The sequence below is a fragment of the Silene latifolia genome, chromosome Y (genome assembly GCF_048544455.1).
Source record: "Silene latifolia isolate original U9 population chromosome Y, ASM4854445v1, whole genome shotgun sequence".
NCBI classification, from domain to species: Eukaryota; Viridiplantae; Streptophyta; class Magnoliopsida; order Caryophyllales; family Caryophyllaceae; genus Silene; species Silene latifolia.
In genome coordinates, this window is record NC_133538.1 from 170,261,026 (window position 1) to 170,333,114 (window position 72,089).

The window sequence follows — 72,089 nt, forward strand, 5'->3', positions numbered from 1 at the left end:
CTAACTTTAAATAAACTTATTAATGATTATTAAAATTAACGTATCGAATTATGATTAAATTAATTAATTAGCTAAGCATATATATATAAATCGTTAAATGATGTAATTAAATTCAAAATAGCAATTAAAAGAATTTTATCCAACTTAATAAAATACGGAGTGTTACAAAAGACCTAATCCCTTGACATCCGATCCGATTATGACTTGACTCGAATCTCACCTGCTCTGATATTGACCCGATTCGAACCTTATTTGCATCGATATTGACCCAACTCGAACCTGAACCAACCCGAAATATCTATAACCTATTAAAAGTGAAAACTGAATCCAACGTGAATTGAACCGAACTGAAATCGAAAAAAAAGATAAACCGAAATAACCCGATCCGAAAGAACCCGAACCGAAACTGATCTGATTGACCCGTTTGCCACCTCTACTTTTTGGGGGTAACAATGTAATTTAGATCAATTTATGAAGTAATTTAGATACGGAATTACTTTTTCATATACGAGTTTTACTCTTTCACATACATTTTTTTCATTAACTTTCCAACTAATACCCTTCTTATCAAAAACTTAAGCGAATTACCTCTTATATCAACCTTTTTTAAAACCTAATTAATTGCTCCAAAAACTTGAATAATGGATCCTAATTCGCCAATTAATGAAATAATTTACTTGTTTTTAACAATTTGTGTATTTGTCAACTTTTATTTAATTAATTAAATTTTATTTGTTTGCTAAAGGATGAATTTAGGGTTTAATGTCCCAAATGCATAGAACATAGTTTCAGGATTAGTTTCACGAATGCATTTGAATGTTTGATATGATGACGTAAATATACACCTTCGGTTGGATAAGAAGTTGACTGTCACACAAGGGCAACTCTTAAAACACAATGCTAATCATGTTATATGTCGTTGAGATTGGATTTTAATGGTTTGGATAGGCAGTTCTGTAGTAGTGCTATTTGGTTGAGATACCGTTACACCAATTAATCAGGAAAGGAAAAATGCAAGTCAGACGGGTTGGATGATAGCGACATTTTGCTGGAGCGATGGGTGGTGCGAGTTCATGGTGGTCGGAGTAGGGAAAGGGCGGGATAGAGGATGCCGGAGCACGGAGGATATGCCGAGATATGGAGGAAATGAAAGGGTAATTGATTTTGGGTGGAAGAGATGAGAAAAATGACAAGGGTAATATCGTAAAATGCGTATGTGAAAGAGTAAAATGCGTATGTGAAAAAGCATAACCCTTTAGATAAATGAACAATTTTTTTATAAAAATGGACGTTCTTACGGTGTGAGACCGTCTTAAACTATAATTTGTGTAACTTCGTAGCAGCTCGAAAGAATTGAACGTAAATGTTCCTTAAAAGCCATAAAGTCAACTACCGCCTCACAAAAGCAATGAGTTGATGCGGGGTGTGACGACCCGCACACTTGAACCCTTAGATTTATTTCATGCTTATGTAATTTCATTTCCTTTGTATATTTGTAGTAAATACTTTCCTAGTTTAGCATAGTTAGAATAGTTTTCTTTCCATAAATAAGTATATCGCTATTCTGAACTAAACTTGTAAAATCAATGACTCCTGCTACCAGGATGTAATAATCAAATTTCCCTCTTTAGGGAGTACTAGTGAATGAAAATCTACTTCCTACCTTGTGCCTTCGTATTGCTTGTTGTTGTTTTGTTGTGAACGACTCTTAGCCTTCACTTTACTAACAAGCCGTGTTTGTGGGATCGACACTAGGATCCCGACTCACACCCCCGAGACCGATTACGAGTGCCTAGTGCCTGACAAACACTAGAGCCTAACGCTCTCGTTGCATCCTGTTGAGTGTTGCCGAGACCCGAGTAACGTGCTAGTGAGCGATCCATCACTAGTTCAAAGATCCTTGTCGCTTGCATCTTGCTTTGAGACGGGAAAGGGTGCGCGCCACGATCCGGCAAAAGTACCGGACCGTGACATTTGGTATCAGAGCCCGGTCTTCGGACGGGTTTCTGCACGCCGCATTTGTTCATCGATATCGAGAAAATGGGCGAAACAATCGAGGACCGAGTGGATGCCTTAGAGGACGCAATCGACGTCAAACTTCCCAAACTCGAGGACATCGTTATGCGAATGGCTGCGAGCCTCGAGGAGTTGCAAAAGACGGTTTGTGACCTTGAGACGAAGGTGGACGGGATGGACACCTGCATCCAAGCGATCAATAGTGCGATCCCCGACGATCGGGAGGAAGAGATCAATCATCTGCATCGAAAGGTCGAGATGTTAGAGAACACTTGCGCCACGCTCGTGAAAGCGGTGGCCAATGAGGGGAAATCTGTGGGGAGCCATAAGGTGAAGGCACCTCCACCTCGTGCCTACGATGGGGCGAAGGATTCGAAAGCGGTCGATAACTTTATCTTCGATATGGAGCAATACTTCCGAGTAAGTGGGCTCGACGAAGACGCGGAAGTTGTCACGGCAAGCATGTATCTAGTCGACGATGCCAAGATGTGGTGGAGGGCTAGGTACAAGGAAATCGATGCGGGCACGATTACGGTGACATCGTGGGCTGACTTCAAGAGGATCTTGAAGGATCACTTCTACCCCGAGAACACAGAGTTTGTTGCTCGGAAGAAGTTGAAGGAAATCAAGCACACCAAATCAATCCGAGAATATGTGAGGGAATTCTCTGCATGCATGCTCGAGATTACAGAAATGTCCGAGACGGACAGGACATTCGAATTCATTGATGGGTTGAAGAGGTGGGCACAACAGGAGGTCATGAGGCAGAATCCCAAAACTCTGTCTTCGGCCATATCGGTTGCGGAGCGCCTGCTCGACTTTCACGTGGAGCGAGAGGCACCAAGAGTTGTGGCACCAACGGGGAATACTGGTGTGTCACAAAGTGGGTACAATGGACAAAGGCCACAAAACAGCGCCATTTCAGTTGGGAACAGTCGGTTCCGCTCACAAGGAAGTCAAGCCCAATCGGCGAGCACTACAAACTCGCCCTCAAGCTCGTCTTCGAAGGCGGGAAACTCTACTGCTTCCACAACGAAGAGACCGTTCGCGTGTTTTGTGTGCAAGGGTCCTCACAAAATGGCCGATTGTCCGAACAAAGCGGAGTTCAATGCCATGTTCAAGAAGATGCCGAAAGGGGCTCAAGAACGTCTTGATGGGGCGTTGGCCGACTATCACCAAGAGTGTAACGAAGACTCGAGTGATGGGGAAGACCAACCACGGATGGGCTCACTTCAAAGGATCAGCGCGATGGGAAAGTACGAAGATTACTCCGCCAGGAAATCCAACGGGCTCATGTACGTGGACTTGATGGTGAATGGGAAGCAAGCACGAGCCTTGATCGACTCTGGCGCCTCCCACAACTTTGTTACGAAAGAGGAAGCTGATTGGTTGGGGCTAGTTCTGCGGGATGCTAACAGCTGCCTAAAGGTGGTCAATGGGAAAGTGAGACGCGTCCAAGGAGTAGCTAAGAAGGTCGCGGTCCAAGTGGGTGAGTGGGCAGGAGAGCTCGACTTCACCACCGTTCCGCTGGATGACTTCAAGTTAGTACTCGGGATGCAGTTTTTTCAGAAAGCATTGGTTGTATTGAAACCGAGTGACGGATCGATGCTACTAATGGGGTCTATCGTAGTGAAGATGGTAGACAGCGACGAAGACAAGGGGCAGCATCGAATTTCGGCTATGAAGGTGATACCGACGCCGAAACAAGGGATGCGACCTTGGAGAATGCCTAAAGGTTCGGTGGAGCCGAGGGCGAACAAGACCCAGGCTAACTACGATGCTAAGTGGCCTGGGGGGACGAAAGAAGAGTCTACCCCCTCACCGAGGAGTAGACAATGAGGGCTGTGCCCAAAGAAGTAGGCCTCGTACCATCAGGGGGCCGCGTCGATGTGCTGAATCGACGTCCTGGTTTGCGGGTCAGTCGACCCAAGAGATAAGGCCCCGTACCATCAGGGGGCCGCGTCGATGTGTTGAATCGACGTCCTGGTTTGCGGGTCAGTCGACCCAAGAGATAAGGCCTCGTACCATTAGGGGGCCGCGTCGAAATGTTGATTCGGCGTCCTGGAGATCTCACATTCCCTTGAATGCAGGTGCTGAAGTGACGAGAGACAAGATCAAGGTCCGTTGGGGCCAGTACTTGAAGGAATCCCGAGAGAGGTCTTTTCAAGCAACGGCAAAGTGGACTTTCCCGAGAGACAAGGAGCACGTGGTGGACTTGGAGAACATGATGTTCGGCAGCTTCTATATCAAGGAACTCCAGCCTATCCTTGAAGGGACGAAGCGGCCAGTCATTGTTTGGGACGAAGCGCACATTCAAGCCGAGTTGTACAAGCCAATCCCCAACACTGCATGGACAGTCAGAGCTCACCGAGGATGTCTCACTGAAGCACCATTCAAGATTTTTGTGTTGTCGAGGGCGGCAATAGATTAGGTGGGGGAGAGTGTGACGACCCGCACACTTGAACCCTTAGATTTATTTCATGCTTATGTAATTTCATTTCCTTTGTATATTTGTAGTAAATATTTTCCTAGTTTAGCATAGTTAGAATAGTTTTCTTTCCATAAATAGGTATATCGCTATTCTGAACTAAACTTGTAAAATCAATGACTCCTGCTACCAGGATGTAATAATCAAATTTCCCTCTTTAGGGAGTACTAGTGAATGAAAATCTACTTCCTACCTTGTGCCTTCGTATTGCTTGTTGTTGTTTTGTTGTGAACGACTCTTAGCCTTCACTTTACTAACAAGCCGTGTTTGTGGGATCGACACTAGGATCCCGACTCACACCCCCAAGACCGATTACGAGTGCCTAGTGCCTGACAAACACTAGAGCCTAACGCTCTCGTTGCATCCTGTTGAGTGTTGCCGAGACCCGAGTAACGTGCTAGTGAGCGATCCATCACTAGTTCAAAAATCCTTGTCGCTTGCATCTTGCTTTGAGACGGGCAAGGGTGCGCGCCACGATCCGGCAAAAGTACCGGACCGTGACACGGGGTTATTGAGTTTGTTATGAGTACGGGTTGGGTACGAGTTACGGTAATGTTATGAGTACGGGTTGCAGATAGTGGCCGAGTATGGAAATTTGTGTTATCGAGAGACGAAACTAATGTGTGATTCCCTTGGGCAATTAACGGTATAAAAAGAATTTTGATTTCTAGAGATGTCAAAAGGGAGATGTAATTGTTTGAACATTAAACATTGATTTTTATGGACAAAATTAGTGGCAAGTGTGAGTGAGTGGAGTGATGAGAAGAGACCCATGGTAAGGAAGAGTGAGATAAGATCGATAAGAAATAATGGGATTGGAATTTTGGAGCAATGAGAAGGTGATCGGAGCACTAAAGAGTTAGGAAGAAAAATAAGGAGTTGAATGGTTAATTGCTTTAGTCGAGTGTAAAAAAAAAAAGAATGAGGGGAGTAAAACTAAGAAAATGTTCACCGGAGTTATGTGATAAAAGTAAGGAATCGTCGAGATGCATGATACTATCATGAGGAATTGAATTAATGGTTATATAGGAGTTTCGGAATAACATGATTAGTCTTGAGTTTTGAGGGATTAAGGAAAGTAAGAAGTTGATAAAATATCTGCATGATATGAGATTTTGGTGAAAAGTTAGATGATGATATAATCAAGGATAGTATTGGGAAGAATGTTGAGGTAATTTTGTTGATGGGTTTGATGCTCGTTATTGGGAATGATGACCAAAGATAGGGAAGAAACGGTGATGTTTAGAGATGAGTGTAAGAAGTTTGATGTACGAACGGTAGTTGTGTGGAGGTGTTGTCGCTAGTGGTTAAGGTTAATGATAAATAGGAAAGACGGCAATTCTAAAGAGGCTGATTTTGTAGAGATTGAATTGATAGGTATGGTCGTGGGGAAGTATAAGACATGGTCTTAGGAGGCGGTTTCTCATAGTGAGTGTTAGCTGTGTAGTTATGTATGGCAGAAGGTGCTGATTATGCGAATGGAAGAAGGTGATGAGGGGCATGCGAGTTAAGCTCGGGCGACAGGTAACCTTAGTTGAGTGGTAACTTACGTGATCAGGATTGACTGGTTGGATGTGATTACGGGTCTGTGATATATAAATGTTTGTGTTAGGTTTTGACCTCACAAGACGTGGTATGGTGTGATTATCATAAAGTTGTTATTTAAATGTTTTGTAATGCATGTTGAGTACGCTAATCTAATTGAATGATATTCAAAAAGGTAATAATTTGAGTGATCTGGCATGACTGGCTGTACTTGTATGTATTCATGATACATGTCAATCTGTGATATGGTAAGGGGATGATATTCACGAGGTTATTACCTGTTTAATTCATAAAATATGTTGTGCTATGATTTAGTAAAGTGGATTTGAGTAAGTTTTCCTTGTATGAGAAGTTATTCTGAGTCAGTATTTATGGGAGTTGTATGCAGTTGTGATGACTATCGATGTGGTTGTGGTGCCTCGGGTGGTGATCTGGGCACTGTAACACCCCCGTACGCCAGGATGCCTTACCAAGGACCATCCCAGTGTATGACGGTGTCACCATCTCGGTTTTCCGAGGAGGTAGCTCAAATTAGACAATAAAAGAACTATTGTAAACATTAATATATCTTATACAGTACGACTCATTACAACGTCTTTATAATAAAAGGTACAACTATAACACTCATGACTCTGCCTCTCTAGACTGGTAGCGTGATGACTCGATCCCTCCAATCCTAGCCGCCATCATCAACAATACCTGCTAAGCCAACTGCTCACCATCCCCGAATGGATCACTGCAGGTTTCACAAAACAACAACAACGGGGTCAGTACTGACTAATCAAATGTAAGACAGTATAACAATATAAACAGCTGATCATCCTCTATCCCAGTCTCATGACCTCGCACAGTAACTGACTACACCCTGAGGGGTATAGCCCTGCCAGATTACCCATCGCAACAGGTAATCCTCGCCGCCAGTGGGTGACCGCAGCCCATCCCACCTAGTCCAGCTCATCAACGAGCGACTAATAATCCCTGTCCCTTAATGTGCACATTCCCTCCCGTGGCGGGTTCCACGGAGGGCGAACTAGGGTGTGAAGTCACTCCCACAAGTGACTCCACCACCATCACAACACACACAGCCTTACAGCTGTCACAACACCACAACAACACCACCATCACCACTACACCAATACTCCGATGATCAGCAGATAACAATCATACACAATACAATCACAATCTTAAATCAATTAACAGTGAACTGAGTAGGGAAACCCTACCTCATCGCAAAGCATGCAAGACTTCCAATTACAGCCACGCACGACTCCAATAAGAATCCTAACAATGATAACCATCTCCTATTACGCAACTATACTCAAAGAATCACTCAAAAGAACACAAAGCAGGAACTTACCTACATTACGCATCGACGGTGACATAGACGACCATCCCTTCCGTCATCCTTTCTCGGCGAATCCCGTCATTCCCATGGTAGAGGTTTAGGCTAATTTCATTAAAGTGTGAAGATGTGGGGTGATAGGGTAGAGATAGGCTAGGGTTAAAGAAAGAGGAACTGTCGAAGAAATGAGAAAATGAAATGAATCTCGCGAACTTGCGTTTATATTAACGTGTCGACAGCAGCCATACTCGGTCGAGTACAAGAGTACTCGGCCGAGTAGGCTCTACTCGGTCGAATATGGGTGATACTCGGCCGAGTAGCCTCAGCTAGGTCGAGCAAGTAATCCTATAAACCTCATGAAACGAGTCTGATCCCTCACCCATTCATCCCTAAGGTCTGTTTGGTCAACATTAACGGTCAACAATGTTCTTAAATATCCTGGGTGTTACAATCTCCCCCCCTTAAAAAGAACTTCGTCCCCGAAGTTCAGCCCGCACGACCCTCTCCTCAGCTTTACGCACCGTGACATAACCACCCACACCAAGGTGTACAAATTTACATCATCCTGACATTACCATCCTACCATCTTACTCAAACAAATAATCACCTATCACAGCTATTCCTCCAAACAATACTAATCACCAACCTTAACATACTCTTACGGAAATTAATGAACTCACATGCATTCTTTTGCCAAACACAACACAACTACTATCAACCATACACAAATGCGAAGCAATACTCTAAACAGCACTCAACCATACAAACATAGCAATATACAAATGCAAACCACACACAAATGTGAACCACCACGATCAGTACACTTATATCAATTATCATAAAAATTGAGTTGAGACACCCGTGCACAGTATAACCTTCATATTACTTGAATACAACATGGCTACAGCTTAAAGGAAACATGAACGTAAATTCCGAATGCTAACATGCCTAACATACATGTGATTCCAAAATCATAGGTATAACTAAATACATATTTCACATAATTAAATACTTAATTCCGCGACATTACTCTTCCCCTCTTAATGGAACTTCGTCCCCGAAGTTCACCACTAACCACTTCCCGTGCCCAAAGCTAATACGTACCTCATGACGGTGACATTACTCATAGACTCTTGTAGCATATCTCACTTTATGACATTACACACTTGTGACTTATAAAAACAAAAATATTTCAGCAACCAAGTAATGTATAACAATATAAATATAGTTAATGAAGAATAGCAGTCTTATGCGTAACTCGTTGAGGCCATTATCACTGTAATCAAAACATATATCCGTATAAAACTTATTACAATTACCACGCTGGCTGTGTATGGTGCTACCTTTCATATAATTTAGTGATTCGGGTTTTCCTCCCCTAAACCACTTAAGTTTCTGGTAACCAAGCAATGTTATATAACGAAACATTCACCAATTCGTAGCTTATTCCAACAATCACGTATCCGTGATACGATCATAATCCATCTGTGGAGCATGTTATAGTATAAAATAACAAAATAAGGTACTAACAACTCTTTCATACAATTATCATATAACCTGTGTAGTTCACCTAGCTAATTCCCATTAGCTCCCTGTTTCCGCAATATTCGGCCGAGTATGAAAGGCTACTCGGTCGAGTAAGCTCTACTCGGTCGAGTATATTTGTATACTCGGCCGAGTAAGCTCTACTCGGTCGAGTAGTGACTATGCTCGGTCGAGTTATCACAACCAGAGGGCGTTTTAACGACATTACCTAGAGCATTCACAATCAACCTACATAAAATTCTTCGCAGCAATATTAAGCACAACTAATTCCTAACCTAAACGACATTCAACACATCTCCATACGATAATTAAGTAAATAACGGCCTTATGGCCAAATACAGTCATCCAACGAAAAATACCAAATTCCGAAAGCAACATCCAAAGAAGAAGTAATAAATCCGACACAATCCAAACAAATCCATCACAACCAAGTAAGTCCAACATCAAAGAAATCAAACTAAATAATCTAACAACATAAGATCAATAACGAGGACCCTCCTCCATGTCATCATCACCACCGCGCCGGAAGTACTGCTGAACTCCCCGCTCCCGGAAAGCTGCTGCTGCTGCCGAGTAGTCCCCTCCTAATCGATCGCGAGTTGGCTCCCCACGGTCCCGCGAGGTAGCCAAACTCGCTCCTCCGGGTCTCCGAACTCGAGTCAACCCCATAGTCATTGTGAAATACTCCCGTATCCACCCCCGGTCTCCTCCACCCCCTGACAGTGTGCTAATCGTGTCCCTATGCCGTGGTTAAGGGTCATCTCATGTAGGTTACGGAGCACCAAAGTAGAGGAGATCCGCTCAGCCAATTCATGCGGCTGCATCCTGGGGTCATGCACTGTGGGGTAGGGCGAATACTGGTAAGGGTAGCAAGGATAGGAGTCGGGAGTAGAGTAAGAGGGCTCGGTACAACCGGTCCTGCTCTAGATCGCCTCACTCCGCGACGCTCCCGAGGTGGGGGAGGTGCTCGCGCCGTCCCTCGTGGCACGGTGGCCGGCTCGGGTAAGTCTAAGAGAATCCGCGGTCAATCGGTGGGACGGGGCTCGGTCAGGAATGTCACAAGTCTCCCACTCACCAAATGATCAACAACGGGGAGATGAGTGGGTCCTAAGCACCATCCACATAGTTCCCCTCACTCTCCAGGCATACAACCCGTCATCCATCTTCCTCAACCATCGGTTCTGACACCAGTACTGAGCGTCCATGGTAGGCACAATCTCTACATACTCATTCCTCTCAGGAGGTGGGGCCTCAAAATCTGTCAGGCGCTGAGCTAGGCGGGTCACTATGGCCCCGTAGGCAATGTGTCGGGTCTCGGACTGTGCCATGCGCTCAAGACTAGAGCACACTACACCAGGGGCACTGTAGTAGAATGGTTTCTGACGGTGTAGGTTGAGGTAAGACATAAGTAACATGACCTCATGAGAATTAAGCTTGCTCACATCATCTCTCGAGTATAACAAACAGTCATCATCCTCGAAACATACGAAGGGAAACGTCTTTGAACATCATTAATATGCATGGCAATCGGCACTAGGCACTAGGCGGTCTACCAAAATATGGAAGGTAAAGGGGTGCACCACTATTCTTGGCCACATCACTAAGGTAATCATCCTCCTCGGCCTCTAAACCCAAATGGTCAGCCAACTCGTCCAGGGTAAGCTCATGATCCTCATTCATGAGACGAAAAGAGACAGTCTTTCCCTTCTTATCATAAACAAAAGAGCTCAAAAACTCTAAGGTCAAGTGGGGGTAGGATTTCTTTCTCAGATGATACAACCCCTCCATGCCCAAAATCTTGAAAATATGAAATATGTCCTCCTTGATCCCCAAAGTCTCAAGGATAACAGGGTTAACACAACCGGTGGGGCGAAAAGGACGACGCATAAGAGCCACAAAGCCTTACGATGATTGAAATCAGAGAATATTACCGATGGATGTGCCTCCACCGGCGGAACTACGGTTCGATCTTTGGGACCGACTCTGGTCTCAAGCTGAACATTAGCACGAGTTCTTTTGTTGGATAAGCCTCTGGTTTTCACCATACTGCAAGAGAACAATTCTTTAACAGGGGATTGACACAAAATTTCTTAGCGCAAAAGACGGACTATTTTCAGTTGTATATTGATTTTAGAACCATTCTTTTAAGACAAATTATCAGAAAATCACTAATTACCTTACAATTTATATGGTTACAAGCTTTAATTTGTTTCAAATTAGGGAATAATCATCAACAACCAGAAGATTTCAGAAACAATTCGTTTTTACTAACCCTAGATTTCAGAAATTGAGTTTTAAACCATGAACTTAATCAATCAAGGCATACACAAGATTGGTATACAGTTGAATCCAAGAATCAACAAATTAAAGACTAAATTTCAATTGTTTTAGCAAGGAAATCGAAATATAGCATGCTATTATACCATAACTTTGAAAACAAGTGAGAAAATTGAGTTTAAACCTTACCTTAAACTGTTTTGAGGCAAGCAAGAACAAGTAGAATACCCAAGTTTTACCCAAAAGCTTGAGGGAGGTAGGATATGAAGTTTTTAGAGAGAAGGAAAAGAAAGATGGGAGGCGGAAATAAGGAAGAAAGGAACGAAAATAGGGTTTTTGTATAACCCGCATACGACCTGCTACAGCATTACTCGGTCGAGTATTGTGAATACTCGGCCGAGTGTCGACTACTCGGTCAAGTATTTAGGATACTCGGCCAAGTGTACACTACTCGGTCGAGTACCTTTCTTACTCGATCGAGTTTTGAAGAACAGAAGCGATTATTATTCTCACAAAACGGGCACTCGGTTGTGTAGCTTGATACTCGGCCGAGTATGGTCTACTCGGTAGAGTACACTCATCTACTCGGTCGAGTTTTCCGAAAATAAAGAAGAAGTCGTAACTTTTCATTGTTCCTGTAAAATCAAATAATATCGTTCGAAGTTCCGTGCATCCGGCTCGTCACTATTAAAGCTGATTTCTACCACATAAACACATAACAACATCACATCCATCATCGGAATAATCATCACTCCTACCTTCATTCCTCACTTTGCCATGAAACTATTATATTCTATCCTTATAGCATACTCAACAATCTAATAACAGTACCTGCAAGGTTTAACTCTTATGTCACATCATCTCTAATTCCGTTAAATCACCAGATATACACCATAATCACATTTGCAACGTAGCAATTCAACATACAACACATTCATCGTGAAACAAATAGGCTAACTTATCACCGATCGCACATTGCAACAATTCCATCGATCACTTCAACTTTTCCGCACATACATCAAACACATATCACCCTAATAGTAGATACACACAACAAATCATCACCAAGCAATCAACGACTCTCACTAGCTACCCTTTTCCCGTGTCTGGCTTAAGTTCGATGGGGCCATGATTTTGAAATGAGGGCGCCTACTCACCCAAAATCTAGCATCGGCTGGGGCTCCCAACGTACATACACCAGGTTCATTTTAATTGACACCCTATATTCATTAGATTCATTGGTTCGAGTTCCAAAATCGTCGGCTCGATACCACTTTGTAACACCCCGTACGCCAGGATGCCTTACCAAGGACCATCCCGGTGTATGACGGTGTCACCATCTCGGTTTCCCCGGAGGTAGCTCAAATTAGACAATAAAAGAACTATTGTAAACATTAATATATCTTATACAAGATTTACTCATTACAACGTCTTTATAATAAAAAGGTACAACTATAACACTCATGACTCGCCTCTCTAGACGGTAGCGTGATGACTCGATCCCTCCAATCCTAGCCGCCATCATCAACAATACCGCTAAGCCAACCGCTCACCATCCCCGAATGGATCACCGTAGGTTTCACAAAACAACAACAACGGGGTCGATCGACTAATCAAATGTAAGACAAGTATAACAATATAAACAAATGATCATCCTCTATCCCGTCTCATGACCTCGCTCGAGAATCGACTACACCCCGAGGGGTATAACCTGCCATTACCCATCGCAACAGGTAATCCTCGCCGCCAGTGAGTGACCGCAGCCCATCCCACCTAGTCCAGCTCATCAACGAGCGACTAATAATCCCTGTCCCTTAATGTGCACATCCCCTCCCGTGGCGGGTTCCACGGAGGGCGAACTAGGGTGTGAAGTCACTCCCGCAAGTGACTCCACCATCATCACAACACACACAACCTTAAAGCTGTCACAACACCACAACAACACCACCATCACCACTACACCAATACTCCGATGATCAGCAGATAACAATCATACACAATACAATCACAATCTTAAATCAATTAACAGTGAACTGAGTAGGGAAACCCTACCTCATCGCAAAGCATGCAAGACTTCCAATTACAGCCACGCACGACTCCAATAAGCATCCTAACAATGATAACCATCTCCTATTACGCAACTATACTCAAAGAATCACTCAAAAGAACACAAAGCAGGAACTTACCTACATTACGCATCGACGGTGACATAGACGACCACCCCTTCCGTCATCCTTTCTCGGCGAATCCCGTCATTCCCATGGTAGAGGTTTAGGCTAATTTCATTAAAGTGTGAAGATGTGGGGTGATAGGGTAGAGATAGGCTAGGGTTAGAGAAAGAGGAACTGTCGAAGAAATGAGAAAATGAAATGAATCTCGCGAACTTGCGTTTATATTAATGTGTCGACAGCAGCCATACTCGGTCGAGTACAAGAGTACTCGGCCGAGTAGGCTCTACTCGGTCGAGTATGGGTGATACTCGGTACTGAGTAGCCTCAACAGGTCGAGCAAGTAATCCTATAAACCTCATGAAACGAGTCTGATCCCTCACCCATTCATCCCTAAGGTCTGTTTGGTCAACATTAACGGTCAACAATGTTCTTAAATATCCTGGGTGTTACAGGCACGATATTTAGTGTTGAGATGCGGGTATTTTTCGCACTGCGGTGTGGCTGTTGGTGGCGGTGTTGTGATGCCGTCACCGGTTGTGGTGGAGTAGGCGGGATGATTATGATTCGAGTTTCGAAAGTACATACCAGTCATACATAGATTGTTGTTTTGTTTGATGTTGCTTCCTGTGAGTTTCGATTGTACGAGATAGACGATTGTTTTGTTATCGATGTTTCTTACCAATTAAGTTTTGGAATGAGGGTAGAGTATGATATGAAAGAGAGTTGTACATGTTTTCGTTGTTGTCATGGTATAGTGACATTCATTGATGGGACACGGTTCCGAGAAGTTGTTACAGTAATTTTGATCTTGTTTTAAAATGAGGCATCGGTAGTCATAGTCATGGCAAGTGATTCGTAGAACATGTGTGGTAATGATCTGATATATGCAGGTGGTTCATAATGCTTTGTTGAGACAGTGAGTGTAGGGTGTTGAATAATAAGTGTCGTGTTAAGTTATGTATAAGTCTGGCAGTAATGAAAGAAAGGAACTTGAGGATCTAGTGTGAGTGTACCTAACAAGTGTGGATCGTGAGTTATGCTTTTGCCGATAAGCGTTTTATATAGTTTATATAGAGAGGTGTGTCATGTTACGGTAATAGGGAACAAGTGAAGTTTTGGGTTAAGCTAAGGATTTTGTGGTATAGGTTAGGTGGTGTGACGAGTGAAGTGAAGTATGAGAGTTGTTTAAGTAAGAGAGCCTTGGATATGTCCATGGCGAGTGTTTAGATTATAGGTGGTTATCTTTGATATGCGGTGGTGATGATGATATTGAAAAGATATATCTAGGATTTAGTATTAGCGAGTTACGCGGACGTAACATTTATCTTAAGAGGAGTAGGATGCGATAAAAGAGATTTTGATGGGTGTGCATATGGTAATATATTTGGAAGTTGAGTCTTGATGTCGAATAAAAAGGTTGATTCGTGTTGTGGTTAATTTTGTTAAAGGTCATGACCGTGCTTGTAGTAGTTCGATGTTTAGGAGTGTGAGAATTTTTCACCAGTGTTGACAGTTGGATGATAATGTTATGAGTGTTAGTAAACTTCGAGGACGAAGTTCCTTTTAAGGGTGGTAGAATGTAACATTCCGTTTGATGTCTATGAGTGTCTTGATTTTGGATTTGATAGTGGATGATACTATGGAGCTAGCAGCGTTAGAGGATGGTAGTTGGTTATGTATGGAGTTGGTGTCGTGATAGATATATATGTGGTGGATACGATATCGTGAGTCATGTTAAGGAAGTAAACATAGTTGGTGGAGTGGGTGTTAAGAGTTCATGTTTTATGTTTGGTCAAGTTCTTGAGTTCTTAGTTATGTTGTTGTGCCTTGGTCGGGTTAGCATGGTTGTTTCATGTATGGGTTGAACTTCGGGGACGAAGTTCTTTTTAAGGAGGGAAGACTGTAATACTCCATATTTATGAGTCTCTGGGTACTCTATCGAGTAGGCCTTACTCTGTCGAGTAAGGGTGAGTTGCGTTTTAAAATAGTTTCTGACCTGTTGGGTACTCGATCGAGTAACGTTGATACTCGATCGAGTAAGGGGGCACTCGATCGAGTACCTTAGCTACTCGATCGAGTAGCGATTCTGAGGAGTTATTTCTCGGATTTTGTTAATTATGCGATTAGGTATATAATCTTTTCCGTCATTGTTCTTAAACACTTTTCAAAACCTATTTATTTTGTCAAGAGAGAAAACAAAACATCGTTCTTCGCTTTAATCGCATTGTTAGCAAATTCCGGAGTTTGGAAGGTCGGATTTCACCTTTCTTTATACCGTTGAGATCCTTGCGTCGAGGGTAAGATCTATGTACCGTTTTTATAGTATTTCCTTTAAGTTGTTTAAACCCTAATATGGGGAATTGGGGGTTTTGTTGTAGATAATGATTGGTAGTGATTATGTGTATGTATGATAGGAGGAGGATTTGTAGAAGAGGCTTTTTGATACAAATTTGTTGAGACCGTCGATTGTTGTGCTTTCCAGGTAGGATTTCCTACTCAGTATTAGTCCCATAATGGGATTATTGTTGATGTGTTGAGATTGGTTGTTTAATATCGTAATTGTATTGTGATTGTGATTGTGATTGTTTGTCTCTGGTTCTCGAGATGCGTTCTCGGCTGAGTGGAGTCACTTGCGGGAGTGGCTTCACGCCTAGTTTCGCCCTTCGTGGAACCCGCCACGGAAGGGGATGTGCACATTAATGGACGGGGTTATCGCTCGGTATGATGAGCGGGGCTTAGGTGGGTGCACGGCTGCGGTCCCCACTGGGCGGGCTGGTCCAAAGGGACGGTCGGTGATTGAGATTGATGGGACCGGTGTGATTGTGTGTGTGTGACGGTTAAGTCATCATTTATCGTATTATTGATATATATATAAGTTGTGTGATTAGTACGACCCCGGTTGTTGTTTTTTTAAAACTGCGGTGATCAATTCGGGGATGGTGAGCGATAATGAGCGAGGTTTGAGTTGAGTCACATGGGATTCTTTGGGATGTGCCACCGTCGACGATAGAAGTCTTCCGCTGTAGCTTAGTAGTTTTATAAACTTTGCATTTAGTTGTTTAGACAGTTGGTTTGAGAACTTGTACCCGTATTTTGGGATTTGGCCTTGGTTGTACTTTTTACTAAAGTTATATCATTTAAAGTTGTTGCGTTATTGTCTTAGGATTATCATGCCTCGGGTAACCGAGATGGTGGCATCCTTATACCTGAGTGGTCCTGATAAGGCACTTGGAGTATGGGGGTGTTACAGGTTTCCCTACTCAGTATTGGTTACATAATGTTGATGTTGTTGTTGTTGTTGTTGTTGTTGTTGTTGTTGTTGTTGTTGTTGTTGTTGTTGTTGTTGTTGTTGTTGTTGTTGTTGTTGTTGTTGTTGTTGTTGTTGTTGTTGTTGTTGTTGTTGTTGTTGTTGTTGTTGTTGTTGTTGTTGTTGTTATTGTTGTTATTGTTGTTGTTGTTGTTGTTGTTGTTGTTGTATCTCATATCGTTGTTGGATTGGTTTTGGTGATTGTTGGTAGTATAATGTTGATTGCTGTGTAACTGTCTGTGATCTTCAGGGTGCGTCCCTGGCTGAGTGAAGTCACTTGCGGCAGTGGCTTCACGCCCTTGATTCGCCTTTTGTGGAACCCGCCACAGAAGGGATGTGCACATTAATGAACATGGGTTTATCGCTCGATGGAGATGAGAGGGGCTTAGGTGGGAACGGCTGCGGTCCCCCACTGGCGGCGAGGAGTATCTGTTGCGATGGGTACTCTGACAGGGCTACACACTTCGGAGTGTAGTCGGATATGTGGAAATAGGGTGGAGTTGTGGAGACTGAGATGTGCTGTTTGAGTTGTTTGTAATATTGTTTTATTGCAGATGTTGTTGTATGTAATCAGTACTGACCCCGTTTAAATGTTTAAAAACTGTGGTGATCCATTCGGGGGTGGTGAGCAGTTATTGAGCAGGTATGAGTTGATGCGCATGGGATAGCTGGGTCGAGTCATCACGAGCTGTCTTAGAAGTCTTCCGCTATGTCGAACACTCTTTCGTTGTTTAGTTGGTTTAACATTTTGAGGACAGTTGTACTTTTTTCTTTATCAGTTTTGGTTGGACTTGTATCACGTTAAACTATTTAATAAAGTACGTTTTGTTATTGTCTATTTGATTATCATTGCCTCGGGTAACCGAGATGGTAACACTTCCATGGTTTAGGTGGTCCTGGTAAGGCACTTGGAGTATGGGGGTGTTACAATTAATTAAGGAGGATATCTGCTAGAAACGTCCTAGGCAGTTGAATAATGAGATGTACACAACGAAAATTGAGTACACTTGCAATAATGAGATATGCAAGAAGGAAGGGATGATATTAGGATTCGGTTTTATGAATTGGAGGGACTATGGTAGTTCGTTCCAATAACCGAGGGTCCTATCCCTACATACTGTGAGGACAGTGGGAGTTATTCAAAGGCAAGAGAGCCTATGGCCAGATTGGATCTAGACACGTACTCATAGAAGTTCTTATAATACAAGATTATTCACAAGAATGGGAAATAGTATATAATAAGGTTAGGGAAAGTGCAAAGTATTGCTAAAACTTGCTAACCAAGGCTTTTTCATAGGCTAAGCATGATAAGACATGCCATTTCAATTAAGTTGAGATGTATAGTTATATACAATATTAAGTATGGATTATAAATTATGTAGTAATTGATATGGTATCAATTTTACATATGTGATAATACATTTATCGTTTGAGTTTTAATCAAAAACTCTTTTATTACTTTGTTATATCCAAATAGGTTGTAAGGACAAAGTTGAACCCTATTAAAGTGAACTGGATTAACATAGTATTGGCCTCTAGTTGCTTATATGAGGTGACGTCTCGAAGTGACTAGAGTGTGATGCGATTGATGGCAAGCTCAAGTGCCAAAGAGTCATAAGAGATGACTACTCGATCACATAGGCAGACTGTATGGGACATCTGTCGGGCAGTGACCGCTTATAGTGTTCTGGTAATTTTTTATAAAGCATGGTCATGGCGAGAGCTATTATAGTATTCTTTTGAGTCAATTCTTTGACTAAAGACTATTCGCCCAAGTCGGCACAGTTTTTGATTGACTTTGATTTTTGCCCCAAGCCATTCTGTCAAAAGGGGTGAGTGTGCATATTTTGGGTCATGATGAACTATGAGTGTACGAAGGGAATAGTGCGATAAGAATTGTCCATTCCCTTGTCAGGGTTATTCAAAATCTCACGGCCACTCGAGGAGTAGTGGACTGAAAATGCGTGGCCACGCTCGAAAGGTATCTACGGTAGATAATTCCGATCAGACAGTTACTCTCCAGATCGAGGAAACCACTCAAGATATGATCAAATGCAAGTACGACAAGTAAGACACCTTCCATTGAGTGGAAGATGATGTAATAGGACAAGAGAATTGGTGACGCACACTTGTCTCGGATAAGTGGGAGATTGTTGGAGTAAGTGTCCTCAACAATAGTGCGATCACATGATTAAACATCATAATTAAATCTCATAATAAGTATACGTAAGGGATGATTCATTATTAAGTCAACTGATCAACATTAATCGGTAACGATTGGCTGACTAGTGTTTGACGTTACTGTCGTTTGACGGTGGTGATCAGTTGATCCCTTTAGGTCACACCTATAGGAACAAGCCCCAATATTAAACTAATTATTGGTATAAGATACAATTTAATTAGTCCCTTGATAAATTGACTAAAAGTTAGTGGAGTAAAATAATTTAGAGAGATCGAGTTAATAACTCGTGTCGGTTAAAGTTATTATTTAATTATACGATAATTAAATAAATAAATAAATTGGTAGAGGCGGATTTAATTAATTAATTATTAATTAATAAAATCTTACTAATTGACTAATTGTGTTAGTATTAGTACGTACTATATTTACGTATAATTGTATACGTATAATTATATTAAGAGTGTTATTAAAATATGTTAATTGGGAATTAATTTTATCGTGTAAGACGATTAAGCTACGATTTACGCGTATTCATGAGAGGAATATGAAAATCGACTTTGGCACACTTAACTAGCTAGGGACCAGTTTTTTTATAAGGCCTATACCTAGGTTGTGTTTCCAAGTGCATCATGCATTGGTCACAATATTAAAATGTTAATTATTGTTGGCATGCAATGAACATAATGATGACTTTTGTGCATAAAAAAAATAAAAAGCAAAACACTCCAATCCTCCTTCCTCTCTGATGTTGGACGGTCCATTTGAGGAAAATAAGAGGAATTGTTTTCTCTTATTTTTCTCTTTAACTCACTTTTTTTTATTTTGGTATGACTAGTGATTTATCTCTCTAAAAAAAGCTCTCATAAATACCTCAAAATATTACTAAGAGTTAGTATTATTATTAGAAATCAAATATTACTAAGTGTAGTAGTTTTGATAGTGTTGAAAGGGAAGCTCTAATAACATATCTAGTTATTATACATATTAGAGTGTTGGAATCTTGTTCTTGGGTGCAACAAGAGGAGACTTTCTAATTTGAAAGTTTGTGTTCATGGAGGATCATCCATAATGGTAATAGCTTAAGATTTAGTTTTGGAAGGAGTCCAAAACTAGTGCCCTTAAATTCGTCCATATGATGTAAGAAATATAATTTCTCCCTTTTGTTTATTTTGTTATGCATGCACTAGATCCACAAGGTTTTTATTAACAAGTTAATTAAATCACCATTAGAAGAGTCGGGTATATGAACCCAACACTTTCCTCGCCTTTTCTTCTCGGCCAAACCATTTATGGTCGGAAATCTTTTGCTAATATCTTATATGTTGCCTTTTAGGTGTGAATTTGGACAATTTAGAGGAGGATAGCTTTGAAGTGGATGATTCTATAGAGGATTGAAGAAGCTAAGGTAACGGTGATAACAGGGGTGTCTAAGGCCACGGGCAACCACGGGCGTGCGAACCGGGCCTCCGCTTTTGATCACTGTATTATAAGTTTTTATTAATGAAATTCAATACAAATCTCGAAGTATAATATACTTGTGCATTCATTTTGGGGCCTCATTTTTCCGTGTCGCACTGAGGCTCTATTTGTTTTAAGACGCCCCTGGGTGATAGGATTACTCGACATTATGTTGAAATTTATGTGTTTATGTGTTGTGTTACTCTTTTGTGACAAAAAGTGTCCATCTTGCCAAGTTTCATGTGGTGTTAGTTTGAGACGGTTTTATACAAGTTTTACTTATCTGTTTTGAGAAAAGATGATACCTTTGGATTTTTGGTGAATTGGGTAGATTATTAACACCTACTCTTCCTTTTAAATAGGTCGAGTAAGGTTCCCTTAGTCACTCTTTTCCTCACTGTCACTTTATTGGACTAAAGATTCTTGTTCATCTCTCATTTCAAAATGTCCACGGAACAACCTTTACCACAAATGTACTTTGATAATATGTTTGTTTTCTAGTATGCCGATCTGTATTGTCATCCAATAAAGTAATTACCCTTTTTGAACTAAAAAGTTATAGCATTATATTTAGTGAGTCTTGTATGAAGAAGTGCTTGGTTGATTATTAACTCCTACTCTTCTTTTAAAGGGCGAGTGAGTGCTTGATGTTGATTTTGTTGTTTTTGAGTCAATTTGTTAATTTCCGTCTCATGTGTACATCCATGTATGTATTGGGTTGGTTGTATGTGAGAATTTACATCTTTTTCATGCTTAAAAAGTTGTCTTAAGACGGTCTTACCAAGGTTGTTTGGGCGTGTTTGTGGACTGTTCTTAGACCATGTTGGGGGCTGTTTTGGACGACCCTTGTTGTGGAATGGAGCCAAGTTCTTAGCCTCCGTCTTAAATGTATATCTATGTATGAATTGGGTTGTTTATGCAGAGGAAATTTTATCTTTTTCATGCTTAAAAACTCGTCTTAAGACGGTCTCACAATAGCTTGAAATCGTGTGTTTGAGTCATGTTTAGGGGCTGTTTTGAGTCATCTTTTCTTGTTGAATTGAACCAAATTGTTGGCCTCCGTCTCATGTGTATATACATGTATGAATTGGGTAATTGGTATAGATGAATCCCGTCTTATTTCATGCTTAAAAATCCATCTTAAGACGGTCTCACATGGATTGATATGTTGCCTTATTATGCTACTGCTTTGTCCAACATTTCCACTGCAGGGGCAGGTTCCACGTTGTTTCTATGGCATTTTAATTTGTGAATTCATTTTTTTTTTTTATGAATCAACATGGAAATTGTCAAAGGGGTTGGTTGGCTATATATGCCATACACAACCTATACAATGCAATGGTGAGTGCTGTATGGCTATCAAGACATATGGCCTACATAATTTGTGGAAATTTCATATTTTATTAATTAATATGCAGTTTAATCCGTTCATTCTCATTTATTTATCGTATTTCAAATACGAGTGAATTTTTCTACTTATTTAATTAAATTGGGCCGTGTCCATGTGAATTTGTCATTTTACTATACCTTTTGCTTGACTGATATTTACGCTCTCTGGTGCTGTTCTGACAAGTACGAGTTTGGCCTACTTGTGTTGTTATGGCAAGTACGGTTTTGGCCACTTATGCTGTTCTGGCAAGTGAGTTTTATCTTAGTCATTCCGCCACTTTCGTGCTGTTCTAGCGATTGGGGTACTCGATTTCCGTTCTGTTATCGAGTCTTGGATACGGGCTGTTCTACCGTATGTCGAATCGGAATTATTTATTCCGAGAGTCTGACCAGGTTTAGACTAGGACCGTATTATTATCGTAGTCCTACCCGGGGAAAATTATAGTCTAAGAGTAGTAAATGTCTTGCATTATGGATGGTTGCATATGTCATTTTTACTTGGGATGCGTGTCCATGACTATTTAACGGTTACTTGTCTTCTTTTATTCAAATGTCTCACATGATTAGATGAACTTCTGTTATACTAGTATTAGTCACTTTGCTCTCTTTCATTTAATTGATGAGTTTTATCCTATGGCATTTAATATTCATATTGCTTACAATTATTTTCTATGCCTTGCTTAATTGAGTTCTTTGTTACGTTTATTTTGACATATTGTGGCTGAGAGAACCTTGAGTTACTCCCCACTGACTGTGGCCTTCATGTTTCATGAATGACAGGTATTAGTTGGTGCTTATATGGGGTGAAGACATGTGTGAGCTAGCGAGTACCTTGACCGTTGGACTTTATTTATCGTTTGCTAAACTCACCTATTTTTGTCTTGTCATTCGGGGGATATATTTTCCCCATTTTTGACCATCACGTTTGTATGAACCTACGTTTTATCTCCACATACTTTTTCTCCGTTGAATTTTAGTGAATCCCGCATGTTAAACCTTATCTATTAAATAAAAGTTTCAAAAATTTCACATTTTCCGCTTGTATTTGTTGGTTTTACTTTCCGCTTTATCGCGGGGTGTCACACTTTCTCCGTTATTCCTACTATCCCTTCATTATATTTGTTGTGACTACTATTAGTTTCACTACTCCCGCCGTCATTATCGTTTCCTTTACTACTTCCGCATTTAATAATGCTAATTTCACTACACTCGTTACTATTACTTTCATTACTTCCGCTGTTATTATTGTTACATTTATTACTCATATAAGTGATTACTATCATATTTGCTACACCCAATGTTACTGCAATTACTTTATCAAATTTAATTTTTAAATCAACTAATTATCTAATTTTATGAAATATAAAGATTATGGAATATTGTATTTTTTGAAATTTAATTTTTAAATCAGTTGATTATCGAATTTTATAAAACATACAGATTATGAAATATTGTATCTTTTGAAACAATTCTAATTTATTTCAATTTACATAGTTTCCAAAACATAACCTGCTTATATTATATTTATTTATGTTAAACATCTTTGTACATCTAATAAACTATATAGTATAATGAAATTGTATAGATTTATCTACTTGCATGGAAGTCCCGCCCAAGCTACCACTATGTAGCATTAAAATTTATTTTCAATTAAAAAAATACTTTAAAGTTGCATAACTCATAAATTTATCATTAATATATTTTTCTATGACATATCTTAAAATTACGATGAAATAAATTATGAGACAAATTCATTACTCCCGCTATTAATATTTTACTTGAATCGATTAGTTAGCTAATTGTTCATATATACTTTGTTGTGTTGTTAGTATTGTTGCTTTTATTACATTCGTTACTACTACTGTTACTTTCACTACTCCCGCTGTAATTATTGTACGTAATTATTGTTACTTTCACTATTGCCGCATTAATATTGATAATTTCACTACTCCTCTTGTTACTTCTATTACTTTCACTACTCCTGATCGCTGCTAATATTGTTATTTTGACTATTCAAATGAGTGATTACTATCATATTACTATATCCATTATTACTACAATTCTTTTCACTACTAACAGAATTACTTTTATTATTTAGGCATGCAATTTTAAGAGGCTTATATATTTACATAAATATATTACATATATGCATTAAATCAAATCGCAATAAGTATGGAATATTATATTTTTTTGGAAATCTAGTGTAATACCTCAAATTTATAATGACCTTACTTGACCGAGTAGACTGATACCGTCGTTTAGGACCAAAAATAATATTTACAACCTAAATACTACTAACAGAAGCTAGTGGCAGTCAGGGTCGAACCACAGAGAGGCGATGCAATTAATAGTTGTCTAATCTCAATCTAAAGTAACAAATGTGTGGGGGTTTGTTTTGAATAGCTCTATAACTAAAGTAAGTAAATGAGCAGTAGATAAAAATAGATGGAAGCAAATATTAAAGGGATGCTAAGATGGTCGGTTCACTGTAGTTTCGACGGCGGCAACTCTAGGTAGACTGTCTTAAGCATGTTAGACGGGAAAATAAAACGTCCTCTCGGTCCAATTTAACAGGTAACAACCTTTCGGCCTAAGCTACGGGTCCCTAATCTCACTAATACTAACTTTCGTTCTTGATTAATGAAACTCAAAATCTAAATTAACTTATCTCTCGATCTTATTAATTTAGTCGTCTTAATTAAGTAGTCTATTTTCCTCCCCATCTTTCGATCTTGTCGGGTCGGTCAATTCCTAAGCATTCAACTAGTCGCGTGCACTCGATTCGTCAAATATAGCAATTAAATTAATTAAGTCGAAGCAAATCTAACACGCTCTGGTCGATCGACCATGTATGTCAGTCGATCGACCAGAGCCAACAACAGGTTGCCTATGTCGAAGCCGTCTAACCTACAGATCCCCTACATCTTAGCACAAAGGATTTAGCTACTCATGATGGTGATAGTAACAACAATAGAATTAACTAATAAAGCAAACGAATTCATACTTAAATTAACTAAATAAATAACTATCATGAAACGATAATTTGGCTTTGGGAAATCTAACCTAGCAATTCTAAACTACGGAGGAATTAAAGCAACAAACTGGACAAAGGAATAGAAGAATACCGTAAAGAAGAATTAAACAGGAAAGACCAAAACCAAATGCGGAAAGTAAACTTTATTGACGAAAGTTATTCTAAACTAATAAAAGTTCAATCTTTGTGTGATGAACCCTACTTATTTCCCTAAAATTCGATGATCATCCTCTGAAACCTAAAGTTACGTTATATAGATAGTCTTACGTAACTTTTATTCCTAAAACCTAATTACATTGGGCTTTCTAATTCTCGTCCTTTTAATTCACGCCAGAATCACGGTTTGGTCGATCGACCACAAGGACCAGTCGATCGACTGAACCTCGCTGAACAGTAGCTTCTGATCTATTTCAGGAATCGCGCTTTGGTCGATCGACCATGTAGGTAAGTCGATCGACCACTTCAACAGGTACTTGGCTCCAAAAGCTTCGTAAATTCGTCTTTCGGGCCTCGATACGCGCACCAAGTTTGCTTCCCGAGTCTTTACTCCATGTCAAATGCAATGCTAAGTACTCGGGGACGGATTTGGCTCGATTTCCGCTGAATTCTTCACATTTCTGCAATATTATACAAAAACACAAAAGTTGACGGAAATAGGGGAAATAGTAGCATAAACTACATAATTGAGCTCTGAAATGCGTGTAAAAGAGGGTGTAAAACATCATATTTAGGACACGCATCAAACTTCCCCAAACCAAACTCTTGCTTGTCCCCAAGCAAGAACTAGACTCGAACCTAGGACCTAATGGAACGAGTTCAATCTCAGAGCGAAATGCAAACCGAATAGCCTAAACCAATTTAATGATAAAAAGTAACAATCAATTAGCAATATGAATCATGCAAACGAGTTATGTAGTCGTCAAAAACTGCTGAACCATCAACTTTAGAGACTTATCGTTATGGACTCTCACGGGTCGCTCTTATCACACATAAGCACAGGTGAGTATATGTAAAAGATAGAAAGAAGTAATTTTGTAATGACTCTCACCTAACTACGACCTATAAGAACATGCTTGGAATCTAATATGAAAATGATCTCTACAACCGTACATATGCATTCCGACCAAACAAATGACCATGACACATGCCGAGATAGATACGGATATGTGAGGCATTGGCGGGAAGGGGCTAAGATAAATTTGGATAAAAACAGAGTTAAAAGCCAAGCTAGTAACTAAGGGAACCAAATTAATAATTCATTCCAACTTCTTGCTCAAGATTAAACGATAAAGTCGGTGCTAATGATTAGCACAAATCTCACAATCTCCAATAAAAACTGTAATTCCCCTAAAAGATAATAATAAAACATGGGAATAAAATCACCATCTACTCAAAACTTCAACCATGTGATTTTTTTTCGAATTTTCTTTCGCTACTGCAGCAAGCAATCGATCGACCAAGTGGGACGGTCGATCGACTGATCCTCTTTTTTTCGAATCATTTTTTTCTTTTTCTTTTTTTCTTTTCCTTTTCTTTCCCTTCAATCATTTCACCAACATTCTCAATAAGAGCAAATATAACCAACATGATAAGAACACATTCCCAAAGACTAATACTACTAGCTTGACAAAGGCAGGCTGAATATAGGATGTAGTTAAAGGGACAAAAGGCTAATTTTGGCTATGTGAAGCTTATGGGCAAAATGAGAAAAGGGGACCTCTACCACATGTGTCAACAAACCGCAAATTGAATGCATACAGGTATTAACCAGATTAAGTTCATATTTATGCAAATTGATGTAACACGTCTTATAAGGAGTAACTACTCACATCTCAGAAAATGTAAGTAGTTTGCCAAAAATCTAAGTCAAGTCTAAGGATCAACAAGATATTTAACGAAAACTCGTAGACTATGCATATATGATTCTACTAATAACATGTCAATTAAGCAAGGCTTAGGCATAAACAGATGAAAATGCAATGTCATCATTGAAATACTACCGTTCCGACTCAACCTATATGCTAAAATAAACATTCAATTTTTTGAATTTTGAATTTTCTGTATAAATAAGAGAAATGAAATAACAAATGCAAACTGAAGTGTAATAAACATGAAACAGAAATGCAATAAAACATGTGAATGCAATGCGCAAAACCCTTCCCCAAACCAAATCACACAATGTCCCCATTGTGCAAAATCATGTAATGAAATAAAAGGGAAACGGGAATTTGTGATAAATAATAACTAAATAAAACATAAAAGTGACTCGGAAAATCACAAGACTTTAAGCGCAGCAAAAGGAAACCTCCCCAAACCAGTGTGAGCTAGGAGGTTTCAGTAGCCAGCAGTGCTACCATAGGTACCTGAAAAGAAACAAAAGTATCGCGCTTAATTCCGAGAAAACAATTTACGAAACGCAAAATTTATGTGCAAAATAAGGAAACGGAAGAAAATAGAAATGAATAGGAGAATAGTGGAGAAAAGACTCCCTCAAATCCGCAATCGACCAAACACAGCAGGGGAATGGTCGTGAGCAGGTACAGTAGCGGAGGCGGTCGATCGACCATAGCAGCTAGTCGATCGACCAGGGGTGACAAGAACAGAAGCCCCTGGAATCGCGGCTCAGTCGATCGACCATAGCAGCCAGTCGATCGACCATAAAAAACTGCCGTAAGTTTCTGATTTCTTCGAATTAACTCAATAAATTGAGCTAATATGGTCTATGAACCTGCAAATACACATAATAACGCGCCCAAAATTGCGCAAAACCCAAATGTAAAGTCTAAAGTCTGTAAATCCTAACCGAACTTATTAAAGCGAAGTCTCGCGCAAACCAAAACAATAAAAAGTCTAACAAAAGCAATAAAATGTCTTAATAAGTCTTAATCAACTAATAGTTGATCAAGAATGGCCACGGAATGGCCCACTTGATCGGCCTCTGGCTACAAAAGGTAGCCTCTACAGTGCTCATCTTCTCAGCAGCACTCCTATCAATTCCAATATCCGCAGAACTCAACGGATCAGCATCTCCAACATTTTCCCAATCAACGACCTCGTCTGGCTCGTCAAAATCCAAATCGGACTCCGTCACCTTGACTGGCTCCTCATCAGTTGCATAGCTCAGACATCCTAGGTCGCCTCTTTGAACGATTGGCTCCTTCACAGCTGGAGCAACATGCGGCTCCAAATTCCCCAAACCATTTCCTGCAGTATCTAAAACAGAAGAATCTTCCTCCAATTTGCTCCCAATCAGGGGTGGAGGTGTTATAGCAGAAATAGGCATAGGGGCAGGCATATCAGAAAGAACAAAATAAGATTTATTCTCAGAAATCGTATTACAAGTGACTGGCCACATAGGATCTTTCTTCTTAGCGGTGCTGGCAAAAACAATGGACTCCTTCCCTACTTTAAAGGTCAATGTCCCCGAGCCAACATCTATAATCGCACCAAAGAAGTGTGCGAAATGGTCTACCCAAAATGATAGGAATGTGAGCGTCCTCAGGTATATCTAGTACAACGAAGTCAACTGGGAAAAAGAACTTTCCTATTTGCACAGGAATATCCTCTAAGACTCCTATAGGCTGGACCGCAGAATGACCAGCCATATGTACTGTCATGTTAGTAACTGCAAACCTAGTCAATTTCAATTTCTTAGCAAGACTCAAAGGCATAACACTAATACTGGCCCCTAGGTCACATAACGCCTTCTCAATAGAAAAGGTGCCAATATTACATGGGACAGAAAATCTACCACGGTCAGCTAACTTATGAGGCGCAGTATGAGTCAAATAAGAACAAGACTCCTCAGTTAGTGCGACAGATTGCACAGTATCAAGTGACTTCTTTTTAGACAAAAGCTGCTTCACAAATTTCGTGTAAGCAGCCACTTGATTAACTAATTCTAGGAAAGGAACTTGTACATTTAAACTACGAATAACATTTTCAAATTTGTTAAACGATACCTGTTCCTTTGTCGGCACCAATCTCTCTGGATAAGGAGCTGTAAGAAGAAACTTAGCCCTCTCCTCTAAGTCTCTCATACCGGCATCAATGAACTTAGGCTGAAAATCCACTACTTTGTCCTTGTTATAGCTCGAACCTTCTTCAGACCGTCTCAGGAATGAACCATTAATCGTCATGGGGTCATACTTTGGAACCGGAACTGACCCATCATCATTTGGATCTTGCCTCAATAATTTCGGAGTCGTCGTACCCCGAAATAAGTGGTCCCTCAAGTTATCTGGCATTGGAGGATGAAAAGGTTCACGATCAGCAGTATCTTCAGTCGATCGACCATGTAGGTCAGTCGATCGACTGGCTTCCTCAGGAACAGAAACTACACTGTTGCGCGAGCTGGTCGATCGACCAGGTACATCAGTCGATCGACTAATATACCTGCTGATCGTCTTTTTCTTGCTACTGTTCACTCCGGCCTTTTTCTTGCTCGGTTCCGCCTCATATTTTTCAGTAACATCTTCGACCATAGCGGGCCCATCAAGGGTAGACCCACTCCTAAAAGTGATCGCATTTAGTATCTCTTTTTGATCCGGCTGCGACGTAAATGCCCCGGAGCTCTAGTTGCACTTTTGATTGCCAATTGGGCAATTTGACTCTCCAACATTTTTGTAAAAGTCTCTCTAGCTAGAGACTCCTTTTGCAGCAAACCCGACAGATTCTGAACCATGTTTTTCAATTCAGAAATATCAGAACCTTGAAATTGCTGCTGCTGAGGCACATAGGGAGGCTTTTGATACTGCTGCTGCTTATGAGGGGGCACATAACTCTGCTGCTGCTGCTGTGGACCTGGATTAAGGACGTTCTGCTTATTCCACCTCAAATTGGGGTGGACATTAGAAGGATCAGGATAAGTACCCGTCTGCCTATAATGTTGAAAGGCAGCACATATTTCATTCGAACTAGTACAAAACTCCGAAACATGTCCCTCTCCTCCACATCTTTTGCATGTAAAAGGACCGTCTGAAACTGCATTAACTTTATATATCCCTCCTTTTTGAGATCCCCCAAAATCTATCTTGTCGAATCTCGCAGTAAAGGCTTCTATTGCGGCTACGACGGGAGATTCACCGATCTTCTCTGATTTCCTCTAGAATTCCCATGCTCAGCTTTATGGGTGGCCAGGTCATCGATGATTTTCCACCCTTTTGTCTCACCGCTATTTTCTTGAAATCTCCCATTAGCTGCAGCATCTAGGATAGCTCTCTGATCATCATAAAGACCATTATAGAATTGGTTACACATAAACCATTTCTCAAACCCATGGTGCGGAATAGTTCGCACCAGTCTCTTGAAACGGACCCATACCTCATGAAAATCTTCATAAGGACCCTGTTTAAAGCTTGTGATCTGAGCTCTAATCGCATTGGTCTTCGATGCAGAGAAATATTTCTTATAAAATGCGAGGGCCAGCGAATTCCATTAGTAATCCTGTTAGCAGCTCGATCCAGATCTCGGTACCATTCCCTTGCAGCATCACGAAGCGAGAATATGAACATTGTCTTCTTTACCTGGTCCTGGGTCACACCTGCTGGTGGGGGTATGGAACAACAGTAGTCAATGAATGTCTCCATATATTTAGCCGCATCTTCATTTGCAGCTCCTCCAAATTGGTTTCTCTCAACCAAGTTAATGTAAGACGGTTTCGGTTCGAATTTCCTTTCCGTCCCGGCTGGCAATGCGAATCCCTTATAGAGATTTTCGGCTTTTGGTTCGGAGTGACTGGATATACTTGCTTCTTCAGCCATATCTGGAGATGTAACGGTCTCAGCTGAAGAAGTAGAAATAGGAGATGAAGGTGGATCCTCCTCAAATAGCTCGTTCTCGTAGTAACTGGACAGAGTACTCAGCTCTTCCTCTGTCGACAATACTCTAGATGATCGTCTCAACTCACGCAAAGTACTTTTGATCTCAGGATCTAACGGTCGTAATTCACCACCCTATGACCTGCGCATAAGAAGAAACTACAAGTAGAATATAAGAGAAGTTTAAGTAACAGAAGTCCCTTAAACTAAGATAAAGACTAAAATAAAAACAACTAAAAATTAAACAATTGCCTCCCCGGCAACGGCGCTAAAATTTGATACCGTCGTTTAGTACCAAAAATAATATTTATAACCTAAATACTACTAACAGAAGCTAGTGGCAGTCAGGGTCGAACCACAGAGAGCGATGCAATTAATAGTTGTCTAATCTCAATCTAAAGTAACAAATGTGTGGGAGTTTATTTTGAATAGTTCTATAACTAAAGTAAAAAAATAAGCAGTAGATAAAAATAGATGGAAGCAAATATTAAAGGGATGCTAAGATGGTCGGTTCACTGTAGTTTCGACGGCGGCAACTCTAGGTAGACTGTCTTAAGCATGTTAGACGGGAAAATAAAAAGTCCTCTCGGTCCAATTTAATAGGTAAGAACCTTTCGGCCTAAGCTACGGGTCCCTAATCTCACTAATACTAACTTTCGTTCTTGATTAATGAAACTCAAAATCTAAATTAACTTATCTCTCGATCTTATTAATTTAGTCGTCTTAATTAAGTAGTCTATTTTCCTCCCATCTTTCGATCTTGTCAGGTCGGTCAATTCCTAAGCATTCAACTAGTCGCGTGCACTCGATTTGTCAAATATAGCAATTAAATTAATTAAGTCGAAGCAAATCTAACACGCTCTGGTCGATCGACCATGTATGTCAGTCGATCGACCAGAGCCCGACAACAGGTTGCCTATGTCGAAGACGTCTAACTTACAGATCCCCTACATCTTAGCACAAAGGATTTAGCTACTCATGATGGTGATAGTAACAGCAATAGAATTAACTAATAAAGCAAACGAATTCATACTTAAATTAACTAAATAAATAACTATCATGAAACAATAATTTGGCTTTAGGAAATCTAACCTAGCAATTCTAAACTACGGAGGAATTAAAGCAACAAACTGGACAAAGGAATAGAAGAATACCGTAAAGAAGAATTAAACAGGAAAGACCAAAACCAAATGCGGAAAGTAAACTTTATTGACGAAAGTTATTCTAAACTAATAAAAGTTCAATCTTTGTGTGATGAACCCTAATTATTTCCCTAAAATTCGATGATCATCCTCTGAAACCTAAAGTTACGTTATATAGGTAGTCTTACGTAACTTTTATTCCTAAAACCTAATTACATTGGGCTTTCTAATTCTCGTCCTTTTAATTCACGCCAGAATCACGGTTTGGTCGATCGACCACAAGGACCAGTCGATCGACTGAACCTCGCTGAACAGTAGCTTCTGATCTATTTCAGGAATCGCGCTCTGGTCGATCGACCATGTAGGTAAGTCGATCGACCACTTCAACAGGTACTTGGCTCCAAAAGCTTCGTAAGTTCGTCTTTTGGGCCTCGATACGCGCATCAAGTTTGCTTCCCGAGTCTTTACTCCATGTCAAATGCAATGCTAAGTACCCGGGGATGGATTTGGCTCGATTTCCGCTAGATTCTTCACATTTCTGCAATATTACACAAAAACACAAAAGTAGACGGAAATAGGGGAAATAGTAGCATAAACTACATAATTGAGCTCTGAAATGCGTGTAAAAGAGGGTGTAAAACATCATATTTACGACACGCATCATAGACCATCCACTCGGCCGAGTGGAACCTCACTCGACCGAGTGGAGGACCGAGTGGGGTTTGGCTGGAGTCTGATTGTTCTGAAAGTTGGTCACTCGACCGAGTGACCATGCACTCGACCGAGTGGAGCCCTTACTCGATCGAGTGACCGGTCGAGTCTATTTTACGCGTGAAGATTGATTGGTTGAGTGTCACTTTCGAAGCTTATCCTTTCATATTTCCTCACCTAAATTCATTCCCCAACCAATTCCACCACTCTCTAAACTCCCCAAATTCTCTCTAAAACACGCACCAAAAAAATTATCCTCTAAAAACCTAATCTACAAGCGAAAGATTCTTGCCAAGTTTTCTTCCTTGTTCATCCACTTTGTTTGTAAGTCGACTTATACTTTACTTTCCCTTAATCTTATGTTAGTAACCTTAATTATCTTAGTAGATTATCTTATAATTAACTAGGTTATGGGAAATTAAGATGAGTAATTAAGGGATTTAGTTAGTATGTTTATTGTAGTAGATTATGTTAATGAATATAGTAATTAATTTGTGTGGGAAGCTTCATTGAAAAGCATTTCTAGTGGTTAGCTTGAGGCCTTGTGAAGATAAGCTTGAGGTAAGGTTTTCCCTATTTAGCTCTAATAATATGAGTGGTTGTGATGCGAATTCATCTCAAAAGAAATAAAATGACAGGTTTGCAGTGAAATTTATTAAACTGGACAGCGCTGAGGACTGTCTGATAGTCGAAGTTTATATAAATAGCAGAAACTATCAAATTGAGCAGTTGGACGAACTGTTTGTTTTAACAGTTCTGGTTTAAATTAACGGCTGATGAGATTTTTATGTGATTTTTGATATTGTAAATAAAACAAGAAATAAAGGATATTTGCTTGAGTTAGACCTATAACTCAAACAATGGTGATTGTTATTCAAGACCTATTCAATAGCAATCGTGTTAATGCCCGAACACGCCAAGTAAGAACAGTTTTTGGATCGAATGCATCAATCCGATTTAGTAATTGCACACATCAAAATACCAAACAAAGCAACAAGTTTTCTTTTTTTTTTTCTTAAAATCAATCGTATTTTTCTACAAAAGATTAGGATGGCTATATATAGCCTTACAAAACAGTAAAGAGAAAGCTAAAAGACTAGCTATTAAGAATAGCTATTATGACACATAATGATAGCCATAAAGCATTATTAAGATAGCTAATAAAGTTAATTTAATTGCTCAATTAAACCTTTATTTATTCCTAAATTAATCATGTTGTTGAACCATGTTGACCGATTAAACGAGCTTGATCATCACATGAATCAGTCCAACGAATTCAATGAAAGCTCGGGATACATTTAATCATCCCGAGATTCATCTGTAGGAGCTGGTGTCCTCCACAAATTAGTGTGATAACATTTGTAAATCTCTTACAGGTTCACAAGGGTATACTTCGTATATTTAATCAGTTGATTAACGTTTACCTAATAACGGTTGGCTTGCTAGAAAGTTTGACGTTATTATCATACAGATGGCGGTGATCAACTGGTCCCTAAAGGTCACACCTATAGGACGTATTTGAGAAATGTGGTTATAGAAATATAATTACATTGATGCCCAAAATGACTAAAAAGTTAGTCAATGTGTTGATGAGATAATTATTTAATGAAAATTAAATAATATTAAGTTGAGACGAATTAACTGTCAATTCGTAAATTAAATATAATAAGTTATATTTAATTAAATATATATAAGGTTAGTTTGGACGAATTAATCTGTTAATTCGTAGTTAAATATAATCAGTTGTATTTAATATCAACAAGTTGAATGTGTCATAGTGGTAATAGTGAGGGTACACAAGCCAAGAGGTCATGGGTTCGATCCTCACTAGATGACAATTTAACACACTTTATATATTTTTGGAAAGACCAAAATAAGGAGAATTTTGCTCCATAATTCGGTCTGATGGTCGAAAATAAGGGAAGTATACAGATAATATCATGTCATTGATATAAGAATTCGTTTTTGCTATATAGTTTTAGCATATACGATTAATCATGTTTGTTAATGTATTTGCTAAATCATGTCCTAATAGCAGCTTAAACTTTTTCATCATATCTTTGAATTAGGGCATAAGTGCCGCAAAAGAAAAAAAAAGGGGGGAAGGGCGTTTTTTTAGGGTTCACCGTATAAAAAAAAAAAAAATTGTTTTGTTTTTTTGGTAAACCGAGAAAAAAAAATAGGAAATTTTTTTATTTGCCTTTTTGCCGAAAAAGAAAGAGAAAAAAAATTTTGGAAAGTTTTTCCTTGTTTTTCCTATTTACCAAATTAAAATAGGAAAATAGTTTTTTTTTTTAAAATTTTCAGCCGTGCAGCTGAAACATAAAAAAAAAAAAAAAAAAAAAAAAAAAAAAAAAAAATCTGGTTTTTTTTTTTACCGTTACCAATTTAAAAAAAAAAATTGGATTTTTTTTATTTTTTTATTTTGGCCAATTAGTTATTGTGAATCGGTTCACAATTTAATGATACCGAGATATTTTAAAGCAGTTTAAAATTTTGACGGATAGAATTCATATTACAAGTTTAATATGGATTATGTATGAATTAATGTGATTAAATTGCGGAATTGTCACTTAATTTAATTTAAATAGGTGGTTTGGATAAATTAATCAACATAATTAATTTATTGTATTATGTATGTTTAATTTATTTTAGTTGATACTTTTAATTATGTTGAATGAATCGAATGAATGAATTTTATTTACGTATTTAATTTTGCAATCGATTGTAATTTGTAATACTTAGTGTGGCCTTAATCAATTATGTTTTCGTAATGAAGGAAACATGATTTTTATGTAATTATGAGATCTCGAATCTCCTTTATTTTAGTTTTGGGTTTTGAAATTAGAATGTAATTAATAGGTCAATTATGTAATTTTATTTATTGTAATTTCAAAGAAGACTAAAGATGAAGATTCAAGCTCACTCCCGCTACATGGATCAAGATGGAACATCAAGACAAGCTTCTCGGGTCCAAGGATGGATTCCAAACTTGTATTTATTGTTCATTTTGATAGGATAGGCCACACTAGGACTTTTACTGTTTTTTTTACGTTTTTCATTTTATTGCTTTTCATTCACTTGCTAGTAATTGCATCATATTCCGCCTAAAACCAAACCACCTACTACTAAAATGCATGAAAATTGACTCATATAGTTGTTTGTTAGTTTTCATGGACATGCGATGTCATATCTATAAGCCATCACTTTAGTTTAAATCATTCTCGCATGCTAGATTATAGTTCACTTAAAATGAATTAAAAATAGTTGATGGAATCTTCCTCTAAAACGGAAATTGAGATTAGTCTTTATAAGGGCAAACTTCTATGAGTCCCTTCTTCGTCGGTAGGCCTAATATGACCCCTTCTACGTTGGGTAAGTAGTTGTGTTGACTTAGTTTACCTCAACATCATAGTCCGAAGAGTTTCTCGTGATTATGATGGACTAAAGATAGAATTTACAGAAATTTATCGACCAGGAATTCTAACGGTAGAATTAGCTAACAGGTTAGCTTATCAATTTACAGAGAATTGAGTCTTGGGGTCATTTATATAATTCTTGAGGGAGGTCAATTGTATAAATGATTTTGAGTCTTCGCGTTATGACATTAGTTCATTAGACTTAAAATAAAAACGATGCATGCTTATTATTTTATTCTTCTTTCGCAGTGTAGAACATGCAAATTATCAATAATACTGTTACAACAAATGGCTGGAAATAACGCAATCCCAATGCCTAGTGCCACACTAGATCGTTCATCCTGGCTAAAAGTATTCATGGACCAAATGAATCAGTCCACGCGACTGAAGAATGATGGGTCCAACTTTGTGGACTGGGAGGCGGCACTACGGAATGCTTTGCCATTGCGACGGTAAGCTCGGGTATTTAACTGAGCCAATACCGGTCAACTCAGGCCCAAATGCAGGAGCCAACGAGTCACTCGCTTATAGTGATTTCGTTATGGAAGCGGGTACGATAAATAACGTACTCATCTTTGCAATGGAAACCAATTTGCAGAGACGCTTCATTGCCCAAGGTGCAAACAAGATTTTCACCACGCTCACTAATGAGTTCTCAAAGGCACCGAGAATCATCACATATGAGCATACCTGTCGCTTCTTTGATTCGAAACTCCAGAAGGGCCAACCGGTTAGCCAACACATTCTTCACATGATTGAGAATGTCGAGAAACTGGAGTCACTGAATTGTAGAATCAGTGAGAGCATTGTCATTGACCGAATGCTTCATTCTCTTCACGATGGTTTTGCCCTTTTCAGGGCGAACTACTACATGAATGACTTGAAAAAGAGTCCTCATGAGCTACACTCCCTTCTCGTACAGACCGAGAAGGATATGAAATTGAGTGGGAGCATGAAGCAGGATGTTCTCACGATTCACAACAAGAGTAAAGGTAAGGGCAAGGCTCATGACGACCTAGTCGTAGGTAAGCCAAAGTTTAAGAAGCCAGAAATGGTAAGAGTGCGCCTGGTGAGACCGGTGGCTCACGGGGCAAGACAAAGAGCAAGGGCGGTGACATAGAGTGCCACCATTGTCACAAGATCGGGACATTGGAAGAGGAACTGTCCCGTCTACCGTGAGGACATCAAGGCGAGCCGCGTCGTTCTGTTGGTATGTCATCTTATATTCATATGATTGAGATTAACCATGCAAGTTTCGGAACTTGGGTACTAGATACTGGTTGTGGTTCTCATCTGTGTAATCATTTGCGGGGCCTAAAGAACATCATACCTCTCGAAAAAGGTGATGTGGACTGCGAGTCGGAATGGAGCACGAGTAGTCTGCGCCTCGAAGGGAACATATGTAATCCAACTCCCTAGTGGTTTTGAGTTATCTTTAAATAACTGTTACTATTTACCCAGTTTATCTAAGAACATTATTTCTGTTTCCGTACTTGCTAACGACGGTTTTACATTTTCAATAAAGGATAATAGTTGTATTTTCTCTTTTAATGAAATGATTTATGGCAAAGCAGTTTCCATGAATGGAATTTATATCTTAGATCAAACCACGGAAGTATTACACATGAATAATAAGAAATTAAAGGTTGGTGACAAAGATCAAACCTATCTATGGCATTGTCGAATGGGACACATAAATGAGAAACGCGTAAAGAAACTCGTCGATAATGGGACTATTCCCTCATTCGGATTTTCTGCATATGGCACGTGTGAATCATGTCTCATTGGCAAGATGACTCGAATTTCCTTCAAAGGTGTTGGAATGCGCGCTAGTGACCTATTAGGACTCATACATACAGACGTATGTGGACCTATGTCAATTACCGCTAGAGATGGCTATAGATATTTTATCACTTTCACGGACGATTTGAGTAGATACGGATATGTCTACTTAATGAAGCATACAAGTGAGTCCTTTGAGAAATTCAAGGAATACCATAATAGGGTACAGAACCAACTGGGTAGAAAGATTAAAGCACTTCGTTCAGATCGGGGTGGCGAATATCTTTCAAATGAGTTTGATCAACACCTGAAAGATCGTGGAATCGCTCTACAGTTAACTCCACCTGGAACACCTCAATTAAATGGTGTGTCCGAACGGAGAAATCGAACCTTACTTGATATGGTTCGATCCATGATGAGTCACACCGTAGTGCCTGATTCATTATGGGGTTATGCTCTTTTGTCAGCTGCTCTTATACTTAACCGAAGTCCGTCTAAAGCTGTCGACAAGACTCCATATGAAATGTGGAAGGGAACGGTACCTAACTTGTCCTTTATTCGGGTTTGGGGCTGCGAGGCTTATGTCAAGTGGAGACACGAGGATAAGCTCGGCCCGCGATCGGTCAAGACATACTTTATAGGTTATCCAAAAGGAACATTTGGTCATTACTTTTATTTGCCAACCGAACATCGAGTATTTGTTGCGGCTAGTGCGACGTTCTTAGAGAAAGAATTTCTCGAGAACAAGTCGAGTAATAGAACCTTCGAGCTGTCGGAGATTCCAGAACCAACAACCGAGGAACAGATGGAGGAAGCTGTACCTCAAACTAATGATACGGTTGATATTCCTGAGGAACCTAGGAGGTCGGGTAGAGACTCTCATCCTCCGGACAGATACATTGGTATGGTCGAGGAGAATGATGTTTTACTTCTAGAAAGTAATGAACCCGCAACCTATAAAGGTGTTATGGCCTATTCCGACTCAAAGCTATGGCTCGAAGCCATGCAATCCGAGATGGACTCCATGTATGAGAATAACGTATGGGATCTAGTTGATTTACCTAATAAGGTAAAACCTCTACAGTGCAAATGGCTTTACAAAATAAAGCGTTCTGTAGACGCGCAACCAGATATCTATAAGGCACGACTTGTGGCAAAAGGTTTCACTCAAGTGCAAGGATTGCATTATGATGAGATTTTTGCACCTGTAGTCATGCTACGTTCCATTCGGATAATCTTAGCGATTGCCGCATTTCATGATTATGAGATTTGGCAAATGGATGTGAAAACCGCCTTCTTAAACGGTTATTTGGAGGAAGAGTTGTACATGGTGCAACCCAAAGGTTTCATAGATCCTAAACATCCTAAGAAACTATGCAAGCTTAAGCGTTTCATTTATGGACTTAAGCAAGCTTCTCGGAGTTGGAATCATCGTTTCGACCAAGTGATAAAAGAGTATGGTTTCACTCGATCGGTCGAAGAACCATGCTTATATATCAAGTCGAGTGGGAGCAAGATTGTATTCTTGATATTGTATGTCGATGACATACTCTTGATTGGGAATGACATTCCTCTCCTTTCTTCGGTTAAAGAATGGTTGAAGAACCATTTCCAGATGAAAGATCTGGGTGAGGCACAACGTATTTTGGGAATCCGTATCTACCGAGATAGATCACGACGGACGTTATCACTTAGTCGAGTCTTATCTAGATAAGGTTCTTGAGAGGTTCAAAGATGACCAACTCTAAGAAGGGGAACCTTCCTATGACGACGGGATGCGATTAAGCAAGTCTCAGTCACCCACGAGGCCTGAAGGTATTGAGCGCATGAGTTGTGTTCCTTATGCTTCTGCAATAGGATTGATCATGTATGCCATGATATGCACACGTCCAGACGTAGCATATGCATTGAGTATGACGAGTCGGTACCAAAAGACTCCGGTGAAACACACTTTGGATAGCGAGTCAAAAATATCCTCAAGTACCTACGGAGGACTAAGGATTGGGTATTGACTTATGGAGGCGATACTAAGCTATGCGAACCGATTCTGCAGATGCTAGCTTCCAAACGGATCGAGATGATTCAAAATCTCGGTCCGGGTTCGTCTTCACTCTTAATGGTACTGCGGTCACCGGAAGAGTTCCAAACAGAGTGTTGTAGCGATTCTACTACGAATCCGAGTACTATGCCGCTTCGGAGGCAGCAAAGGAAGCGATATGGATGCGTCAATTCTTACAAGGGCTTTCGGTAGTTCCTAGTTCGAATGACCCGATCACCATCTATTGTGACAATAGAGGTGCCATCTTCCAGGCTAAGGAGCCAAAGTCTAGCAACAAATCTAGACATGTACTTCGGAAGGCTCACCTGATCCGTGATTACGTGAAGCAAGAAGAGATAGTGATTGACAAGATTGCGACGGATGATAACATCGCAGATCCTCTCACCAAACCGTTGAATTATGATAAGCATGTAGGGCATGTTAATTCCATGGGAATTAAACATGTTCCAGAGTTGTAGTACTTGATTATGGATTTGATACATTCTTTTTCATATATTATTTATAACTTCATCATTTTATATATATAATATTTTGTTTTTCATGTGGATTGTACTGACAACATTGAACGCCACAAAGTGAACTGAATTACATTATATTTGTTTTGGTCCGTAATCGCCAATATGAGCTGATAACTCCGGCTATTATATTGTGCAGTCAATTGATGGTGGGTTCAACGAGCCATAAGTTAAACGGTTGACTAATCGATCACAGATACGAGATTATGACGATACCTCGTAGGACAACTTTTTGTGACAACGTAATGGAGTCCTAAATGTTTTATAACATTCGGTGCCAGGTCGTGGATAGGACATCCATTGTGTACCTAGAGTCGATTCTTTTGACTATCAACTGTCTCTTGAGATTAAGGCGCGTCTTTGGGTGACTTTGGTTTCTTTCTCACGGTCTCCGTGAATCGGGGCTAAGTAGATTTTTTCTCGGTCATTTCATACGTGCTTACGTCTCAGGATTCGAGTTGAGGAAAATATCCATCCCTTATCGGTATAGTTATTTCTCGGGGCCACTCGAGGAGTTGTAACTGAAATGCATGGCCATGCTCGAATGTTGATTCGTTTATCAGTTAAGTTACTCTCTAGTCGGGAAAACCACTCTTGATACTGATCGCTTGTAAAATACGACCTTTGTGAATTCGGATTTGCAAATTGTTTTACATTGAGTGGGAGAAATTTTAAAGGATATGACAATCGGTTATCGCACATACACTTGTGAGGACAAGTGGGAGTTTGTAGGAGCTGGTGTCCTCCACAAATTAGTGTGATAACATTTGTAAATCTCTTACAGGTTCACAAGGGTATACTTCGTATATTTAATCAGTTGATTAACGTTTACCTAATAACGGTTGGCTTGCTAGAAAGTTTGACGTTATTATCATACAGATGGCGGTGATCAACTGGTCCCTAAAGGTCACACCTATAGGACGTATTTGAGAAATGTGGTTATAGAAATATAATTACATTGATGCCCAAAATGACTAAAAAGTTAGTCAATGTGTTGATGAGATAATTATTTAATGAAAATTAAATAATATTAAGTTGAGACGAATTAACTGTCAATTCGTAAATTAAATATAATAAGTTATATTTAATTAAATATATATAAGGTTAGTTTGGATGAATTAATCTATTAATTCGTAGTTAAATATAATCAGTTGTATTTAATATCAACAAGTTGAATGTGTCATAGTGGTAATAGTGAGGGTACACAAGCCAAGAGGTCATGGGTTCGATCCTCACTAGATGACAATTTAACACACTTTATATATTTTTGGAAAGACCAAAATAAGGAGAATTTTGCTCCATACTTCGGTCTGATGGCCGAAAATAAGGGAAGTATACAGATAATTTCCCACATCATCATCCCCAAATAATCATCGGGAATGCGTTAAATTGATCTCCGACTTTCCATGAATTCGTCCCTCCATCGACTCGTATCCGTACTCATATCATCCGCCCTTTCTTCAAAAAGAATCATCCCGAAGAATCGTCCTGATTCTTGTGCCTTCAAGTGTCGAGGAGAGATGCTGCCTTGCGTTCATCCTTTGCTGCCCAATTCCCGGGTTGAACACCTTCGATAATTGTTGTTGATTCCACCCACAAACTCTACAGCCCCGAAACATCTTTTGCCCAAAATGCTTTAACCCACAAACTGATCTTGGAGCATCGTTAGAACCGTGAAAATGAAAGGTGTCATTCACCATGGCCTTCCAATGTACACAATAGCATATCTAACCGAATAAACACACGGTTTCAAAATTGACTTAACGATTCTCCTGAGCTATCCATTTTGTTTCTGATGTTGCATCATTGCAATTGATAGTGCCATCAAATATAGGAGGCAAATCGAAATTGACAGCAAGTTTATCCTCCTTTGTAAAGCCATTGTGAAAGTGCGATGTAACTTCATCATCTTCGCACACATCAAAAACAGGAGGCAAATTTGGATTAAATATCCCCCCCCCCCCCATTGGATTGTCTTGAAGTGAGGACATCAATAGCCGAGGCTCTGATACCATATAATGCGAATTCATCTCAAAAGAAATAGAATCGCAGGTTTGCAGCGGAATTTATTAAACTGGACAGTGCTGAGGACTGTCTGATAGTCGAAGTTTATATGAATAGCAGAAACTATCAAATTGAACAGTTGGACGAACTATCTGTTTTAACAGTTCTGGGTTAACTTAACGGCTGAGGAGATTTTTATGTTATTTTTGATATTGTAAACAAAACAAGAAATAAAGGATATTTGCTTGAGTTAGACCTATAACTCAACCAATGGTGATTGTTATTCAAGACCTATTGAATAACAATCGTGTTAATGCCCGAACACGCCAAGCAAGAACGATTTTTGGATCGAACGCATCAATCTGATTCAGTAATTGCACACAGCAAAATACCAAACAAAGCAACAACTTTTCTTTTTTTCTTAAAATCATTCGTGTGTTTCTAAAAGATATTAGGATGGCTATATATAGCCTTACAAAACAGTAAAGAGAAAGCTAAAAGACTAGCTATTAAGAATAGCTATTATGACACATAATGATAGCCATAAAGCATTATTAAGATAACTAATAAAGTTAATTTAATTGCTCAATTAAACCCCTATTTATTCCTAAATTAATCATGTTGTTGAACCATGTTGACCGATTAAACGAGCTTGATCATCACATGAATCAGTCCAACAAATTCATTGAAAGCTTGGGATACATTTAATCATTCTGAGATTCATCATCCCCAAATAATCATCGGGAATGCGTTAAACTGATCTCCGACTTTCCATGCATTCGTCCCTCCATCGACTCATATCCGTACTCGTATCAGGTTGATTATGCATTTATTATCATTTATTGATCTTGTTTCATGTAGTTGCATTATAACATGTTAATGGTAATTAGGGTTTGAGACATAATATGGTTCCATGTTGTTTATGTATGAGGTGAAAGAGTAAGTATGACTAATCGTCTTATACATGGTTAGAATGCATTATAACATGTTAGAAAGTAATTAGAAGAAAAGAAGTGAATTGGTGAAGGATGAGCATTTTGACTTATATCATGTTTGGTGTAAATTACATGGGTGTTCTTGTTGGGAATTGTTTGTGTTTATTGCCTTTTGATCGGTGTTGGAGGATGGTGGAACATATTTGGTTGTGGTTGTGGAGACGGAAGATGGTTGGGAACCGTCTTCCGCTTGAGTCACCCCTTGGAGCTTCCCACTCCAAGGGGGATGTGCACATTTAGTACTTGAGTTTTGGAAGGACTCGTGTGGTTGAGGCATGATGTCTGGCAGGGGACTCGAGTCGCTCTCGGGCCCGGTACCACATACGTGTTCCGAGTACCTAGTGTTGGTATGTGGCGTCGTGGGCGTGTCCCGGCCACCGGTTATGGAGAGGTAAGGAACTTGGAGGTTGATTGTCGTGTATTTCACATATTTGTTCAATTCATGATTGGTTGCCTTAACATTTATCACATAATCATGTAATCCTTATCAATTGCATTTATTGAGCATTTGTATTATTAAGCTAACACTTAGGTTTTAAATGTCTGTGGTGAACCATATGATGATTTCTGCCCATATGGGGAGTAGTGTTTGACAGGTTAGCTTGATGTGATGCGAGGGCTTGAAAGCGGTTTTTATTTAGTTGTCACCACTTATGCTTATCTAGTTTTAGACATTTTAAACTCCACTTTATTTCAATTGGGTTGTACTAAATGGGATTGCATCCCTAAACTTGTAACTATTTACCTAACTCATACTTAACTATTTAAGTTTATTGTCGTAAATTCTTCTTGACTTGTTTGTTCGCACTACAAGCCTGGGAAACCAAGTCTTGTGATGCCTCCATGTGTTGGGAATGCCTTGAGGAAGGGTCCCGACTTATGGGAGTGTTACATCTAGCTTGATTTATATACCTTTTAATAGTTTCCAAAATATAACATATTTATATTATATTTGTGTATGTTGAATAATTAACATCTTCAAACTAATTAATACCATAAGTAGGGCATGTTTATTTTAAGGAAAATCACCATACTCTGGTGTTCTCTAAATGTATACTTCAACCAAAACTATATAATATTTACATTGAAGTCCCTTGGTCAGGTCTATCACACAGAGCTATCAATTAAAACTATATAGTATAATTAATTTGTATAGATTTATTTAATTACATTGAAGTCCCTTGATTTCCGAATTATATATATACTAGTAATTGTGCCCGGCTATACCCGGGCTACCTCTATTTACCATTAAAATTTATTTTCAATCAAATAAAACTACTTTAAAGTTGCATAACTCATAAATTTATCTTTAATATATTTTTCTATGTCATATCTTAAAATTACAATGAAATAAATTATGAGACAAATTCACTACTCCCGCTATTAATATTTTATTTAAATCGATTAGTTAGCTAATTGTTCATATATGCTTTCTCTTGTTGTTAGTATTGTTACTTTTATTACATTTGTTATTACTACGGTTACTTTCACTACTCCCGCCGTAATTATCGTTACTTTCACTAATGGCGCATGAATATTGATAATTTCACTACTCTCATTGTTGCTTCTATTATTTTCACTACTCCCCTTACTAATATAGTAATTTTGACTGTTCAAATGAGTGATTACTAACATATTATTATATCCAATGTTAGTACAATTATTTTCACTACTAACATAATTACTTTTACTATTTAGCCATACAATTTTAAGAGTTTATATATTTATATAAATATATTACATATATGCATTGAATCAAATTGAAATAATTATAGAATATTATATCTTTTGGAAATCTAGCTTGATTTATTTACTTTTTAATAGTTTCCAAAATGTAACTTACTTATATTATATTTGTGTCTGTTAAATAATTGTATAATTATATGATGATACTAATTAACAACATAAGTGGAACATGTTTATTTCAAGGAAAATCACCATATTTTGATATTCTTTAAATTTATACTTCAACCAAAACTATATAATATTTACATTGATGTCCCTTGGTCGGGTCCATCACACAGTGCTTTAAAAATTATATAATATAATTAAGTTGTATAGATTTATTTAATTACATTAAAGTTCTTTGGTTTCTGTAATATATATATATATAGTATTGATGGATTGATTAATTGATGAGCAATGGTTGTTACCCAGTTAATATGAAAATTTGCGAACGAATCATTTTGATTTGACCATATACCCTCTCTTCTCATATTAATCTATCTTAACGTTTAACCGAGAATAATCTCTTGTTTGACGTCATTTAACCTGTAGTAAGCTAGTGGAAGGGTTACCTATACAACCAGTATCCCTTGTGTTAATAAACCTGTTTAATCATTGAACTCCCTTCTTATCCCCTTCTTATTGACTAAACAAAAACCCTAACTTTATTTCCCCAAATCTTTTCAATTTCGTAATCAATGAAAACCCTAGATTAATTTCCCCCAATTTGATTTCCTCTTTCAACTGTGGTGCGGATTGATCAAAGTGCGATTTTCATTAGTATATAAAGGAGAGTTGTCAGGGAGCAATGGGAAGATAATTGCTATAAAGAAGATAATGGCAGTTTGCAAAACATAATGGTACAAGTTGCGAAAGAAATGGCTATTGAGAACACCAACATGTCAGCATCAAATGTAGCAGGGACGGTTGGGTATAAAGCACCTGAATACTATCAAACTTGCAAATTTACGGACAAATGTGACATATTCAGCCTTGGGGTAATTCTAGGATGTTTGGTGATGAGAAAGCTACCCCGTGATCCGTTTTTCCAGATGAGCTTGATATAATGGATGAGGAATATCGTATCTTCCGAATATCCTAGGAGAGCATAATGTACTCAACTACTCATTACTCAACAAATTTGAAGAAGGGAGGAATAAATTAGGGAGTAAGAAGAAAATAAAAGGAAGAATAAGAAATAAAAGAGGGAATAAACAAAGACTTGAAAAATGAAAAAGAAAAATATGGTCGTGCTTTTTCACATACGGATTTTACTGTTTAACATACGCTTTTTACAATATTACCTTGACATAATTTTCATTCCCTCACTTAGTTAATGTTTTCCTCCCTTCTCTCATCTCCCTTCACCACCACCTCCGTTCTCTTGGAGTATGTGTCCTCGACAATAATGCGATCACATGTTTAAATCTCATATTAAGAATACACAAGGGATTGTAACATTTTATTGTCAACTGATCCACATTAATCGGTAATGATTAGCTGACTAGAATTTGACATTACTGTCGTGTGACGGTGGTGATCAGTTGATCCCTTAAGGTCATACCTCTAGGGAAACATTCTTAATTGATTAATTAATTAATTGTATAATAATACAAGTTAATTAATTCCTTAAAATTAAACCAATGATTTTGTGAGTGATAATACGTATCTTATTGTAATTCGATTAAATAAGATTCGTGCTAAGTAATTAAATTGATTTATTACTTAGGTTTATTTATTGTTTATGAAACAATTGTAATAAGAATGAATTGTTTATTATAAATACAAGTAGTTGTGATTTATAATTATATGACCCATTTTAAGTAATAGTAATTGTGAATTACTAATTAATTTTTGTATGTGATTTATTTTGTTTATATAATGATTTTTAATTTGTTAAAAATGCATTATTTAAATGACATGTCTAGTAACATGTCCAATTTGTCACACAATACAAATTAACAAATTGACAAAGTTAAAATGGATCCATATTACACATGTAAACCGTGTAAATGGGAGTATAGGGTTGGTTTGTGCCTTAATTATTTGTTTAGTGGGGAACATTATCATTACCTACTAATGATAGACCTTCATGCCTACTCTCTTGTGAAGAGCAACTAGAAAAGGCATTGGGCACTCTTCCCATGTGAGTTTTTCGGCCACCCTAGTGCAAAGGGAGAGATTTTCTCTTCTAAGGCTCTATTTGGCAAAATTAGCTGAAAAGGTAGCTGAAACCTGAAAAGGTACCTAAAACCTGAAAAGGTACCTGAAACCTGATAAGGTAGCTGAAAATTAGGAGCTGATAAGGTAGCTGATTTTTATTAAAAGTGTTTGGAAACTAGTTGAAAAGGTAACTGATATTTGATCAAATGACGTAAAAGGACATGGTTATTATTGTTATCGTTTATGTTTTTCTATTATTCTTGTGTTATTATCATTGGCGTTGTTAGTAATAAAGTCATAATGTAGTTTTTTCGTATTTGTGCAAGTCTCCAACATATTACAAAGTGAACGAGAATAATAACTAATATATCACGATTAGGTAAAATAAAAAACATTCAAACAATATATCATCAAAAAATGTATTCTATGAATACAAAATTAGTTCTCTATTAAACTCATACACATAAAAGAAAATCGATTTTTTCCGGTGAAGTGTATTGAAGAATTTTATTTAATGGTTGTTTGTGTTATTTGGGAGAAGGTATTGAATGAGATTTTAGTTGACAACATTTAAAAAAGCAAGAGTAAAATCGGTAAACAAAAAAGAATCGGGTACCTGATTTCTCAAATGCTACATGAGGTAGCATTTCATTTCAGGTACCTTTTTAGGTCAAAAAAGGTATTTGCCAAACACTCTAAAAAAATTAAGGTACCTGATTTTTTTGACAAAAAAGCTACTCGAGGCAAATCAGGTACCTGAAGTGTACTGTCAAACGGAGCCTAATTAATACAATTCATTTTAATATAAGTTAATCACTTTTTGGTGATGATCTAATCTCTCTAGTTTTGAGTTTTGAAGAACACTAGAATAACCTCACAAAATCACTAATATTATTCTTAATACTAGAAGTAGTATACATATAATATTAGTAATAATTTTATGGAACAAATATTAATTCTAGTAATCAAATTAATATTTGTATTAAGAAGGATTTCCTTGGTACAATCCTTAAGGAGAAGTTCCTACTATGGAGCTTCAAGATTTGGAGCACTCTTGGAAGATCATCCTATTATGGGTAGCTCAAGAACAAGATTAGGAAGGAGTCCTATCTTGTGCCCTTGAAATCGAAATATCTTATGGTAAGAAGGCGATTTCTTCTTACTAATTTCGAAAGTTTTGCATGCATAAGATCTAGAATTAATTTTATGACTAAATTAATTTATCACATTTTCAATATATAAACCTTTGAGATTAACGAATCAAACAAGTGGTATCAGAGCTGAATGGTTGTTGCATGCAAAATTGGGTTTGTTTTTCCGAGTTAATTAGTTAACAAATAAAACTTGTTATTTAGTATTTATGAAGATAAATGCCACGAAAATTTTTCATAATATATATTCTGGTCCTAAATTTATTTTAGGTCATTTTAATGATTTATGGTATTTTTATTGCTCTCTAATATATTTATTAGTATTTTATTACATTTTATTGAATAAAATGACATTAAAAATGCTAAAAATAGTTAGACTATGATTCTGACCTTGGATTTTTTACACGACCTCACATTCATATTTTACAAGTTGTATGTAAATTTTCATATAAAATTGGTTTAAATAGCATGATTTATGATTTTTACAAGTTAAAAGTCGATTAAATGGAGGTATTTATGTTAAAAATGGTTAGACTTTGTTACTGCCCATGAAAATTTAATATAATGCCACATGTAATATTTACACACTTTATGTAAATTGTTATATCAAATGATTTAATTTTGCATGATTTATGATTTTTAGATGTAAAAATCGAATAAATAGTGACTATTTTAGCCAAAAATAGCTAAATTAAATTTTATGACTTGAAAATTTTTCCTTATGTTTTATATGTGATATGAACATCAGATCCAAAGTTGCATATCAAATTTCATTTAATTTGGATAGTTATTAATTTTTATGGGATATAAATTGATAAAAAGCAATTTTAATAGTCATAAATAAAAATTAGAATTTTTGGGCTTAAAATTTTGCCATTTCCAGGTTCTAGAAACTTATTAATAATTTTTTAATTTTGATTTATTGCATATTTTTATAATTAATTTGGAATTAATGGGTTAAAATTATGTTTTATGCAATTTATTTGTGAAATAAGTTAAGATAAATTAAAAGGCAAATTTTTATTGAAATTTTGGAATTTTGGGAATTTTCCAGAATATAAAAAATTATGATTTTGATTTTTTCGAATTTTTATGACTTTTTGGGAATTATTTTCTTATTATTTTGAATAATAGTGATTAAAGAGCAATTGTATAATATCAAGTTGAATTATTGTCAAATATTTAGTGAAGACTAAATTTTGAGTCCTAAGAAGGTTAGGGTAATTAACTTAGACATATATTTGATTTATGTAATATTGTGTGGCCTTAAAAGTATAATGGTCACACTAATCCATAAAACCGGAACAATATACGATATTAGCTTAAATAGGGCGATTTGGCATTTCACATGGCATGTTTCATACATATATTAATGCTGCTTTTTATTATGATTGTCATATTTTTAAGTTTTATATAATTTTTGAATTATGTAATTTGTACTTAGTATGGCCTTAGTTTTTAATTGGTATTTCCCAAAATGAATGGGGATATCGATTCGGTTGTAATTAATGTGATCTCGTATCACCTTTATTTTATATAGTTTTGTTTTTATTTTATATTGTATAAAGTAGAAAAGCTATGTAATTTATTCATTCTGGAGTTCCTTGAAGACGGTACCATTCAAGAAGGCGGTCCATCAAAGACGTGTTGCCTTGAAGTGCGTGCCAAATGAAGTTCAAGGGACCACAAGAGTTGGTTTCCGAATTTGTAAATAGTTTATTTGATTTACTATTTTAGGAAGGCCATACTAGGATTTTATCTTTATGCTTTGCATTTGTTTTATATGTTTGCATGCATAGCCAAATCGCCATAACTACTCATGCATATCATTTATTGAGTCATCGACCGTGTCAATTATAATTATCGTAGTTCACCGCTTTAGTTCACTTAAAATGTGATGGATAATAATTGACATGAGCTCTCGCTAAAATAATAATTGAGAATTAGCCTTACCAAATAGTAGAACCATGAGCCCCAATTTCATAAGGGAGTTAAGCCGGCTTCACCGTAATACAAACCTTGTTACATTGGGTAAGTGGGTGATAAAATGTTATTACATCGAAATATGGATTGAGCTCAACGGAAGTATTCGTGACCGTAGTCGCATGTGTTCCGGGCTAAAGATAAATATTAGAGTAATTTTATCGACCGAGAGTTCTAGAAGTAGAATCGATTAAAGAGTTAATCCACCAAATTATATTAATAAGGGATGACTCGGCTCACCGTGCCCAAGTTGATATGAATTTGGATCTCGGGATCATTTATAATAGTTGGGTAGAGGTCACTATATAAATGCTAAAACATGCTTAAATGTTTTAAAAATAACGATGGATGTTTGTTTTTATTCCCATTATTTCATTGTTTATATTGTTCTTTATTATCGCTCCTACTCATATATGATATATCTTCGATTGTTAACACGAATCTCCATTAAACCACTATTACTAAAAGGATCTCTTTCTAAAATGAATCGTATCTTAGGTTGTGGATTAGATCCATATGAATCATTCTATTCCATAGAACTCGATAGTACATCGTCCTATGCAACTATAGGATTAACATCTTAAAATTCCTAACATACCTATATTTTCTTGTGAAGAAATGAATGGAAGTAGTACTTGATCAAAATATGTTTTGATAATATGTTCTATGCATCCATGGTTCAAAAGTCTTATTGCTCAAACCATTCACTTGTCATCAAACACTTAAGTTGTTAAGCACATGACAATGTAAAATTGGTAAAATAATTTGTGAGATATTTTGATTAACCGAATACCACTTTAAAAGTGATTCTTGTGAAGAATTAACTAGGAATTTATATGAAGATAAGTCTTCATCAAGTAGAAATTCTTAAAGTGAGTGGGAGCAATAAGATGTAAAGTATCTATCTTATTTGTTAAGGATAGAACTAGACTCGAAAGAGAGGGTGTTAGACACTAAGATAGAGACGAATTTCTAAATAAGTAAAGATCAGGAAGTTGGTTGTGTGACACCAACATATTCCTACTAAAATATGTACGACATTGACATAGCCTTCTTGCGAATTATCACGTCATAACGATTTGATACTAATTTGTGAACAATGTTAGAAAATCCCACATTTCATGATTATGAAATATGGCAAAAGGTTGTCAAAACCACCTTTCTAAATGGGTATTTAGAGGAGGATGTGTTTATACAATCCGAGGGTAAATTCTTAGAATCCTAACATTGAATAATCGTACGACGACTAGCAAGAGTAAGTTCAAAAATTTTTGCATGAATGGAACTAGGGTAGTTGCCATTTCATCAATGAACATATGAATGTTGTAGTGTACTCATTTTAGTTTTGTATTTAGGTATATACCTCAATAATTGTTATGATGTATAATATATCTAAATAAGAATATAATTTGTAGTTTTGCACAAAAGGTAAAGGGTTTTACCATTATGCAATAAAAACAAGTGTTACACCCTTGCATACCGCGATTAATTTTATGGTGAGATCATACAAATCAAGGTAATTATATTCAAACTAAAATTAATGTCATACATATTGTATAAGACTCAAATTGGTGAACCCCATTATTTCTCGATTCTCGATTGAAATTGCTCATATAGACTAGTTTTGACTAGTGTACCAAACCACTTGATTGAGAATCTCTTGGTATGTGTGAATCTTGTATTCAAAGCAAGATTAATTCATGACTTCTTTCTAGAAAAGGATTATGAATATAGCAAGATATTCGCCCTATTTACACTTTGAACTGTATGGTCGAATACAATTTCAATCAAAAGGGGTTATTACTTCTTCATCTCTTTTACCAACCAACTAGGTAGATACTTGGTATCCACTTAATAAGGTAAGAAGAGAAATTCTTTGAATAAGTTCAATGAATGTTTAAAAGTAACATAACCTAGAAATTATGACCAAAGTATTAGTACTTTGTTCAATATTGGGAACAATAATGTGAAGACATTTATATGCACCAAAAGGAGTGTGATATAGTATCACAAGTTCACCTTCATAATATTAAAAGGTGAGAAAAAAAATCCTATACGATATGATTGTATCTTTATTATAAAATTGGAAGTTGTTTCTATCACGATTTGTCTAGTATTTATTTCACTAAATCAAAACACAGTTTAAGCAATCAAGTACAATTGATACATGATATGATTAGGCATGGTACCTAAGTTGTAGCTTGCTTCAAAAGAAAACATGTGGTCTCTCTTCCTACATGACCACGAGAACAAAGGGTTTGTGGCTCGTGATGCTGTATATTAAAGAAATGAGAAGTATTTCTTAAAGACAGTGGGAGAAAATGTTCAAGAGCCACAAACTGAAGATAAGACGTAAGAAAAGTGGTCTTTCTTCGTCGATTCGAAACCTAAGTGGACAGGAGTCATGTTATTTTGGAAGTAACAAGCCTGTAACTTAGTAAGTTGCTTTATCTCGTTTTAACTCCACAAAAGTCCGAAGCAAGCATGAACATGAAAATGTTTATTTACCTTGGTTGGTTGTTGGCAAAGGGTTTTGCACACAACAACAACGCTTCATTGTATTCGGATATGATTTGATAAAGTTGGATTTTAAAATCATCTTGCATGAATTTTGTAAATCGCAACTATCCTAAAAATAGGATGCAAACTTAAGAGGAAATCTTAAGTAGATTTCAAAGAGTTAAATTGTATGTCTTGATCATGCGATAAACATTTCTCGAATTATCGAGTAGTTTTGTTTATACATGAAGTTTAGTGGGAGTAATGTGGTGTTATTAGTCTTATATGTGAGGGACATATTGATTATTGTGAATGATGGAAGACTTAGGAGAAGAATAATACATCTCTAAGATATCCAGACCTATAAAGATAGTGCTGTAAGGATTTAGCGTTAAATGAATATTCTTATATTGATAAGAGTCTGATGATGTTCAAGGGTATTGAACATGTAGAAATTGAATCCACTTGCTTCCGCTGCGGGATTAATTCATTACGCTTAGATGTATTACCATTCTTAAATTTCGTATATTTGGAGTATGACGAAAAGTTACAAATCGAATTTTTGAGAGAAGTCTCTATATAGCATTATAGTTCATTGGTTAGTTCTCTTGGAGCATTAAAGATATGAAGCTAAGTGATTAGAATTGATATGGATTTATGTGCAGGGAGTTACACGATAACCATATTCTAATCACACTAAGATGGTTAGTGAACTATCTTGGCTATATTATTTAAGGAGGATATCTGCTAGATACGCTCTATGCAGTAGAACAATGTGAGGTTTACAATGAATATTGAGTACACTTGCGATAATGAGATATGCAAGTAGGAAGGTAGGGTACTAGGATTCCGTTTTATGAATTGGAGGAACCATGGTAGTTCGTTCCAACAACCAAAGGTCCTATCCCTACACACTGTGAGGACAGTGGGAGTTATTCCAAGGCTTAGGAACCTATCTCTAGATTGGATCTGGACAAGTACTCAAAAGGTTGTCATAATAAAGATTATACAAAGGGAAATAGTGTAAGGTTAGGGAAAGTGAAAAGTGTTGTTAAAACTTGCTAACCAAGGCCTTTTAATAGGCTACGCATGATAAGTCATGGCATTTCAATCAAGTTGAGATGTATAATAATATACAATTATTGGAGCTTGTGTCCTCCACAATTAGTGTGATAACATTTTTAAATATCTTATAGGTTCACAAGGGTATACTTCGTATTTTATCAGTTGATTAACGATTACTTAATAACGGTGGCTTGCTAGAAAGTTTGACGTTATTATTATACTGATGGCGGTGATCAACTGGTCCCTAAAAGTCACACCTAAAGGATGTGTTTGAGAGATGTGATTATGGAAATATAATCACATTGATGCCTTATATGACTAAAAGGTTAGTCCATGTATTTGACTAAACAGTTAGTCAATGTGATGATGAGACGATTATTTAATCCTTTTTAACCTAATTTTGACCTAATATTCTCTCATCAAAACAAAACACAAAAACCCTAAAATTAATCAGTAAATTTGGGGATCTCATTCTAGCAATTTGAGGGGCATTTCTCGGAACATCTTGGGTGCAATGATTAGGCGAATATCATTTTGATATTGTTCTTAGGCCATTTTTGCTAGGACCAAAGGTTGTTTCTTAATCTTTTATATTTTGTTTATGTAAATTTCATTTATGACTAGTTTTCATAATCATAATTTCGTTATAATCCTAATAATCTTAAAGGATGTATACCGATATTTCCTACAAGTGGTATCAGAGCCAAGACCACAAAATTATTTTTGATGATTTTCATAAATGAATTAAACAAAATTTCGAGAAAAAGAGAAAGAAAAAAAATTCGGCCGTGTAAATTTTTTTTTTGCCGTGAGAAATTTTTTTTTGCCGATTGGTTTTTGTTTTTTTTGATGATTTGTTCCATTTTGATTTATTCATATTATTGTTTTAAGAGGTTAAGATGATAATATGATAATTTGTAGATGTTTTGATTTAATGAAAATTAAATTAAAATGTAAATGGAAATCATCTTGTTTGATGATGTTAATTTTTTTTTTTTTGCTATATCGTTTTTGGCATATATGGTTTTAAATTGTAGTTTAGAATCATGTTTCATTAATTTATATGTTCATGATTATGCCAATCTTGTTCTAATAGCAACTATAAACGAATTTGTTCATCTAAATTTTTTTCGATTTTAGGGCATAATGCCGAGTGAAAAAAAAGGTTTCTGTTTTTTTTTGGTTTTGTGATTTTGTCGAGAAGAATTTTTTTTGTTTTTTTTCATTTTTGGGCTGTTTTGCAGCGACCAGAAATAAAAAAGAATTTTTTTTTCTGTTTTTTGGTTTTGTGGCAATTGCCGAAAAAAAAAGGGGGACTGTTTTTTTGTTTTTGCAATTTGCCGAGAGCACAAAAAAAAAAACAGTTTTTGGGTTTATTTTTGGCATTATGCCGAGAGCTGGAAAAAGAAAAAAAAAATTCTCTTGTTTTTCTTGTTTTGCCGAGACCAAAATAATAAAAAAAAAGGAAATTTTTTTTTTTTTCGTTTTTGTTTGTTTTGTTTTGGCCAATATTGATTATACATTAAATTAATAATGTATGATTAATTGTTGTGAAGAAGTTCACAATTTTTAGATACCTAATTATTTTAAAGAGGTTTAAAATAATGTTGGATTAATTCATATTACAAGTTTAATATGTAGCTAGATTGAAATTATTGTGAGTAATTGAGGAGTTGTCACATAATTTGATCATTTAAATAGGTGGTTTGGATAAATTACTCTACATAATTAAGGAATTATGTCTTGAATGTTTAATTTATTAGTTGATGCATTTTTATTTAGTTGAATGTTTTGTTGAATGGTTTAATTTACGTATTTTTGCAATCAGTTGTAATTTGTAATACCTAGTGTGACCTTAGTTAAATTATGTTTTCGTAATGATGGAAACATAATTTTTAATGTAATTTTGAGATCTCGTATCTCCTTTTGGTTTTCTTTAAGTATTATGGTTTTGAAATTAGAATGTAAATAGGTTTATTATGTAATTTTTAAATTGTAATTTTTGAGAAGACTAAAGATGGAGATTGGATTGCTCACTCCTGCTACATGGACCAAGATGGAACATCAAGACAAGCTTCTCGGGTCCAAGGATGGATTCCAAAGTTGTATTTATGTTCATTTTGGTAGATAGGCCACACTAGGACTTTATTTTGTTTTACGTTTTACCATTCTTATTGTTTTTCACTCACATGATAGTTAGTGCATCATATTCCGCCTAAACCAAACCACTTACTAAAATGCATGAAAATTGTCTCATATAGGTTGAATGTTAGTTTTCATTGACATACAGATGTCACACATTTTTAAGTCATCACCTTAGTTTATTCATTCTCGCATGCTAGATATTAGTTCACTTAAATTGAATTAAAATAAAGTTGATGGGATCTTCCTCTAAAACTGAAATTGAGAATAGTCTTTATAAGGGCAAACAACTATGAATCCCTTCTTCGTCGGTAGGCATATAGGACCTTACTCTCCATATGACCCCTTCTACGTTGGGTAAGTAGTTTGTGTTGAATTAGTTTACCTCAACATTATAATCCGAAGAGTTTCTCGTGATTATGATGGACTAAAGATAGAATTTACAGAAATTTATCGACCAAGAATTCTAACAGTAGAATTAGCCAAAAGGTTGGCTTATCAATTTACAGATAATTGAGTCTTGGGATCATTTATATAATTCTTGAGGGAGGTCAATTGTATAAATGCTTGAGTCTTCGCGTTATAACAGTATTGCATTAGACTTAAATCATAACGATGAGAGTGCTTATTATATTTTTCTTCTTTTCGCAGTGTAGAATACGTTTTATTTTGATAACACTGTTACAACAAATGGCTAGAAATAACGAAATCCCAATGCCAAGTGCCACACTTGGACGCGAGTCCTGGCTGAAAGCTTTCATGGACCACATGAATCAGTTCACTCGACTCAAGAATGATGGGTCCAATTTTATGATCGGGAGGCATCATTGCGGAATGCTGCCATTGCTGACGGTTAGCTCAAGTACTTAACTGAGCCAATACCGGTAAACCCAGACCCCAATGCAGGAGTTAACGAGTCACTTGCTTATAGTGACTTCGTCATGGAAGCGAGTGCGATAAAGAACGTACTCATCTTTGCAATGGAAACCAATTTACAAAGACGCTTCATTGCCCAAGGTGCAAACAAGATTTCCACCACGCTTACTAACGAGTTCTCAAAAGCACCGAGAATCGTTACTTATGAGCATACCTGTCGCTTCTTTGATGCGAAACTCCAAAAGGGCCAACCGGTTAGCTCACACATTCTTAACATGATTGAGAATGTCGAGAAATTGGAGGAACTTGATTGCAAAATCAGTGAGAGCATACTCATTGACTGTATGTTTCATTCACTTCATGATGATTTTGCCCTTTTCAGGGCAAATTACTACATAAATGACATGAAGAAAAGTCATCATGAGCTACACTCACTTCTCGTACAGACCGAGAAGGATATGAAATTGAGTGGGAGCATGAAGCAAGACGTTATCTTGATTTCCAACAAGAATAAGGGTAAGGGCAAAGCTCCCGGCAACCTAACTGTAGGAAAGCCAAAGTTTAAGAAGCCAGGAAATGGTAAGAGTGGGCCTGGTGAGACTAGTGGCTCACAAGGCAAGACAAAGAGCAAGGGCGGTGACATTGAGTGCCACCATTGTCACAAGACTGGACATTGGAGGAGGAACTATCCCGTGTACCGTGAAGACATAAAAGCAGGCCGCGTCACTCTTGTTGGTATGTCATCTTATATTCATATGATTGAGATTAACCATGCAAGTTTTGGAACTTGGGTACTTGATACTGGTTGTGGTTCTCATCTGTGTAATCATTTGCAGGGCCTAAGAAACATCAACCCCTCGCAAAGGGTGATGTGGACCTGAGAGTTGCAAATGGAGCACGAGTTGCTGCAGTCTCAATGGGAACATATGTAATCCAGCTCCCTAGTGGTTTTGAGTTATATTTATATAACTGTTACTATGTACCCAGTTTATCTAAGAACATTATTTATGTTTCCGTACTTGATAAAGACGGCTTTTCATTTTCAATAAAGGATAATAGCTATATTTTCTCTTTTAATGAAATGGTTTGTGGCAAAACAGTTTCCATGAATGGAATTTACATCTTAGATCAAACCACGGATATATTACAAGTGAATAATAAGAAATTAAAGGTTGGTGACAAAGATCAAACTTATCTATGGCATTGTCGAATGGGACACATAAATGAAAAACGTGTAAAGAAACTCGTCGAGAATGGGACTATTCCCGCATTCAATTTTTCTACATTTGGCACGTGTGAATCATGTCTCATTGGCAAAATGACTCGAATTTCCTTCAAAGGTGTTGGAATGCGCGCTAGTGACCTATTAGGACTCATACATACTGACGTATGTGGACCTATGTCAATTACCGCTAGAGATGGCTATATATATTTTATCACTTTCACGGACGATTTGAGTAGATACGGATATGTCTTCTTAATGAAGCAGAAAAGTGAGTCCTTTGAGAAATTCAAGGAATACCAGAATAAGGTTGAGAACCAACTGGGAAGAAAGTTTAAAGCACTCCGTTTAGATCGGGGTGGCGAATATCTTTCAAATGAGTTTGATCAACACCTTAAAGACTGTGGAATCGTTTTACATTTAACTCCACCTGGAACACCTCAATTAAATGGTGTGTCCGAATGGAGAAATCGAACATTACTTGATATGGTTCGATCCATGATGAGTCACACGGTAGTATCTGATTCATTATGGAGTTTTGCTCTTTTGTCAGCTTCTCTTATACTTAACCGAAGTCCGACTAAAGCTGTCGACAAGACTCTATATGAAATGTGGAAGGGAACGGTACCTAACTTGTCCTTTATTCGGGTTTGGGGCTGCGAGGCTTATGTCAAGTGGAGACACCAGGATAAGCTCGGCCTCCGATCGGTCAAGACATACTTTATTGGTTATCCAAAAGGAATGTTTGGTCATTACTTCTACTCGCCTACCGAACATCGAGTTTTTGTTTCGGCTAGTGCGACGTTCTTAGAGAAAGAATTTCTCGAGAACAAGTTAAGTAATAGAACATTCGAGCTGTCGGAGATTCAAGAACCAACAACCGAGGAACAGATGGAGGAAGTTGTTCCTTCAGCTGGTGATACGGTTAATATTCCTCAGGAACCTAGGAGGTCGGGTAGAGTCTCTAATCCTCCGGACAGATACATTGGTATGGTCGAGGAGAATGATGTTTTGCTCCTAGAGAGTAATAAACACGCTACCTATAAAGGTGCCATGACCTGTTCTGACTCAAAGCTATGGCTTGAAGCCATACAATCCGAGATGGACTCCATGTATGAGAATAACGTATGGGATCTTGTTGATTTACCTAACAAGGTAAAACCTCTACAGTGCAAATGGCTTTACAAAATAAAGCGTTCTGTGGACGGGCAACCAGATACCTATAAGGCACGACTAGTGGCAAAAGGTTTCACTCAAGTGCACGGCTTACATTATGATGAAATTTTTGCACCCGTAGTTATGATGCGTTCCATTCGGATAATCTTAGCGATTGCCGCTTTTCATGAACTATGAAATTTGGCAAATGGATGTGAAAACCGCCTTCTTAAACGGTTATTTGGAGGAGGAGTTGTACATGGTGAAACCCGAAGGTTTCATAGATCCTGAAAATCCTAAGAAAGTGTGCAAGCTTAAGCGTTCCATTTATGGACTTAAGCAAGCTTCTCAGAGTTGGAATCATCGTTTCGACCAGGTGATAAAAGAGTATGGTTTCACTCGATCGGTCGAGGAACCATGCTTATATATCAAGTCGAGTGGGAGCAAGATTGTTTTCTTGATATTGTATGTCGATGACATACTCTTGATTGGGAATGACATTCCTCTCTTATCTTTGGTTAAAGGATGGTTGAAGAACCATTTCCAGATGAAAGATCTGGGTGAGGCACAACGCATATTGGGAATCCCTATCTATCGAGATAGATCACGACAGACGTTATCACTAAGTCAGGAGTCTTATTTGGATAAGATTCTTGAAAGGTTCAGCATGACCAACTCCAAGAAGGGGAACCTTCTAATGACGTTTGGGATGCAGTTGAGCAAGTCTCAGTCACACACGACGCCTGAAGGGATTGAGCGCATGAGTCGTGTTCCTTATGCATCAGTTATAGGATCAATCATGTATGCCATGATATGCACACGTCCAGGCGTGGCATATGCATTGAGTATGACGAGTCGGTACCAAAAGAATCCAGGTGAAACACATTGGATAGCTGTGAAAAACATTCTTAAGTACCTACGGAGGACTAAGGATAGGGTACTGACTTATGGAGGAGATACTAAGCTATGCGCAATCGGTTCTGATGCTTAGCTTCCAAACGGATCGAGATGATTCAAAATCTCGGTCCGGGTTCGTCTTCACTCTTAATGGTGTTTGCGGTCAGTGGAAGAGTTCCAAACAGGATGTAGCATTCTACTATCGAACCAGTACTATGCCGCTTGAAGCGAAAGGAAGCTATATGGATGCGTCAATTCTTACAAGGACTTACGATAGTTCCTAGTTCGAATGACCCGATCACCATCTATTGTGACAATAGAGGTGCCATCTTCCAGGCTAAGGAGCCAAAGTCTAGCAACAAGTCTAGACATGTACATCGGAAAGCTCACCTGATCCGTGATTACGTGGAGCAAGAGGAGATAGTGATTGACAAGATAGCTTCGGATGACAACATCGCGGATCCTCTCACTAAACCGTTGAATTATGATAAGCATGAAGGGCACGTTATTTCCATGGGAATTAAACGTGTTCCTGAGTTGTAGTAGTTGATTATGGATTCGATACATTATCTTTTTCATATACTATTTATAACTTCATCGTTTTATTTCATATTTTGTTTTTCATGTGGATTGTACCGACAACATTGAACGCCACAAAGTGAACTGAATTACATTATATTTGTTTTGGTCCGTAATCGCCTACATGAGCTGATAACTCTGGCTATTATATTGTGCAGTCGATTGATGGTAGGTTCAACGAGCCATAAGTCAAACAGTTGGCTAATCGATCACATATACGAGTTATAACGATATCTCGTAGGACAAAAATTGTGACAACGTAATGAAGTCCTAAATGTGTTTAATAACATTCGGTGCCAGGTCATGGATTGGACGTCCATTGTGTTCCTAGAGTCGATTCTTTTGACTATCGACTGTCTCTTGAGATTAAGGCAGTTTTTGGGTGACTTTGGTTTCTTTCTCATGGTCTCACCCGTAACAGAGGCTAAGATTTTTTCTGGGTCATTTCATACTGTGCTTATATCTGCAGGATTCGAGTTGAAGAAAATATCCAACCTTTATCAGGTTTAGTTATTTCTCAGGGCCACTCGAGGAGTTTTAACTGAAATGCATGGCCATGCTCGAATGATGATTCGTTTATCAGTTAAGTTACTCTCTAGTTGGTAAAACCACTCTTGATATTGATCACTTGTAAAATACGACCTTTGTGAATACGGATTTTGCAAATTGTTTTACATTGAGTGGGAGAAATTTTAGGATATGAGAATCGGTTATCGCACATACACTTGTGATGACAAGTGGAAGATTGTTGGAGCTCGTGTCCTCCACAATTAGTGTGATAACATTTATAAATCTCTTATAGGTTCACAAGGGTATACTTCGTATTTTATCAGTTGATTAACGATTATTTAATAACGGTTGGCTTGCTAGAAAGTTTGACGTTATTATCATACTGATGGCGGTGATCAACAGGTCCCTAAAAGTCACACCTAAAGGATGTGTTTGAGAGATGTGATTATGGAAATGTAATCACATTGATGCCTTATATGACTAAAAGGTTAGTCCATGTATTTGACTAAACAGTTAGTCAATGTGATGATGAGATGATTATTTAATCCTTTTTAACCTGATTTTGACCGAGACCCCAACCACCAAAAATGAGGATATAATCTTCTTATTTTTGGTTGTTGTTTAATTGTATATTATGCGTATTATTTATCAATTGTCATATATATCGACATGTATTAATAAGTCCACTTATAACAACTTGCAGTCGATTTATCAATACCAGTCTGTCAACATTTATTATGACAATATTGTATAATATATACATTAACTATAAATATCGCATATTTATAATTTGCTTATTAAATATAACCGTTTTTGTTTAATTACGAATTAACATCTTCATTCGTTAAAGCTAACATTATATACAATAATTAAATATAACATATTATATTCAATTTACGAATTGACAGTTAATTCGTCTCAGTTTATATTATTTAATAGTTTGACGTTATTATCATACTGATGGCGGTGATCAACTGGTCCCTAAAAGTCACACCTAAAGGTTGTTTCTTAATCTTTTCTATTTTGTTTATGTAAATTTCATTTATGACTAGTTTTCATAATCATAATTTCGTTATAATCCTAATAATCTTAAAGGATGTATACCGATATTTCCTACAACAATATTAAGTATAGATTATAGATTATGTAGTAATTAATATGGTATCAATTCTACATATGTGATAATGCATTCATCGTTTGAGTTTTATTAAAAGCTCTTCTGTTACTTTTTTATATCCAAATGGGTTGTAAGGACAACGTTGAACCCCATTAAAGTGAACTGGATTAACATAGTATTGGCCCCTAGTTTCTTATATGAGGTGACGTCTTGAGTTAACTAGAGTGTGATGCGATTGATGGCAAGTTCAAGTGCCATAGAGTCATGAGAGATGACTAGTCGATCACATAGGCAGACTGTATGGGACACTCTGTCGGGCTTATGACCGCTTATAGAGTTCTGGCAATTTTTATAGCCTGGTCATGGCGAGAGCTACTATGGTATTCTTATGAGTCGATTATTTGACTAATGACTGTTCGCCTAAGATGACACAATTTCAGAGTGACTTTGATTTATGTTCGGCGGCCTTCGTAATTGGGGTCTAATGGGCATGTTTTGGGTCATGATGAGCTGTGGCTATTCGAAGGGAAGAGTGCAATGGGAATTGTCCATCCCCGTCAGGGTTATCTTATACCTCAAGGCCACTCGAGGAGCAATGAACTGGAAATGTGTGGCCACGCTCGGAAGGTATCTATGGTAGACATATTCCGGTCAGACAGTTATTCTCCGGATCGAGAAAACCACTCACGATATGATCAAATGCAAGTACGACCTGCAAGACACCTTGCATTGAGTGGGAGATAGTAATAGGACAAGAGAATTGGTGACGCACACTTGTCGCGGACAAGTGGGAGATTGTTGGTGTATGTGTCCTCGACAATAATGCGATCACATGTTTAAATCTCATATTAAGAATACACAAGAGACATTTTATTGTCAACTGATCCACATTAATCGGTAATGATTAGCTGACTAGAATTTGACATTACTGTCGTGTGACGGTGGTGATCAGTTGATCCCTTAAGGTCATACCTCTAGGGAAACATTCTTAATTGATTAATTAATTAATTGTATAATGATACAAGTTAAGTAATTTCTTAAAATTAAACCAATGATTTTGTGAGTGATAATACGTATCTTATTATAATTCGATTAAATAAGATTCGTGCTAAGTAATTAAATTATTTTATTACTTAGGTTTATTTATTGTTTATGAAACAATTGTAATAAGAATGAATTGTTTATTATAAATACAAGTAGTTGTGATTTATAATTATATGACCCATTTTAAGTAATAGTAATTGTGAATTACTAGTTAATTTTCGTATGTGATTTATTTTGTTTATATAATGATTTTTAATTTGTTAAAAATGCATTATTTAATTGACATGTCTAGTAACATGTCTAATTTGTCACACAATACAAATTAACAAATTGAAAAAGTTAAAATGGATCCATATTACACATGTAAACCGTGTAAATGGGAGTATAGGGTTGGTTTGTGCCTTAATTATTTGTTTAGTGGGGAACATTATCATTACCTACTAATGATAGACCTTCATGCCTACTCTCTTGTGAAGAGCAACTAGAAAAGGCATTGGGCACTCTTCCCATGTGAGTTTTCAGCCACCCTAGTGCAAAGGGAGAGTTTTTCTCTTCTAATTAATACAATTCATTTTAATATAAGTTAATCGCTTTTTGGTGATGATCTAATCTCTCTAGTTTTGAGTTTTGAAGAACACTAGAATAACCTCACAAAATCACTAATATTATTCATAATACTAGAAGTAGTATGCATATAATATTAGTAATAATTTTATGGAAACAAATATTAATTCTAGTAATCAAATTAATATTTGTATTAAGAAGGATTTCCTTGGTACAATCCTTAAGGAGAAGTTCCTACTATAGAGCTTGGAGATTTGGAGCACTCTTGGAAGATCATCCTATTATGGGTAGCTCAAGAACAAGACTAGAAAGGAGTCCTATCTTGTGCCCTTGAAACCGAAATATCTTATGGTAAGAAGGCGATTTCTTCTTACTAATTTCGAAAGTTTTGCATGCATAAGATCTAGAATTAATTTTATGACTAAATTAATTATCACATTTTCAATATGTAAACCTTTGAGATTAACGAATCAAACACGTTCATCACCTACGTTCATTACCCCCGGCCAGTCCAATCGCCGACAAATCAAATTTAAAAAAAACAAAAAAATAAAACAAAATCTAATTAGTACTCCGTCTTTACCTAAAAACAACCTAATTATGATTTATTTTTTTAAAAAAAGGGGAAAAACAAGGCATCACAAGTTCACAACAACGTTGTTACTAATGCCCACCACCATCTGACCTCTAACACGTCACTCACGACCGACCACCTAACCAGCACCGTCGCCCAGAAAACCACACAACCAACCCCATGCACTCTCCCCTCTCCCGCAATCCCCTCCCCTGCTCCGACCACCACCGACCACGCCTACCGCACTGCCCCTCCCTACTCCGAGTGTGACACCCCCATACTCCAAGTGCCTTACCAGGACTACTCAGGTATATGAACGTCACCATCTCGGTTACCCGAGGCAATGATAATCATCAGACAATAAAGAAACATACTTAAATAGTGAATAACGTTTAACGTGATTACATGCCAAAGCCAAAACCGATAAAGAGAATTACAAATTCTCAAAACTGTCTACTATCAAAGGACTATAAAAATAAATGTCAGACACAGCGGAAGACTTCTAAACTGCATCATGGTGACTCATCCCAGCTATCCCATACGCATCGTCACATACCTGCTCAATAACTGCTCACCACCCCCGAATGGATGACCACAGTTTTTAAAACATTTAAACGGGGTCAGTACTGATTACATAAAACAAAATACAATACAACAACTACCAAACAGCACAATCGTCACATCAAACCCCGGTCTCTATGAACAATCACCACGTAACTGACTACACACTAAAATGTATAGCCCTGCCAGAGTACCCGTCGCAACAGATACTCCACACCGCCAGTGGGGGACCGCAGCCGTACCCACCAAATCCCCGCTCATCTCCATCGAGCGAAAACCCACGTCCATTAATGTGCACATCCCTTCTGTGGCGGGTTCCACAGAAAGCGAATAATGGGCGTGAATCCACTCCCGCAAGTGACTCCACTCAGCCAGGGACGCTCCGAAGAACACAGACAGACAATCAGCAATCACAATACAACTCAACAATCTTCTGAAACAATCAACAACACTAACCACAGCACAAATCACCACACATATCATGTAACTAGTACTGAGTAGGGAAAACCCTACCTGGAACAGCAATCACCAAGATCGTCACAAACAGCTAATCAAAATGCTCTTCTACGAAATCTCCTCCTATAAACACATATACAATCATGCAATTACTACTAAGCCAATCAAACACCCAAAAACCCCCAAATTACCCAATTAGGGTTTTGAACAAACTCAACGAATCACTATAAAAATTATACAAGAATCTTACCCTTGACGCGGCGAACTCAACGGTGTAAAGAAATCAATGATCCGACGACTCCAGCCCTTAGGATATGATAGCAATGTGAGAGAGGAGAACTACGTAACCTTGTTTTCTCTTTTGTGAAACTTATAATAAATTAAGAGTGAAAAGAAATGCCGAAATATATTTTTATAACCTTCTCCCGTTGCTATCAAAACACGACAAACAACCCGTAAAAACTCACTTACTCGATCGAGTAAGTGACTTACTCGATCGAGTGCCACACGTACTCGATCGAGTACCCATCAGGTCAGCTACTGTTTTGCGTAAAAACATACTTACTTGACATAGTAAGTCCTACTCGATAGAGTACCCAAAGATACAGAAAACCGTAATATTACAGTCTTCCCTCCTTAAAAAGAACTTCGTCCCCGAAATTCAGCCCATACTCAAAACAAACATACTAACTCGATCAAGACACAACAACGCAACTAAGACCTCAAAACAAAACCCCAACCTATAAAACATGAACTCTTAACACCAACTCCACCAACTATGCCTACCTCCAAAACACGGCTCGCGATATCGTATCAACTACATCATAGTCTCCCTCGACACCAACTCCAAACACTACCAACTACTATCCACAAACGCTGCTAGCTCCGTAACATATTATCCACTAGAAAATCCAATAACAAGACACTCATAAACATCAATCGGAATGTTACATTCTACCACCCTTAAAAGGAACTTCGTCCTCGAAGTTTACTCCCACACAACATCATCATCCAACTGTCAACACTATCAAACTCATAAACATCCTCGCCCAACTGTCAACACTATCTAAGAATTCTCACACTCCTGGACATCACACTACTACAAGTACAGCCATGGCCTTTTAGCAATATCAACCACAAAACAAATCCATCCTTTATGCTACACTAACACTCTACTTCCAATTATATTACAACATGCACAACCATGAAACTCTCTTTTATCGCATCCTACTCCTCTTAAGACAAATGTTACGTCCTCGTAACTCACTAATACTAAATCCTTAGCTATATCATCTCATTATCCTCATCACCACCACATGTCAAAGATAACCGCGTATAACCTCATTTCTATTACCATTCCTATTTCCAAGGCTCTCTTACTTAAACAATTCTCATACTTCAATTCATTCTGCACTCCATCTAACCAATACCACAAAATCCTTAGCATAACCAACACTCCAACTCTTCCACATTACCGCAACACAACATACCTCTCTATATAAAACACCTATCACCAAAAGCCTAGCTCACGATCCACACTTGTTACGTACACTCACACTAGATCCTCAAATTCTTTCCTTTCATTACTGCAAAACTCATACATAACTTAACATGACACTAATTCCCAACACCCTACACTCATTGTCTTAACAAAAGATTATAAACCACTTGCAGCTCTCATATCAGAACGACACCTGTTCCACTATTCACTTGCCATTACTATGTCTACTAATGCCTCATCTTAAAACAAGATCAAAATTACTGTAACAACCACTCACACTGTGTCCCATCAACAGAAAATCACTATACCATGACAACACAGAAACATTCCTAACTCTCTTCCATACCATACTCTACCCTCACTCCCAAACTGAAACTGGTAAGAAACATCAATAAATAAAACAATCGTCTATCTGTACAAACCAAAACTCACAGGAAGCAGCAGCAAACAACACAACAATCTATATATAACTGGTATGTACTTTTGAGAACTCGTATCATAATCATCCCGCCTACTCCACCACAACCGGTGACGGCATCACAACACCGTCACCAACAGCCGCACCGCAGCGCGAAAATACCCGCATCATAACACGAAGTACCGTGCCCGGATCACCACCCGAGGCACCACATCCACATCGATAGACATCACAACTTACACAATCCCATAAACATTGACTCAGCATAACTTCTCGGACAATAAAAAAAACTTACTCAAATCCACTTTACTAAATCACAACGCAACATATTATATGAATTAAACAGATAATAACCTCATGAATATCATCCCCTTACCATATCACAGAATAACATATATCATGAATACATACAAGTATAACCAGTCATGCCAGATCACTCAAATTATCACTTTTGAACATCTTTTCATTATGTTACCGTATCCAACATATATTACAGAACATTTAGATAACAACTTTATGACTATCACACCAGACCACTTATCGTGAGGTCAGAACCTCACACAAACGTTTATACACATCATAGATCCATAATCACATCCAACTAGTCAATCCTGATCACGTAAGTTACCACTTGATAAAGGTTACCTCTCCCCCATAACACATTCCTCCATTCGCATAACCATCATCCCCTGCCAAATATAACCATACAGCTAATACTCAACCACTAGCAACCGCCTCCTAAGACCACATCTTATACTTCCCCACAAACGTACATATCAATCATGTCTCTACAAAATCAACCTCTTTAGAATGGCCATCTTTCCTATTTATCATCACCCTTAACCACTAGTGACAACACCTCAATACTACCATCGTTCGGACATCAAGCCTCTTACACTCATCTCTAAACATCACGGTTTCTTTCTTATCTTTGTTTAACATCCCGAATAACTAACATCAAACCCATCAACCAAATTACCTCAACATTAATTCCAAATCCATCCTTAATTGTATCGTCACCCAACTCACCACCAAGATCTCATATCGTGCAAATTATTTACCCCGCTTTTTACTTTTCTTAATTCCTCGAAACTCATGATTATCAAGGCATCCTGGAACTCCTATATAACTGTTAACTCAAATCCTCATGATAGTATCATACCTCTCGACGATTCTTTACTTTTATATCACATAACTCTGGTGAACATTTTCCTAGTTTTACTCCCCTTATTCATTTATTTTTCACTCAACAAAATCAATTAACCATAAAAATCCTTATTACTTCTTCCTAACTCTTTAGTACTCCGGTTACCTTCTCATTGCTCCAAACTCAAATCCCATTATTTCTTATCGATATCATCTCACTCTTTCTGACCCTGGATCCTCTCTTATCATGCTATCACTCACAGTTATCACCAATCAGTCCAGACCATCTCATGTTATCACTCACACTGCCTTTTTTTTTTTTGAATTCCCAAAACTCATTTCATACCGTTACTTGTCCAAGGAAATCACACATTAGTTTCACCTCTTGATAATACAAATTCCCAAATTTACTCGCTATCTGCAAACCCATATCGCTGCATAACTCAATCTAAGCTCTTTATACGCCATTTCTTTCCATTTACCTATAACGACCTTTCCATTATATATATATTCTCAACCCACCGAGTCATAACTACCTCCCCTCATAATCCTGAAACATCCAAAGTTACCACGTACAATTTGCATCTCTCATTTCAATCTTTTCATTCTCACGTTCCATAAACTTACATTACCCCTTGCCCACATTCACTTACTTTTACATTACTCATCACACAATCATATCAATAATCTCATCCCACGAAACGTGCTCCATGCCTCAATCAGGTAATCAAAGTTCCTTTCCTTTCTCCACTATCTATCAGAACCACATATAACTCATGTCCTCCCACCGAACTCATACTCACCACAGGTGCCACTCTTTACATCATAAGATTGGGTAACTTACGCATCAGGACCAACATACATGTAAAAAAATGCATAAAGAAGCAAAATAACACCTTTGAATTAAACATATTATGCAACGGAAGTCAAAAGATAAGCATATGACCCAAAACAGGGGTCACTAGATCGAGTACAGGCCACTCGATCGAGTAAAAGACTTACTCGATCGAGTAGGTGAAGGTCAGAGACACGTAAAACAAATTACCAGGGCTACTCGATCGAGTAACAAGGGATGCACTCGATCGAGTGGGGGCCACTCGATTGAGTACCCTACGAGTTTCTCAGCACTGTCAAGTTTTCGTAAAACGGTCATAACTCGCTCGTTTCTTGGCCGTTTTGGGCGTGTGACCTATCGTTAGAATCGTAAAAGAACAAGCTATCACCTCCAATTGTAATCACATTAAAATCATTTATGCATCTCAAGTTATAACAGTTTAAAGACAACTTCGCTGTAATCAGACGACATAACTATTCGATTTTCTCTTTCAAACAGCTTAAACAACAACAAGGTAGACAAAAACAACTCAATACTCGTAAAATCAGTATCCCTAACCACCTGTTACTATCATCAAAAGCCAAGCAACAAACAACTCAATGCACACATATCATTCAACTTACCCATCATATATTGCCCGCATGTTTTTATCCTATAACTTTATGTAAAAAAAATCACAAATACATGACATCAAGTCCCCTTTTTACATGTTACTAACATAACAACATCATAAAATCACTTTCATCATACAACATGCTTAATCATAAATCATATTATCATGCAACGATTATTATTCTTCACATATTATCATATATGAACTACTTCCTTTTTCCACCACATTATTCATCATTCTCACATACTTTTCCAACGACTCCAACCAACATCATATACTAACTATCATTCAACATGCTTTCAACCAACAACATACAAAATCACACCGATTCATGCCACACATCACTATATAGGTACAGAATTCATAAGATAAACACATAGCGATCCCGACTCATATCCCATGGTGACCGATTCAAAATTGTAGGGCGCGTTCGCGACTTTATGACGTCTCCCAAGTCTTTGCATTAGCTCCTACAACTTCTACCCCGAGTTCATTTTAATTTGACTCCCTATGTTCATTAGGTTCATTGGTTACAGGTTTCAGGATCGTCGCTCTGATACCACTTTGTGACACCCCCATACTCCAAGTGCCTTACTAGGACCACTCAGGTATAGGAACGTCACCATCTCGGTTACCCGAGACAATGATAATCATCAGACGATAAAGAAACATACTTAAATAGTAAATAACGTTTAACGTGATTACACGCCAAAGCCAAAACCGATAAAGAGAATTACAAATTCTCAAAACTGTCTACTATCAAAGGACTATGAAAATAAATGTCAGACACAGCGGAAGACTTCTAAACTGCATCGTGGTGACTCATCCCAGCTATCCCATACGCATCGTCACATACCTGCACAATAACTGCTCACCACCCCCGAATGGATCACCACAATTATTAAAACATTTAAACGGAGTCAGTACTGATTACATAAAACAAAATACAATACAACAACTACCAAACATCACAATCATCACATCAAACCCCGGTCTCCATGAACAATCACCACGTAACTGACTACACACTAAAGTGTGTAGCCCTGCCAGAGTACCCATCGCAACAGATACTCCACACCGCCAGTGGGGGACCGCAGTCGTACCTACCAAATCCCCGCTCATCTCCATCGAGCGAAAACCCACGTCCATTAATGTGCACATCCCTTCTGTGGCGGGTTCCACAGAAGGCGAATCATGGGCGTGAAGCCACTCCCGCAAGTGACTCCACTCAGCCAGGGACACGCCCCGAAGAACACAGACAGACACTCAGCAATCACAATACAACTCAACAATCGTCTGAAACAATCAACAACACTAACCACAACACAAATCACCATACATATTATGTAACTAGTACTGAGTAGGGAAAACCCTACCTGGAACAGCAATCACCAAGATCGTCACAAGCAGCTAATCAAAATGCTCTTCTACGAAATCTCCTCCTATAAACACATATACAATCATGCAATTACTACTAAGCCAATCAAACACCCAAAAACCCCCAAATTACCCAATTAGGGTTTTGAACAAACTCAACGAATCACTATAAAATTATACAAAAATCTTACCCTTGACGCGACGAACTCAACGGTGTAAAGAACTCAATGATCCAACAACTCCAGCCCTTAGGATTTGATAGCAATGTGAGAGAGGAGAACTACGTAACCTTGTTTTCTCTTTTGTGAAACTTATAATGAAGTAAGAGTGAAAAGAAATGCCGAAATATATTTTTATAACCTTCTCGCGTTGCTATCAAAACCCGACAAACAACCCGTAAAAGCTCACTTACTCGATCGAGTAAGTGACTTACTCGATCGAGTGCCCCTTACTCGATCGAGTGCCACACGTACTCGATCGAGTACCCATCAGGTCAGCTACTGTTTTGCGTACAAACATACTTACTCGACAGAGTAAGTCCCACTCGATAGAGTACCCAAAGACACAGAAAACCGTAGTATTACACCGAGTACCGTCTGTGTTCGGAATTGAAGATGGAAATTAAAAGGAAGAAGACGGAAGGGGATTGGGGATACATGGTAATACCACAACAATTAATTTCACTACTTAACATTAACAAACCCTAATAATTTTAA

The 72,089-nt window shown here is 37.8% G+C and overlaps 1 non-coding gene across 1 annotated transcript; it reads left to right on the forward strand.

Annotated features, from left to right (window-relative positions):
* Window positions 1-21,621: 21,621 nt before the first annotated feature.
* Window positions 21,622-21,748, forward strand: LOC141636849 (U11 spliceosomal RNA). The gene has a single exon (XR_012541429.1). It is a non-coding gene; the product is annotated as a U11 spliceosomal RNA (small nuclear RNA).
* Window positions 21,749-72,089: the final 50,341 nt, after the last annotated feature.